General features: G+C 39.5%; 1 protein-coding gene, 1 long non-coding RNA gene and 1 other non-coding gene across 3 annotated transcripts; all 3 read left to right on the forward strand.

Annotated features, from left to right (window-relative positions):
* The first annotated feature begins 5,238 nt into the window (after positions 1-5,238).
* LOC129481512 (U6 spliceosomal RNA) lies at positions 5,239-5,345 on the forward strand. The gene has a single exon (XR_008657478.1). It is a non-coding gene; the product is annotated as a U6 spliceosomal RNA (small nuclear RNA).
* A 5,797-nt stretch (positions 5,346-11,142) lies between these two features.
* Positions 11,143-40,608, forward strand: ANXA5 (annexin A5). The gene is made up of 13 exons (XM_055274690.2): positions 11,143-11,335; positions 11,574-11,617; positions 22,141-22,225; positions 23,751-23,845; positions 25,032-25,145; positions 26,813-26,903; positions 30,086-30,165; positions 30,632-30,688; positions 35,959-36,052; positions 36,954-37,049; positions 38,593-38,651; positions 38,873-38,995; positions 40,073-40,608. Exons 2-13 carry the CDS (start codon positions 11,609-11,611, stop codon positions 40,130-40,132), a joined length of 963 nt encoding a protein of 320 aa, XP_055130665.1. The 5' UTR covers positions 11,143-11,335; positions 11,574-11,608; the 3' UTR covers positions 40,133-40,608.
* A 17,830-nt stretch (positions 40,609-58,438) lies between these two features.
* Positions 58,439-65,250, forward strand: LOC129480228 (uncharacterized). The gene is made up of 3 exons (XR_008656946.2): positions 58,439-59,118; positions 63,493-63,588; positions 64,404-65,250. It is a non-coding gene; the product is annotated as an uncharacterized lncRNA (long non-coding RNA).
* Positions 65,251-72,089: the final 6,839 nt, after the last annotated feature.

Here is a 72,089-nt window from a genome sequence, read left to right on the forward strand (position 1 = left end):
AAAAAAATACAAAAAAATCAGCCGGGTGTGGTGGTACACACTTGTAGTCTCAGCTACTTGGGAGGCTGAGAAGGGAGGCTCACTTGAACCTGGGAGGTAGAGGTTGCAGTGAGCTGAAATGGCGTCACTGCACTCCAGCCTGTCTCAAAAGAAAAACAAAAATCATAATCTTGGAGGATAAACATTAAACCTTAGGCAGGAAGAGGGGCCTCTCACCCTTTGAGCAAGAAAGAAGGAGGTAAGAATGAGTGTGGACAAAGATGAGTTTGTAGGTGTCAGATGAAAAACAGGGGCAAGTATGTTGAGTCAGAGTTAAGGCCACCTGCTGGGGGAAAAGGTGAGGGCTGGGATCTGAAGGATAACAACAGTGAAAGGTTAAAACTAACGTCATGAGGCATGGGGAAAGAGCTGAGCAGGAACATATTGAATAAAGACTGGATAAGAAATGCTGATGACTGACAAAGATTCTTTGCTTGGCCGAACTTAGTTAGGCTTTCAAAAGTTCTCCTAGGCCCACGTGTGCACTTCTTTGTAAAGTCCAGTTTTCGTAAGTAACACTGCCAAGGCAGTTTAGTAAGAATCCCCCACCCTCGATACTTAATCATCCTTGATATCTAATCAAAACTCTTTCCTCACCATTGTTGGTCTCTAATCACCTCGGCCTGCCTTCAGCAGGAATCCTGTTAGATTGGTTCAGCCAGAATTCCCCCAGCCTTGATGTATCCTCATAGCAATTTTCTATCCACCAATGCCCTACTCCCTGACTATACATCCGCACTTATCACTGATGCATTCAGAATGGAGCCCAGTTCTACACTGAGGTCCCGCTTTCCCTATCGCAATAGTCTTGAATAAAATTTGTTTTCATCACTTTAACTTCTGCCTGGCTCTGGTTTTCTTGATCATGACCTCAAATCTGTCATAAGGCCAGTCTGTGGTATGATGTGGTTGCACTCAGTAGCCAGCACTCATGGGCGGGTGATGGTGGGGTATGAGTCAGCAGGGGTGTGACGAGAGCTGACTGGAGTGAGGAGGATGAGGACAATGACAACATGGTAAATTAAAGCATTCAGTGTTGAGGCCATATGTTGGACAGAGAAGAAACTGAAAGCAGGAGAAAGAGTGGTAGGCTGGGTGGAAAAAGAGGGGCTGCTGGTTTGGATGACGTCAAGGAGTAATTATTGCTGATGTGGTCGGATAATGAGAAAACATGGAGGACAGGAGGAATCAAAGTGGGAATGGCAGTGTCCAGGGTGCGAGAGAGTGACTGTTACCCAATTCCCTTCACCATCCTTTAGAAGGGGAGTCTTCATCTCCTTTCTCAGACAAGATGCCTTCTCTCCGTTTCCCTCTTCCCTTAGCCCGCATTTCACCTCACTCAAATAAGTTTGCATGAAGGGGAAAACTTGCACTGTGGTTAATGCAGAGAAAATATATATGAATGGTGGCCGGGTGCGGTGGCTCACGCCTGCAATCCCAGCACTTTGGGAGGCCGAGGCGGGCAGATGATGAGGTCAGGAGATCAAGACCATCCTGGCTAACATGGTGAAACCCCGTCTCTACTAAAAATACAAAAAAATTAGCCAGGCGTGGTGGCGGGCGCCTGTAGTTCCAGCTACTCGGGAGGCTGAGGCACAAGAATGGCATGAACCCAGGAGGCAGAGGTTGCAGTGAGCTGAGATCATGCCACTGCACTCCAGCCTGGGTGACAGAGCAAGACTCTGTCTCAAAAAAAAAATATATGAATGATGATGCTAGGCTATCCCAGAATCTCTGACACTTTAGAATTGAAAAAATCTTGGGGTCATAGTTGAATCTCTTCAGTTACGAATACGAAAACAGGTCAGGAGAGGTTAGTGTGTTGTATCTAAGCACACGGTGCAAATTCTTGGCGGTTCCGAGACTAGAATGCAGACTTCCTGACTCTGAAGGCTAGGTTCTTCCCATCACATGCATTGATGCCTGTGAGGCCGACTTCTAAGATGGACACTCACACAACGCCACACATATGTACCCATCTGTGCAGGCCTTTCTTGTATACTTGTGTTTGTGGCTTCTAACATCTACATCAGCATATTTGTGATATTGTGATAGAATAAAAAACGTATATTTGGTTTTTGTTCCTGGTTCCTGGCACAGACCTCCTAAAACCTTTGGGATTTTCTGGGTGGTAGGTAGGGGTGAGAAGAGCATCTTTTGTTATTCATAAGCCCCTTCCAACCATACCTGAGTTTGTGCTAAGGAGGTAGCTCTTAGAGGATGGGGGATGGTTGCCATAGGAACCAACTATGTGATTAAAGGGTTGGAACTTTGAGCCCCACACCCCTCCTATGAGGAGGAGAGAGGGGCTAGAGATTGAGTTCAATAACCAATTGCCCATGATTCAATCAATCATGCCTATATAATGAAGCCTCCATAACAATCATAAACAACAGGCTGTGAAGAGCTCCTGGGTTGCTGAACAAATAGAGTTGCTGCAAGGGTGCCATGCCTGGAGAGGGCCTGGAAGCCCTGTGCCCCACCCCCATGCCTTGCCCTATGTACATTTTCATCTGCATCCTTGGCAACATCCTTTATAATAAACTAGTAAAAGTAAGTAAATGTTTTCCAGAGTCTTGTGAGCCATTATAGAGAATTACCAAACCCGAAGAGTAGCTTGTGGGAAGTCTCAATTTATACTACAGGTGACAACTTGGTACGTGTGACAGGCATCTGAAGGTGGGGCAGCAGTCTTGTGGGATATGCATTAACTCCAGGTTGTTAGTGTCATAGTTTACTTGTAGGACATCCAGTTTGTGGCTGGAGAGTTGGAGAATTGCTAAATGTGAGGATAAACTCCACACATTTGGTGTCATAAGTGTTGCATGAGTAGAAAAAAGTTTTTTTTTTTTCTTTAGAATACTAAAGTCGGGGTTCTCCAGAATAACAGAAGCAATAGGATATGGAGATATATACATAATGAGGTATATTATAAGGAATTGCTCTCATGATTATAGAGACTAAGAATTCCCACTGTCTACCATCTGTGAGCTGAAGACCCAGGGAGCTGACAGTAAAATTCTGAGGCCTGAGCCTGAGAGCCTGAGAGCTGATTATGTGTGGATTCCAGTTTAGGTTTGAAGGCCTGAGAAACAGGAGTGCTGAGGGTAGGCATGAGCCACTGCGCCCGGCCCATAATTTTTTTTTTTTTTTTTGAGGTGGGGTCTTGCTCTGTCACCTAGGCTGAACTGCAGTGGCAATCACAGCTCACTGCAGCCTTGAACTCTTGGGCTCAGGCGATCTTCCTGCCTCAGCCTCCCAGGTAGCTAGGGCTACAGGCATCTACCACCACGCCTGACTGATTTTTAAAATTTTTATCTTATTTTTCATGAACAGGGTCTCCCTATGTTGCCCAGGCTGGCCTCGACCTCTTGGGCTCAAGTGACCCTCCTAGCCTCAGCCCTCCCGAGTTTCTGGGATTATAGGCACAAGCCACTGATCTTGGCTAATTTTAGATTTTGAGTGGGATGGATGGGGACTGAGTCATCAGCAAGGAAAATGAAGGTGGGATTTAGTGGTGAGAGCTTTTGGAAGAAAAAAAAGGGGTGAGAAATTTAAACTCATCTTCTTGTTATTTTTAGGCATTAAACAAGTCAGCACATTTAATCTTAACCAACATTCCAAATAAAGAAAAATCAAATCATTGTCCAAGGTCATACACTAGTTAAAATCAGAAAATAAAACTTAACCTAACCACGGATGAGTTCTTTTTGGAATTCAGAATGCTGTCTGAGAATACATTGATTCCCCTGGCAAAGTTCTCTCTTACAAAATTTCCTTTTAACTCTTTTTCATATCTCATTTCATAGCCTTCTTAATATAAGTAGTTTGCAGTTAATAGGAACCTTCGTTTAAAAAACCCAATAACCCTATACTATAATGCATTCACACATACATTCACTCATCCATTCAAAACATTTCATGAGCAGTTACTTAGCGCTCATGAGTTTTTTTTGTCTTGTTTTGTTTTGTTTTTGAGATGGAGTCTTGCTCTATCTCCCAGGCTGGAGTGCAGTGGTGGCACAATCTCGGCTCACTACAACCTCCACCTCCTGGGTTCAAGTGGTTCTCCTGCCTCAGCCCCCGAGTAGCTGGGATTACAGGCATGCACCACCACACCTGGCTAATTTTTGTATTTTTAGTAGAGACGGGGTTTTATCATGTTGGCCAGGCTGGTCTCGAACTCCTGACCTCAGATGATCCGTCTGCCTCAGGCTCCCAAAGTGCTGGGATTACAGGTGTGAGCCACCATGCCCGGCCTGGTGCTTATGAAATATTTTGAATGGATGAGTTAATGTATTAATATGTGCACTGTGCTAGGTGTTGGGGATTCAGCAATAAACAAGAGATGCAGGATGCTTGTCCTTTTATAAGCATGCTTAATATTTTTATTGCTTCTTCTTCTTCTCTCTTTCTCTTTTATTTTATTTTATTTTATTTTATTTTATTTTTTTTTTTGAGACAGAGTCTTGCTCTGTCGCCCATGCTGGAGTGCAGTGGCGCAATCTCGGCTCACTGCAAGCTCCGCCTCCCGGGTTCATGCCATTCTCCTGCCTCAGCCTCTCCGAGTAGCTGGGACTACAGGCGCCCGCCACCACGCCCGGCTAATTTTTTTGTATTTTTAGTAGAGACGGGGTTTCACCGTGGTCTTGATCTCCTGACCTCGTGATCCACCCGCCTCGGCCTCCCAAAGTGCTGGGATTATAAGCGTGAGCCACCGCGCCCGGCCTATTTTATTTTTTTGAGACAGGGTCTCTATCTCCCATGCTTGAATGCAGTGGCGCGAACTCAGCTCACTGTAGCCTTGACCTCCTGGGTTCAACTGATCCTCCTACCTCAGCCTCCCAAGTAGCTAGCTGGGACTTCAGGTGTGTGCCACTCCACCCCCCTAATTTTTGTATTTTTTGTAGGGATGGGGTTTTGCCATGTTGCCCAGGATGGTCTCGAATTGCTGAGCTCAAGTGATCCACTTGCCTCGGCCTCCCAAAGTGCTGGGATTACGGATGTGAGCCACCGTGCCCAGCCTTTACTGCTTCTTTTACTAATAGTGTTGAGAATCTCAATCACACCTAAAGATTCTGCATGAAAGATTCCTATGAGATATTCTAATTACCCGAGATTTACATTCCAGTGTCCTGCTAGGAAAGTTGATTTACATTTTACTGGATAAATACAAATGTTTTGAATAAAAACAATAGAGTGCTCGCTTCGGCAGAACATACACTAAAATTGGAATGATACAGAGAAGATTAGCATGGCCCCTGCAAAAGGATGACACGCAAATTCATGAAGCGTTCCATATTTTTTAATAATAATAAAATTAAAAAAAACAATGGAAAGACATCTAAAACTGAAAATCTCCTGAGGAGTCTCTGCTTTTAATTTCTTGGTGAGCACATGAATCTCAATAAGGAGATAGTTAGCACTGTTAGCTCAGGATGAGTTTCTGAAAGATACCTGGACCTGTCGCTATGTCTGAATGTGTCCCTCTCAAATGGATATGTTGAAATCCTCACCTCTAAGGTGATGGCATTAGGGGTAGGGCCTTTGGGATATGATGAGGTCATGGGAACTCCACTTCATGATTAAGATTAATGCCTGCTATGGTTTGAACGTGCCCTCCAAAGTCCATGTGTTAGAGACTTAATCCTCAATGCAACAGTGTTGAGAGATGGGCCTTTAAGAGGTGAGTAGGTCATGAAGGTTCTGCCCTCTTGAACGGGAGTGGGTTAGTTATCTCGGGAGTCAGTTCCTGATAAAAAGGATGAATTTGGTCCCCTTTCTCTTGATCTCAAGTGCTTGGTTTCCCTTCTACCTTCTGCCTTCCTCCACAAGATGATATAGCATGAAGGCCCTCACCAAATGCTGGTGCCATGCTCTTGGACTTCCCCGTCTCCAGAACTGTGAGCCAAATAAACTTCTGTTCTTTATAAATTACCCAATATGTGGTATTTTTATTGCAGCAGAAAAGGGACTAAGAGTGCCATTAAAAAAGAGACCCCAGAGAGTTAGCTAGTCTCTTCTGCCATGTGAGGTTACAGTAAAGATGGCTGTCTATGAGGAAGCAAGCCCTCACCTGACCCCAAATCTGTGGAAGCTTGATCTTGGACTTTCCAGGCTTCAGACTGTGATAAACACATTTCTGTTGTTTATAAGCTACTTACTTCATGCAATTTTGTTATGGCAGCCTGAACACACTAAGAGACCTATTTTCTCCAGGGACAGTACAACCACTTTAAATCTAAAGAGCAAGAATGGGGAGCCACTAGAATAAAGCTACATTCCAGTATCACTGCTGGGATGTAGAGATGATGGTGGAAAAAGACTTGGCAGAGCCCACCGAGGAAGGCAGCCCCACCTTTAATCTCACCCTGGGACTTTAAGACATGAATGAGTTGAGCCCAGATAGGTGACTTGAATTAAATTCCAGGTGACGGTTTTACAGTTGTTGGCACCAGCAGATAGGGATCAGAGGGCCTGCATGTGGAGAGAAGGGTAGAGGGTGGGGGTCTAGGCTAGTTGTTTGTTGACAGGGGCCATTGATGGTAGACTCCGGATGAGGAAGAATAGGTGGGAAGAAGGGGGAATGGCACCAGGAAGCATCAGGTTGGCCCCCAAGAGTTGGACCTGCCATCTCTGAGAGACTGGCTGGCAATAGGTCCTGCTGCAGTGGAGCAGTGGGTCCAGAGGAGGTTATTTTTGCTTTTAATATGAAGGTGGGCCCTTAATCATCAGAACAGGAGCTGAGAATGATGGTGAGGGTTTCTGAAAGAAAAAAGAGCCATGGGGGAATGGAATCAACCCTTTTTCACAATTTGTTAGGCAGTTTCACAAATTAACTTATTTGAAACTAGCCTCCACTCTAGATAAGGAAGCCAAGGATCAGAGAAATCACATAATTTGTCCAAGTCACATCCCTGGTATGCAGGCAGAGTAGGGATTTGAACTCAACTGTCTCTGTCTTCAGAGAGTGTGCTTTTTCCAGATCTTGCCTGGAAGACATGATGTTCCTCCTTTCCCTTTGTATCTAGCCCCTACCTTACTCCTCAGCCACTCTCTTGTTTCTTCTGCTTCATGCAATTCATTCTCCTGCCATCTTTTCTTCTTCTTTAACTTGCCATAATTTGCAACAGATCTATTTATTAAACAAAATCAATTTTTAAAGTAGACTGGTTGAAAATGTTATAATTTTCTTAAAAACAAGATTCCAATTCCTCTAAAATTAAAGAAGATTTGTTTTGTACTTATTTATAAAAAGTCTGTAACTTATTTTCTTTTATGTGTCATTATAATCAAGGGAAACAGTAGCGCCATGAATATATGATCAAAATATTACAGTTGAGAGATGTAGAAACTAAAACACAAAGAAGCTCCGTGACTTATTTAGAATAAATTGGCTAGTTCCTGAATGATCCAAATAATTGAGATAGGGAAAATCCTGAGTTAACAAATAAATAGAGTTTCAAGAGTGTGTTTGTAAATTAGTTCTCTGGCATTTGTTATATTTCTGTAATAAAAAGAAAATTGATGTGACCTGAGTGTCTCATGGAAAACAGCTGAAACTCATTATTTATATCTAAGACTAGTATAAAAAACTCCCCAAAATTATTATGTAGTACTTATAATGAACACAACACAAAGACAATACACTGAGAAAGAAGGACTTTAATTTTTAAATGTATAAGAAGAGAAAGTTTAATTAGAAAGACGAAAGAGTTAACTGGCGAATCTGGCAGAGATTCTAAAGATGACATTTGGACACTGATAAAGGCCATTGGGGGATGAATGACGGACACTTGTTTTTAAGAGTGTGAAAGCTGTCCTTATCAAAATGGAGTCACTTGTGTTAAAAAACAAGACAAATCCCTGACAAATGGCTGGGGAAGGCCATGAAGGGAGGGTTCTAATACACAAATGCCTGATAACAAGAACTATTGAAAAATACGGCAAAAACCACAACTTTGGACAAAGGCCATTGCAACCACACACACACACACACACACACACACACACACACAGAGAGAGAGAGAGAGAGAGAACTTCTGCGGAGACATCTGCCCAGCAACTGCCTGTACATTAGACTGGTGCCACTCTAGTTATTGATTACTGTAGCCAATGATAATTATCTCAAAAACAATGATTTAATCTTCCTTATTCCTTGAAAAACCTTTGCCTTCCTTTACCTCCCTGAATATGCAAAATAGCTTAATATGGCACACATATTCCCATTGTAATGCCCATTCCCAAATAAATATCATTTTCTTTTAGAAAGTCTCCCTCTCTGTTTATTAGGCTGACAAGAGGTAGTGAAAGAGATTTCCTGAGTGCCTATCATTTATATCACTCGGTAGTTAAGAACATCAGCTGTTCAAAATCCATCAATTAAATACACAATTCAACGCAGAATCTTTATGTGGCAATCTCTCTTCATTGTAAGTAAGTCGCTGAGCTTCTTTGTGTTTTAGTTTCTACATCTCTCAACTCTTAATATTGTACCTTCCACTCCAGCCATTTTAGACAGTTCAAATCACACAGACACAAAGAGATACTTTCCTTCTTTTGGTTTTGCAGTTCACTTAACCAGACCACCCTTTATCCCCTTCATTGTTTGATAAAATATCCTCTCTCAAAAGCCTTATCCAAATGCTATGTCAACCATTTGGCAAAATATTAGCTGTTTCCTCTGAAACTAATTGCATTTTGATTGCATTCTATGCATTTCTTTCATGATTTATAGTCTCTCATTGTGGTGTACGTATACATGCTTTATCTATAATATTAAGGTGCAAATTCTTAGGTATGGCCTTTGCACAGGTGCTCAGTGTACAGTTGTCAAATACAATTAAATTGTATCAATTTAGGTTTCTGTTCAAGGCTTCTCAGAAATGGCTTCATATCACCTCCGCAAAATAGTGTTCCCTTCATTTCCATTCCCTAGCCTTTATTTTCTTTATACCAGACATCACACAGGACATATTAGATATTTGTTTATTGTTTGTTTCCTCCACCAGAATGTATGACCTATGAGGGCAGGGCCTTTGTTTCACTTACCGTGTTTACCCCAGCGCCTAGATCTGTGCCTGGACCAGAGTAGGAGTTGAATAAACTGATATTACTGGAAGTGAAAGAAATGCTAACTGGAGTACTTCAAGACTCTGAGTCCAATAACTCATCGATTTTGTCAGTATTTAGCTGCAGGACATAAAGCAAGTCACTAACCCATGATGAGTCTCATGTCCCTGTAAAATCAATGATTGTTAAATACAGGATCTCTGAGGTCCTGTTTAATTCCATTAATGTGAGAGTAGAAAGTGAGAGAAGCAAACTGAGTTCAAGTGGATGTGGGTGAGAAAAAAGAATGCTCTAGGCAAGATTAAGGGTCCTGCTTTTGGTGCAGGGCAGAGAGAAAGTAGAAAAGCTGGGGCAACGGAGACAGATGCTCAGAAAAGGGCTGCCTTCAGATATATTAATACCTGTAAAGAAAACCCGGGGGAGGTGCTGACTTGGGGAGAGCCTGAGGCTGAGTAGACAGCTGGGCTGGTGGAGAGGAAGCTCCCAGAGGAAAGGCAACCTGCCAGTGGGGTGGGGGTGATGGGGTTGGCAAGCTCCACAAATTTTGCAATTTTGCCTCCTTTTCCAGAGAACAACCACTCTGTTGTGACTTTGTCGGGGCTGGAATAGGCATGTAGTTCACACGTGAAAGCGAATGAGAAGTTCTATACAAAGAACCACATTTGCTGTCCATTTAATTTATTCTTCCTCATTCTCAAAGAAGACTAGATCCTCATCTCTTACCCTTAACCTCCCCGTTGAGAAGCACTTTGCACTTCCCATTCTAGCGTATGTCTAGAACACTGCATCTAGTGTCGCAAACTTGTCCTCTTGTCCCCTCTGCCCCGGCACCTTCCCTCCCCATACCAGTAAGTCTGAGAAGGTCACTGTGTCTTCTACTTTTCCTTTTCCAGCATATGGAGACAAAAGTGATTATATCCTAGATGCTAATCCGCCATGTTGACCTTTAATAACCCCAGTCCCATGAATACCTCCTGATTCCTAGGATTTTTTTTTTAACTGTCCTTAGCATAAGAACATGTCAACCTTGATGCTATTGCCCACATTGTAGGCTATGATACATACAGCATTCTCACATGTTCCGGAGGGCTGCCTTTAATTGTCTTGCACAGAGCAGTTTACTCTTTCCTTACAGTATATGAGGCCAGGGTCTGGGGAGTAACAGTGCAGAAATTTATCTGCTTGCCGCCGCCCAAGGCCATGCTTCTGTCTACGATATCCTCCAATAACACACCTATTACCTACAGACTGGATTTGTCCGTCTTGTTCTTTGGTTTCTTGGCTCCTTCGCGTTTGGGGGCTGCTTTGCATATAAAGCCCTTTCACAGAACACAGCACCATGCTAGTACAATACGCTGTAGATTCTCCCTCCCACCCCCTCTCTCTCATATACTCATATATTTTATGTTGAACCAATATGAGGCATGGCTCAAATTTAAGTCATATTAAAGTTCTAGGCTAGTTTTGAAAACAGAAACTGATTGGAAGCAGAGGCTTTCAAATACCCCACATATGCTACTAGAAGGCTATACATTTAAGAGAGGCCATCTAGGAAGCAATAACAGGCATTAAAACAACAACAACAAAACAGAAACAAAAACAACTTGGGAAACGGCCCTCCCTTCACGTTTTTTCTATCCCATCGACAAAGGCGCGCTGTCCTTAGCTGGGATGATTTTGTCTCGCCTCCAAAAAGACACCCACGCACTGCTATGTTGAGCACCCGAGTGAGGCTACGGTTCCTGCGGTCACAGAGAGCAGGGAGGCTCAAGCACCTCCAAAACCCCGAGCCCTGGACAGCTCCCCACGCCCTTCCCGCGGCGCGAGGACCAGAGGTCCCCGGGGCCCCCGGGGGAGCGGCGCCCCCTCCTGGTTCCAGCAGCGCTGCTGCGGCCACGCCCCACCCAGGCCCGGGAGACTAGCGGGACAGTCCTCGCCGCGGGAGACCGACTGGGAAGAGCCGCGACCCACGCAGGCGCGCTGAGGCCGGGGCAGGGGCGGGCCCGGCTGGCGCGGCCGGTCTGCGGTTGAGGCCCTGGCGGGGGTGGGCCGGGCCAAGCCGGGCAGGGCCGGGGCGGGGCCGCTGGCGTTTCCGTTGCTTGGATCAGTCTGGGCGCAGCTGCCGGATCCTTCAGCGTCCGCATCTCGGCGTCGCCCCGCGTACCGTCGCCCGGCTCTCCGCCGCTCTCCCGGGGGTTCGGGGCACTCGGGTCCCACAGTCTGGGTGAGTGGTCGCAGCCAGGGGAGGGGGCTCCTTCTGGAGAGGGGAGCGGGGTCGCCGGGCACTGGATTCGCGCGAACGCTTGGCCGAGAGCTGTCGAGGTAGCTGCGAGAGGGCGGGTCGGCCCAGTGGCGGGGCCCTCCGGGCTGTCTGAGCGCCGCCGGGTCCCCTCGGACCTGCGCTTGGGGAGGGCGCGAGTTGCGAGTGGCGCGCTAAACCCGAGGTTTCTTCTCTTTTGCAGTCCTACTTCATCTTCCCCTGACCTGACTCGTCGCCATGGCACAGGTAAGGCCGTGCGCCGCGCACTGCGCTGGATTTACCCACAACTTTGTATGCTACGACGAGGGACTTTTTAGGATTTGTCTGAAAGCCAAAAAGTTTAGGAGGAAACGGAACCTGCTTTGGGGACATCGCTTCCACCTTTCTTGTACCCCCTTTGCTTCCCCGCCCCCTTTCCTGTGTCCCGGTTCTTCCCGCTGAGCGCCCTCCGGAACCAGCACCGACGCCGCCAAGCTGCCTTCGCGCGCAGCAGCTGGTGACGTGGCCGGATTTGTGTGCGCTCCCTTTTCATGAGTGAATGTGTAAAAGTGGGCCTTCCCCAAAATCCAGAGAGTAGCTCAAATTAGAACCAGAGCAAGAACAGCTCATCGTGGTCATGTGAGGCGAACGCATTCCCCCCCGCCCCGCCCCGCCCCCCGACTTCCTTTATTTTTTTTTCCGCCAAGTTTTCTGTATTTTAATACTGTGATTGAGCATTGGCTTTTTCCAGTTGCTCAGCCCAGTTTTACTAAAACTGTAGGTTGTAGGCTCTGATTTTTTTTTTTTAATCCAAAAGATTAAACACAAGCGCTGTTTTTCTTAAGCAATGAACTCGTGGAACGAGTTCTCAATTGAATTTGCCTTGGGACTGTTTCAGAAATTGGTAATCTACTACAGGCTTTCTTTACTGTTTTTTTTTTTTTTTTTTTTTTTCCTTTTTGTTTGAGACGGAGTCTCACTCTGTCGCCCAGGCTGGAGTCCAGTGACGTAGTAATCTCGCTCACTACAACCTCTGCCTCCCGGGTTCAAGCAATTCTCGTGTCTCAGCTTCCCAAGTAGCTGGGATTACAGGCACCCCACCACGCCCAGCTAATTTTGTATTTTTAGTAGAGACGGGGTTTCACCATGTTGGCCAGGCTGGTCTCAAACTCCTTGCCTCAAGTGATCCTCCCTCTTCGGCCTCAGGACTGTAATCCCACTGCGCCTGGCTTCTTTACTGTTATTAATGTTTATCAAAAATGTAGGAAAGAGAAGATAGTTTAACGTCTTTAAATATTGACCATGTTATACAGTCTTTTGTGAATAAGATATCAGGGCTTAAAAACTCCAAAACTGATTTCACAGATCTTGTCAATCTAACTGGCTTGTCAGAGTCCAGATAGTTTTTTTTAAACAAGTGTTTTAACTGCTAAAACAATGCTCTCTCTTATTTATAGTTCACTTTTTATCAGATTGACTTATCAAAATTGAAAAAGGTTTCTTGGTCCTTTCCAAGTGAAAATGGGAGGATTAAGATGAGTTGATTAGGGCCGGGCGCGGTGGCTCACGCTTGTAATCCCAGCACTTTGGGAGGCCGAGGCGGGCGGATCACGAGGTCAGGAGATCGAGACCACGGTGAAACCCCGTCTCTACTAAAAATACAAAAAATTAGCCGGGCGTGGTGGCGGGCGCCTGTAGTCCCAGCTACTCGGAGAGGCTGAGGCAGGAGAATGGCGTGAACCCGGGAGGCGGAGCTTGCAGTGAGCCGAGATTGCGCCACTGCACTCCAGCCTGGGTGACAGAGCGAGACTCCGTCTCAAAAAAAAAAAAAGATGAGTTGATTATTAAACTCATACAGTGATCTCATTCTTACCTCTTCTTTTGCACTTAAATGTTACAGTAAACCAATTCTCATATTACTTCAAGTGGAAAGTTTAGTTTAAGTTCTTCTCCATAGAAAGGATACTTTTATGTGGAATTAACTTTCCTGAGTAATATTTTTCCTATCTTGATATGCTGGTGTGGTGATGTACATGAAGATTTAACAAGCATCAAATAATAATTCCCTCTATCTTTGCTCATTTGGCAGTTTCTTGAATCTCTTGTAAGTTCCCCAGTGATGTCTGAGGGTTCATCAATTCCTTTTCATTATGTAGACTGTTTACCCAAATAGTATAAGTGAACACATTTTCCAGTTGTGGCCATTAATTTTAATAATTTCAAAGAATGATTAGTATCATAAAGGCCATGTGTATACAAAACCTAGGAGAATGGTGGTTTGCATATAAAATTATGTACCTGAGCCCTATGACAGTATAACACCAAGACTGTTTTCTATCAAAACTACAGTTTTTACTCATCATAAAAGTTACAAGTAATGTTTTAAAAAAGATACAGAGTGTTAAATTTTGCTCTAGTTTTGTTACTATTTTTGGAAATCATGAAAGTAAAACATTTTGTTAAAATATTTAGTATTGGCCGGGCATGGTGACTTATGCCTGTAATCCTAGCACTTTGGGAGGCCGAGACATGCGGATCACGAGGTCAGGAGTTCGAGACCAGCCTAACCAACATGGTGAAACCCTGTCTCTTCTAAAAACACAAAAATTAGTCGGGTGTGGTGGTGCACAACTGTAATCCCAGCTACTCGGGAGGCTGAGGCAGGAGAATCACCTGAACCCGGGAGGCGGAGGTTGCAGTGAGCTGAGATCGCGCCACTGTTGCACTCCAGCCTGGGCAACAGAGTGAGACTACGTCTTAAAAGAAAAAGTTTAGTATTAAAGTTGGGTGCGGCGTCTGAGCAGTAAGAATGTCAGGAAGGCAAAACTAGGCTACGTAATTGTTCATTAGAAGCTTCATGAATATCAGAATTTTTTTTTGTTTATTTTTTATTATATATATATTTTTGTTATACTTTAAGTTCTAGGGTACGTGTGCACAGCGTGCAGGTTTGTTACATATGTATACATGTGCCATGTTGGTGTGCTGTACCCATTAACATTAGGTGTATCTCCTAATGCTATCGCTTCCCCCTCCCCCAACCTCACAACAGGTCCCGGTGTGGGTGTGTGATGTTCCCCTTCCTGTGTCCAAGTGTTCTCATGAACATCAGAATTATCTCTATGGTATATGTTTAAGTTACAAGGTTTGATCAGAAATATTTTCGGTTGGTTTAAAATTATTACAATAATTTTAAAAAGCCCTGTGCCGAGCAAGCAGGATAAATGTAAATAAATAAGATGAAGCTCCTTCCAGAGGAGCTGACTGGATATTGATTGCATCTTTTCATGCCATTCATTTTTTAAAGTCAAGTCTCTCTGGAGCTAATGTTCACTTTTGGGATCTTAGATCAGGGTTACCTGTTTACTCATGGCCTGTGCTACTCCTAGTGGTCTCTCTCAGTTCCTTATCTGTTTAACTCTTAAGTTCATTTTGGCTGCTGAGAAGGAACTAGATCCAAAACTACTTGGCTGCTTTGCAAGCCACTGAGCAATTGATTGGCATTCAGCAAACCCTGATTTCCTTATCTAATATCCAGTTCTCCTTGGAAGGCCTGCATAGGTGATCAAGCTAGTTACAGGCAGTCCGGCTTTCTTCTTTTAATGACTTAGAAGTTCAAAATGGTAGAAATATAACAGTGCTTTTACAGCATAGATTCATTCCTGAAATACATTTTATTCATATAACCTTCATACTATTCTAAAATTTCACAAATGCATCTGTTTTTTAAAAATTGGGGCTCCTAAGACCTTTGCTTTAAGTACTTTTTAGACCCAGTCTTTCAGTTTAGTTAATTTACATAATATGTAAACATATCATCAATTGATTAATTGCAAGGAATTATACTCCTGGCTTCATTTCTTTGGACACTAGTTTTTTTTTTTTTTTTTTTTTCTCTCCCGAGATGGAGTCTTGCTTTGTTGTCCAGGCTGGAGTGCCGTGGCGCGATCTCAGCTCACTGCAACCTCTGCTTCCTGGGTTCAAGTGATTCTCCTGCCTCAGCCTCCCAAGTAGCTGGGATTACAGGCATGTGCCACCACGCCTGGCTAATTTTTGTATTTTTAGTAGAGACGGAGTTTCGCCATGTTGGCCAGGCTAGTCTTGAACTCTTAACCTCAAGTGATCCATGTGCCTCGGCCTCCCAAAGTGCTGGGATTACAGGCATGAGCCACTGCGCCTGGCCGGACACTAGTTCTTAACTGTTCTCTTTTTCATCGATGCATGCATTCTTGAATGCATGAGGCTTTTGCATTTCCACTGTGTGCCAAGTATTGTTAAACATGAGCGCAATGGGAAATGGATCTAAGATTTATTGATATAATAGATGCATTGCCAAGTCTTTTGTGTGCGTTATTTAGTCCACATAGTTTAGGAAATAGGTATTACTATTTTTGTTTCACAGAAGAGGAAATTGAGGTTACTTAGTTGGCATTCTTTGTATGGGACAAAGGAGGGAAGCCATCATACAGAGAGGCAACAACAGCAAATAAATACATAGAGGTGTAAAAGAGTTTGGCATGGTGGAGTGAAACTGCAGTGAGGTGGGGAAATCAAGCCTTGTCTTGGAAGGGATAGAACTTTTCAAGTTTTATTCATGGAATGCCCAATGGAACAATTTGGTAAAAGAGCATACTCTCCTCTGACCTCCAGTGTGAACTCAGGGGAGGCCAATGCCACCTGCTCACTTTAACTCACTCAAGACATCACTGGAGTTATTCTTGGGCAACTTGTAGGAGCACACAATTTAACTTTCCATTTTATTGGTGTTTGTCAAGGGAAGTCATTCTTACACTGGTAAAGGGACAACAACATTAAACACAGAGCATTAAAGAAATACACAACAAAAATTTAAATCATTTTACAGATCTTTACTTTGTTATCAAAACCTTCTTTTCTACCACGATGCAAACAACTTAATCTCTTCTCCAGTGTTGTTTTTTTTCCCTTGCATTTGATTTTAAGAAACAGGTCAAAGGTGGTAGGATGGATAGACAAATGGAAAGAAGCAAAAACAAGTAAGATGGAGCCTGAAAAGGAAAGGAAATTACACAAAAGTAAGCAATAGGCCAGTTCGAGTTTAACGCTTTGAACTATATCATTCACTTTTTCTGAGTTGGGATTAGAGCAAGGGTTAGGATTGGGGGTTGAGAACATGTCTCTGACCTCTGATGTGTTTGTACTCCTCAGTCTTCTTGGAGGTCCTAATTTTTTCCCTGATACTTATTTTGCTTTGCAGCTCAAAGCATAATCAGGTCACACTGACATTTCCCTCTTTTATGCCCTTCTTATTTTTTTCTTAGTACAGTGATAAAATAATTCATTTTCTCATTAGTGGGAACCATTATTGCAGGAAATATTAATGGGCCTCTAGTACGTACGTAAGATAGGGCCCTAGTGTACGTACATGAAGTGGGGAGGCCATTGTCTTCCCAGCTTACTGTTTTTTGGAGTGGCTTCAAGGTCTTTGGAAACCTGGGCCTCAGAAGAACCACCCTTAAAAATCACTGCATAGTGGCTTAGCAGGTGCTCAGCTTGTGGTTTGCTTCATGATTTCCAGCTCCTAGTTAATATTATGTGGAATGCTGGAGGTGGGGTGTGGGGGGCGGTATTTGAGTAAATATTGATTATATGGAACTGGAGAACAAAGAGAGTTTAGTCCTTTTCTGTGTCTTCAGGAAGGCTTTATTTAAAATGTTCCAGACAGGTGAATACTTTCTCATCTTTAAACTTGAAATTGTTATTTATGTCTAAGTTCTGTGTCTAGAAAAGCAACCCTTCCTTTGTTGTTTGGTTGGTTTTATTCATTTTATTTTGGCATACCTAGTCCTTGTGGGTAAAGAACTTTTTCATTTAGAGAAAAAAAAAAAAAGCCAACAAAATTATAGACCTAAAGAATGGATATTTTTGAAGGTGAGAATTAAAAGAGTGAATTGTATATTTTGGCCAAGTATTATCTAAGAATATATTATAATTCTCTTTGTAAGGCATTGGTGGTAGCAGATAAAGGGAACTGAGGATGAACTGAGGATGGGTGAATGGGTGAGGGAACGGTACCTACTTAAGAGTTGGCATTAATCTGGGTAAAGTGTGGGGACTCCAGGAAACAGGGGAAGCCCTCTTGAATGAGTCATTTAAAGTCACATTTGCAGACAGTTTTGTGTGGGCAGTGATGGGGTTTGCGCAGGATGTCCAAACAAGGGTTCTGCCCTTCTGACTCATTTCCCTGATTCACATCTGGTCTCTTAATACCGCTACGTGGCTTTGCTATTCTTGGTGGGTGACTCTGATTGTATGGAATGTAGCAAAAGTGTTTCACAATTTCTAGAAAGCTCTCAAAAAGAGGACCAGCAGTTGTTTCTTCATACTTAGTAGGTGAGATTTTTAAGATGCTTTTCTTCCATTCACCTTTCACCTAATTTCCTTCAGTCTCTGGTGTCAGATATCTTTTTTCTTTAGGCAAATCCCTCATGTCTCTTCTGTTTCTAACCTCTCCCTGTTTTTAACCTCTCTGTCTCTCCAGAAGTTTCTTCATAGCCTACAAACCTTATCAAGCCTTTTTTTTTTTTTTTTTTTTCTTAACTGTGTTTTTAAAAGCCTGGTTTGCAAACTGTTTCGTTGAGATGGTCTTTCCCTCAATTCATTCCTGAGTGTCCTATAGCCAGACTGTTAAACACCACCGAAGACCTCCTAGTTACCAAATCCAGTGGACCCTTTTACTCTTAGCTCTTCCTTGACTTGCTGTGGTATTGGACACTGCCTCCTCTTTCTTTCCTCCTGGAACATTTGTCTCCTTCAGCTTCCATGCCATCACCCTCCTTGGATTTTCTTCTTGCCTTTAGGAGTGCAGTGTAGCTTCATGGGTAAGAGCCCAGGAGCCAAGGTCCTGTGGCTTCAAGTCCCATCTCTGCAACTTGCTTGCTTGAAGGTCATTTGGTGACTCACTTGCTAGAACCTTTCTGAGCCAGTATGTTTCTTTGTCTGTAAGATGGGATTTCCCTGAGATGATCTATGTGAAGCTCTGTGACGGTGCCTGGTGCATTGCTGCACTCAGCAGATACCAGCTGCCACTCTGATTGTAGGTCACCTTCCCTTCTCCTCTGGCTCTTTCCACCCCATTAATATTGTCTTGCGTGGTGGCCTCCTCCAGCTACTACGGGCGTATGCTGACAACTCACAAGCCTACTATGGAGAAATGCAAAGCCAGCCATCCTCTTTCTCATCCAAAAAACAGAATCACCCTAAGTAGTTCCTGTCTACCTGGGGCCTGTTTCTGTCCCTGCCTTTGTTTAGGTCTTCCTTTCCTTCTTCGTGTTGTTAGTTTCTAAGCAGTCTTCTTGTCACTCTTGCACAGTCGGTTCCATCGTGTCCACTGATGCCAGAGGCATATTGCTGTGCAGAGTTGACATTGTTCTTCCCTGCCTGAGTGTCCTCCAGTGGCTTCCTGTTGCCTACAGGATGAGGTCTGCACATTTTAGCGTGGCTTTTATGCCCTTCCCCTCCCTTCACTGTGACCTTTCCCTTGTTTTTGTTTCAACCTTACTGCTTGTTCCAGTCTGTTGAAATACTTAACTCTTCAGCTAAAGTGCCAGATTGGCCTGGCAAATTCACAGGCAACTTTCAAGACTGTTTGGAATTTTTTTCCGAATTTTTTCTCTTTTCACACTTCCCAATATAGTCCTCTCAAATGTGCTCACATTGCCCTAATCCAGCCTCTGTGTGTACATATTCTACTGCACCTGATTAGTTATATGCCTGTCATTTCATGCTTAACTTGAGGGATCCTGACTTTTAACTAGTAGTTAGTATAATACTTTGGACGTGGGAGACATTCAAAAGATGATGAGTCAATGAGTAAAAAGAAAGATGAACTACAAGGGGCATTCAATCCTAAGTTCTCACATTAAGAAAACTTGTGGAGTTTATTCATTTTTACAATGATACTGATCAATTTGAGGTGGTCTCATTAAAGAGAAGCTGTAACTTGATCTGAGAGAAAGAACTTTACTAACCCAGGCTAGTTTTGAGCATCATCTTCTCAAATCTTATCAATTTCTTTTCTAAACTATAACTCCTTTTATGAAGTTGTCAGTATTCAACCATTCAGTTTCATATGGATTAACGTATAGAATGAATGGCAGGGAATCTGTTGGTCTTTATGTGTCTGCGCTCCTTAGATGAGGTGGAAATGGAGAGTAGCCTGGCTGTGGGTGGATCTCCCTCTTGGTGGAATGAACAGCTCTGGCTTAGTTTCATAACCTCTCCACGAGACAAGTGGGAGAGAGGCTCCCCTTCCCCTTTTCCTAGTTGGCCACAGTCCCTTGTTTAGCTGAGGCACAGAGGGAGAGAAAGCTGTTACCAGTGGTGCTTTCAACAACCTGGGGCTGGGACATCAATCTGGAAACACCTCTTTTTCTCTTGAATTATATTCTTTTGACCTCGTGATCATACCACTTGACTTAGAAGTTAAGGTCATGTGGGGCTTCATGAGGTCAGGTTTTCTGATAAGTTCTCTCATAGCTGACCCTGTTCAGAGGAAAGAACAGTGTGTCTTCTCTTCTTGAACAAGGGTAAGGACTGCTGTTGAAGAAAAAGTTATTCTGATGGTAAGGAAGACCTCAGTCAAGAATATTACAATGTAAGTCATGACTGTTACCACAGGGGAGAGAGATTAGGTTCAACTCTGAATACAGTGAAGACGATTGGGGATTTATAGCTAACAAGCAGAGTGAGGTCAGTGCATGGAAAGTTACTAACAGGAAACATCAAGTTAGGGGGACTTGTGCTAAACTGATTTAATAGGATTCTTGCTGAAGGCAGGCCAGGATGATCAGATGTTGGGAGAGGGGATGAGGAAATTGATCAGATATAGAGGGTAGCTTAGTTCATTGGGCTGCCGTAACAGAATACTATAGACTGGGTGGCTTATAAAGAAAGAAATTCATTTCTCAAAGTTTTGGTGACTGGAAGTCTCAGGGTGCCAGCATGGTTGGGTGTGGTGAGGGCTTTCTTCTAGACATTATTGTAGCCTCACATGACAGAGCAGAGAGAAGCAAGCTGTCTCCGGATTCTTACAAGGATGCTGATCTCATTTTGGGGGCCCTGCTTTCATGACTTCATCTAATTCTAATTATCTCGCAAAGGCTCTACCTCCCATTTACCATCATGTGGTGGGGTAGGGTTTCAACATATGAATTTTGAAGGGACATAGATGTTCAGTTCATAACAGAGGGTGATCAGATACCAAAAGTAGGGGTATCCTCCTTAAACTGACTTAGCAAGCTTCTTGCTAGGCAGGCAAAGGAGGCCCAATGACAAGGACTAGTTGAGAAGAGGGCTCAGGGGAGCCTGTTCAAAGTGTGGACAAAGGGAGAGTCTTTGTCACTATCTCCTGGATCCATGAGTGCCACTTCTTCAGGAAGCCTAATTTAGTACCACTAAAGAGAGAAGGCCACTGAACTGACCTTTGACACTATGCCCTGGGGAAGTTCTTCACCATGGCTATCTCTCTCTGTTGTCATCTTTTAAAATTTGATTAGTATTATGTTATTGTTGGCATATGCAACAATTGGAGGCTAAGATGGAAGAGAAACTTTCCTCCTTTTTGTGACTGTGCTTTTGTGCATTTATGATAAGACATGTAAGATTGTAAACCAGGCTAGCTTTACAGTCCTTTTATCTGTTTATTTCTCAGTTTAGATGGTACCTAAGCAGGAGTTTTGAGGGAATGCAAAAACATTTATTGGTAAAGTAAATTCTGGGAGCCTCCATTTAGCATAAGATAAACATTTATGGCTCAGTATTAATAAAGCCTTGTGACTCTCAGGATCTAATGATATCACTAACTTTTTTTTTTTTAAATGAGACAGTCTCGCTGTCTCGCCCCAGCTGGAGTGCAGTGGTGCGATCTCAGCTCACTGCAAGCTCCGCCTCCCAGGTTCACACTATTCTCCTGCCTCAGCCTCCCGAGCAGCTGGGACTACAGGCGCCCGCCACCACTCCCAGCTAATTTTTTTAGTGGAGACGGGGTTTCAACGTGTTAGCTGGGATGGTCTCAATCTCCTGACCTTGTGATCTGCCCGCCTCGGCCTCCCAAAGTGTTGGGATTACAGGCGTGAGCCACCACACCTAGCTGATATCGCTATCTTTTTTTGAAATATGAAGATATTTTGGTTATTAGGTTATTAAAAGCAGTGTATATATATGATAAAGTAATGTGTAACAGGAAGCTTTATGAAGAATATCTTCCAATACACCTTTATAAAGTTCTAAATTCAAAAATTTGTATTCCTGTGGCACATGAGCGATCATTTCAGGCTTTGCTGGGTTATTGTAAAGTCCCTAAGTAAGTATACAGAAACAGGACTTAGATCAAAAGGCACGTAACAAGAGCACTGCTTAGAATTGAGTACTCAGGACAGGGTATTAAGATTTAATGCGGGCTCAGTATGCTTGTAGATCAAAATGGTGTGAGACTTAATGGGAAGGGAACCTGCAAAGACGTGCCCTCTGTGAACCAGGAGGTGTTGATGGGTTTCGTCACAGAGAAGAGGGAGCCAGCCTTCCCACTGATGGTATTACAGGTGATCAGGATAGCTTCCGTGCTGAATCGGTCCTGCCAATTCCCATTGTAAATGGTTCCCTTCCCAGTTCAAAAGGGGTCACAAATCTTATCAAATGGTAAATTTATTTAATGACTGAACATGATACATAGCAAGCGGCTTCCTGTTTGTGTTATTTACTTTGTCATATTAGTCATGATATGAATAATACCACTGTGTTTCCTGAATTAGGTTCTCAGAGGCACTGTGACTGACTTCCCTGGATTTGATGAGCGGGCTGATGCAGAAACTCTTCGGAAGGCCATGAAAGGCCTGGGTAAATTTAGCTTCCTCTTTCTAAAGCAAATGTGATATTTGTTTTTCCAAACAAGTCATTAATTACAGTAAGAATAATTTTAGAATATTTTGATCTGAAATCTGTAGGAGAAGAGAGACGTTAAGATAACAAAATAATACTATAAACCAGAGTGTCCGGTCTTTTGGCTTCTCTGGGCCACATTAGAAGAATTGTCTTGGGCCACACATAAAATACACTAACAATAATGACAGCTGATGAGCTAAAAAAAAAAAAAAAAAAAAAAAAGCAAAATAATTGCATAATATTTTAAGAAAGTTTATGAGTTTGTGTTAGGCTGCATTCAGAGCTGTCCTGGGCCACATGTGGCTTGCAGGCCGTGGGTTGGACAAGCTTGCCATAAACCATCCCTAATATTCAGTCTCTAGAACTGAACAGGCAGTTAAATTCAGCCTCCGTGCTTTTGAGCTTGTCACCCTCACCTGTGTGGTAGAGGCCCGAGTCGATAAGGCAGCCATCCCTGCAGGTGAGCAGCTGTGCAGCTCTGTTGCCAATCAGATATCCCATTCTGATTCTGCTAGTCTCTTCTCTTTCCCCAGCCTCTTTTCTAGTCATTTAAAAACCTCTCATCTCAAGGATTTCCATGTGTCACTGATCTCCTGTGCTCAGGCTCCTTTTGTACTACTGTTCATGTGCTTTCTGGCCCTGCAAGTCCTTCCATTGTATCCAGCCCACCTTTCCAGACTCATCTCCCATTACTGTTTAATGTGTTCTCAGACCCAACCATTCTGGCTTATCTGCTGTTTATGAAAGCCCTGTATTTCTCCACAGCTGAGCTTTTCTCTCATTCTAAAGGCTGTCCTTCCTTTCGTCACTGCCTTTCACAATCCTTCCATCCTTCAAGACTTGTGGGTGTCACCTTCTCCATGAAGCATTCTCCAAGACTCCCTTCCACCTCCTATCAGCTAGGAGACCCTTCTTTGAGTCCCATTTAATACCTAGATCTCTCCTGAGTCACTTGTAACGTTTTGCCTTAGCTCATACTTATTTGTGTGTTTTTAAAAAACTAGGTACACTAAGTTTTTTAAAAGGCAGGAGTATTTTTCCATCTACTTCCCAATATGTTGGGAATAGGGGGGTAGAATATATTGAAAACATAACATTTTATATATTGTAAATTTTTAATAAACTGTTTAATAAAACGTTTATATATATATGTGTGTGTATATGTATATATGTGTGTGTGTGTGTGTGTGTATATATATATATATATATTTTTTTTTTTTTTTTTTTTTTTTTTCTAAGAGATGGGGGTCTCACTATGTTGACCAGGCAGGTCTTGAACTCCTGGCCTCAAGCAATCCTCCCATCTTGGCCTCCCAAAGAGCTAGGATTACAAGTGTGAGCCACTGCGCCAGCCATAAAATATATTTTATATTCACATGGGAGAGGCAAGGAAATAAGGTGACTGGGAAGCGGGTTGCCAAGATCATTGGGAGAGTATGCATGTAGGAGCCAAAATGTAATTGTTAACCATAAATTGCAGGCACAGATGAGGAGAGCATCCTGACTCTGTTGACATCCCGAAGTAACGCTCAGCGCCAGGAAATCTCTGCAGCTTTTAAGACTCTGTTTGGCAGGGTAAGACCACATTTCATCCCAAGAGAGAATGGGAGAACAGCTATCAGTTATAAGACTAGTTTGGAATATACTGATATTCTTTTGTAAGCATCATTTATTTTGTGATTCCGACTTCCCTACTTCTGTTTCTTTTCCACTCTCCTCTAAATTATCAGCTCTTGGGATACAGTGCTCACCCAGCTTATCCTCACGTAATTGTTTTTCCTTGCCTAATGCTGTAGAGGTGCCAAAAGATCCTATGGTGAGAACTGTCTCTCTTCTTTTCCTCTGTGTTTCCCACTCACGTTCACATGGATGTCTCACTATCCGTTTTCTAGGTGTAAGCCTGTATTCAAATATGTTTTGTTTTAACACAGTCACAGTCTTGGTTCCTTTTGTCATGATTTTAACTAATGGATTTTTAATTAGTTGATTTAAATGCTTTTATTTGATTAATAATTCAAAAAATTTATTTGAATTATTTAAATGAATTATTTGAATTATTTAAATTTAAATGAATTAGTGCATGTATGGAAAACTTAAATGTAGTCTTATTCTGAAAACGTATGTCACTTAACTAAGAAAACAAATGCAAAGCAAAAAAGAAAGTATTCTAAACACCATTTTTAGTTGTGTGGTATGCTGAAACTTATAGGTAGGAAATACTGATTTTTTTTTCACAATTACATAATTTTTTCATAATTACATACACAATTTCACCATAGGAACAGATATCTCCCAGTGGTCAGGAGTCATAACAGTGACTATAATCTATTATGTATTTGAATGTTATTACATATGGGGAGAGAAAAGAAAAAATTATTATGTGTGGGTATGAGAGACTAAATGTCCTTTGTAAATTTCATTATATGATTATTTTTTGAAATTAGAAGATATGTTTCTCAGAATAGTATTTTTATGAAATATTTTTAGACTACTTTTAAAGGTATTCTTTTTTTCAAGTTAAGAAAAACATCTTTTAGAAATAAGTATCTTGACGTATAAGTGGGTTTGCTTTAGTTTAAGATTTTGGTCACAGGTTAAAAGTATGTTATTCAAGGTTATGGGGTTTCGTTTAGCTCATGGGCCTTCTACTTGGAGACAGCAACATAAAGAATTCATTAGAGCAAAGGACTGTCATTCATATTTAAGAAGAATCTTATTACAATTTCTGCTGGTTAACAAATTTGTATTTTCTGTGGGTTAGGATCTTCTAGATGACCTGAAATCAGAACTAACTGGAAAATTTGAAAAATTAATTGTGGCTCTGATGAAACCCTCTCGGCTTTATGATGCTTATGAACTGAAACATGCCTTGAAGGTAAAAAGGATGAGTGAAAAGAACATTCTTGTCATAAATAGTATTATTTCGTTTTGGTAATTACTTCCTCTTATTTGTTATATTTTAAAAATTTTATCTGATTATTTCAGTGAGAGTTGCTTGGAAGACAAAACTGAGAGGCAATAAGCAGTAAAGGAGGGAGGCAATAAGCAGTAAAGGAGGGAGAAAATTACAAGTGTGTCATTTCATCTTTTTGTAGATTTAAACTCAATAATACTGGGCTATTTAAAATTTTAATATTTTTATAGCTTTTTGTATTTTATTTTCATGCCTGTCTTCTGATTTTGAGGATGTTTAAAAAATATTACAGATGAGCTATTTTATCTTTTTCAGTAGAAAATTGCCTGATTAGGGAACCATAATATTGCTCATCATTTTAGGTTAAAAGTAAAGCTTCAGAGAGAATTTTCAACAAATTTTTCTCATATTCTTTCCTTCTTTCCTGCCCCTCTAAACACTAAAATGAAGTAGCTGGTAAACTTGCTGTAATTTCAGTTGCAGCAAAAATTAAATGTGTATTCCCTTGACTGGTGTTTGGAATGTTGCATAAATATGACAGCATTGACACATTTGTTTAGGCTCATGGGACAGGAAGTAGTTCAGTAGTTAGCTGTTAGATTTTGAATGGGCACATTGAGATTTAACAAGGAAATAATGTTTCTCAGGGATTCTTACTGATGGAGTGGAGAGAGGAGAAGGGTCATCCTGATAGGAGCTGGTTTGTGCTCAGTCTCTTAATTTTCCTATGGTGATTCTTTTGGAATAAATAAAAATCTGAGGTTATTGAGAAAAGTACTTTTTTTGCTGAGTACTTCTGAAATTCAGCAGTAGTTGAAATTCTACCAGAGAATGAACTCTAGGTTTTTCAGTGCTTGATTTTTGGCAAAAAATAGAAATATAAAGAAAATAAGGCTTAAATATACTATCTTTTTTAAAAAAATAAGTTCAGCTGTATTGTTGAATCTCTTAGTTTAATGATATATATGTGATTTTTAAAAGCAGAAAAAGGAAAGCCAACTAAAATGATTTTTCAAAAATCCAGAAAGCAAGTCCCAATTCCTTTATACTGTTGTTCTAATTCCTAATAATTAAGCAATGCTATATTTATTGTTACCTTTGATGTAGAATTTTCCCGTGACTGCACAGCACTTAACTTGGGGGTCAGGGATTTATCTTTTGAGGTGCTTATTAAGTATCAGTGCTCTTCCATGTACATTTATGTAAAGTTTTCATTTTTACTCTTTCAGTTTTTAAAAAATTACTTCATGTTTCATGAAAACGTTTTACTTTTAAGCTAGAATTAACTGATCAAATTAAAAGTTACAAATTTATGTAACTGGTTATGTATACGTGCGCATATATACACACATACACATGATAAACATTGTTTTCCATTAGACAAAAAGAATAAAATGGTCTTTGGAGAGAAAAATCATTTAAAACTTGTTATTTCTATAACTAATAGAACTCATATACAAATAAATCCATGTTATACTGGATAGTATTTATATAACTATGCAATTTGGGTAACATCTATTCTGGTAAAATCAGTTTCTTTTTTTTTTTGAGACGGAGCCTTTCGCTGTTCCCCAGGCTGTTTTTTTTAATCTTATTGACATGTTTTCTCTATTAAAATCTCCAAACAGGGAGCTGGAACAAATGAAAAAGTACTGACAGAAATTATTGCTTCAAGGACACCTGAAGAACTAAGAGCCATCAAACAAGTTTATGAAGAAGGTAAGTGTTTGTGAGTTATATTTTGACTTCACCTCCATTATCACTTCCTTCATTTCTCTGATTTGAATGCAGTCCTTTGTAGGTATGGGAGGCAGGCAGTAAATGATGGTTGAATGAAGAATGAATGACCTGCAATTCAAGCTATTTTTCTCCTTCAGTAAGGAAAAGACTGCCTTGTTATCCTCTACTATTTTAATATTTTATAAGAAGCTACTGCTGAAGATGGAGTTTACTTTTGCATAGGATTTGCAATTAGTGTAGAGAAATACAGGTTGTCTTTATGTTAACATTAAGTTAAAAATGGTTTTTCCTCCTTTAAAAATATTTAGCTTTATGCTAGCAAAATTTAGGAGTTATATGAAAAGTACTTTTGCAACTTTGGAAGAGAAACCTAAACCCTTTCCCACATCAGAGTTGATAAAGTACATTTGAGTAAATGTATGTTGTCTTAGCTAATGGCAATGCTTGAATAAAATATTCTGCATTTTGATTTTTCTTTTTAGTGTGTCTTTTTCATGAACAGAAATCTGCATTTCAGCCTAAAATATGTCCCATGAATAGAATCAAGAAAATGAAATAAAAAGTAGAGGTAGAGAGTCCTTTTCTTACCAGATTTCTTGTGGCCAACTCTTTCTCCTGCCTGACTGAGGAGGGTCAGACTATCCAGTTTCTCAGCCCAGTCAACAGACTGCAAGCCTAGTGTCTTTTGCTAGGGGCTGTATCTTGCCATTAGTTTGTTAATCTTAGAAATGGCTTTGTTAACCCAGCAAGTCAAAACAGCAAGTCAAAACAGTAAAAAATTGTTTAGAGCAACTATATAATTACCTTTCTAAATGGCTGAATCTCTCTTTCCTGCTTCTCTTTTTAAAGGCAGTAAGTTCCCAACCGCTAAGGCAGAAGTGATACATGTATCTCAACTTTGAACTTTATTTGATGTACTATTCAAAGATCTCTTTCTGGGGATGTTGACGTTGATGAGAGCCTTTGTGCTACTGGATTACAAATGGTGTGCTCAAAGTGGGTAATAACTGTGTGGTCTGTCCTACTCAGCCGTGTAATTGAGCACTGGCTATGTGTCTGGCAGTGTGTTAACAGGCTGTCATGAGTGACAAAAGGTGTGCATAACACAGCTCCTGTCCTCAAGCAGTTTGCTTGTAGTCTCCTCAGGGGGTGACATGACCGAATGACTGCAATATTTAAAGGATAATAAAATTCAAACTAAAGTAAAATACCAATAATGTTAAATGCAATAATGCATTCAGAAGAGAGAGGTCGTCATAGCTTTGGATGTTAGGGAGGCTTCATGGTGCAAATCAAACATGCAGCAGAGTTTCAAGACTAGGTAGGTTTACAAAGTGTCCATTGACAGATGAATAGATAAAGAATACACACACACACACAAACAAACAGACACACACACACAGGAGTACTATTCAGTCTTAAAGAGGGGAAATCCTGTCATTTCAACATCATGGATAAACATGGAGGACATAATGCAAAGTGAAATAAGCTAGGCACAAGGCATAAGCTATACGTGATCTCACTTCTTATGTTGAATCTAAAAAAATTGAACTCATAGAAACAGATAGTAAAACAGTGTTTGCTAGGGTGTAGGGGCGGGGTGAATGGGAGAAGGGACTGGTGAGATATTGGTCAAAGCATACACGATTTTAGTTAGGATGAATAAGTTCTGGGGATCTCATGTACAGCGTGGTGACTATAGTGAAAGTATAACTGTATTATATGCTTGAAATTTGTGAATAGAGTATATTTTAAATGTCCTCACCACACACAAAAATATAGACTATATGAAGTGATGGATATGCTGATTAGCTTGATTGTGGTAATCATTTCACAATGTACACATATATGAAAACATCACAGTATATACCTTAAATATATACAATTTTTATTTGTCCATCATAACTCAATAAAACTGGGAAAAAAAGACTAGGTGCATTTTGAGTAGGTAGAAAAGGTATTTTTGGGTGAGGTATTGCCTGTCTTTAATGGCATGGAGACTGGACTGTGGAGAGTATATTGAGGGACAGAGAGGGCCTGGCTGCCATGGAGGATGTGTGCATGTCCATTGTGGGAGGTAAATGGAAGAAGCGAGGTTAGGCTCAGATATAGATGGTTTTGCATGACTGGATTAGGAATTTGGACTTAATTCACAGGCACTGTAAATTCCTCAATGAGCAGTGGAATGCTGAAGGAACAATTGAGGGAGGAAGGAGACTTGAATTGAGAGGCTAATTGGATAGTTATGTGTGTGGGAGGTAAGCTAGGTATTTAGGAATTGTGGCCCAACCTAGGTTAGTGAGAGGTGTGAGGAGGATAAATCAGGGACAGGAGAAACATGTGATAGGATTTAATGGTTAATATTTGTAGGTGTTGGTGTAGAAGAAAGAATTAAAGATTCCTACAAGGTTTTGTATTTGGGTAACTGGTTGAAATAAACACATAACTCTTCTGGGCCCTTTAAAATAGAAGTTTCAGGCTTTTATTAAAGTTTGTTTGCTTTCACATAATAATTAAATATTTAAATACCTTAGAGTAAGGCCTCCTTTCCTTTAATAGCAACTGTTTGAGAGTAGTGAGAAAGACTTGTAGACTCTTATAGATCCCAATTCTCCCCTTGTATATGGCCTTACATTGAGCAGCTGGAAATAGAGGTGGGAGGGGGGCATACTTTAAAATATCATTGCTGTCTCTCAGAGTTAACTTTATTTCTGCAGAGGAAAAATACCTTATTGGGGGAGTGATGGCCATGCCCAAAGAAATAAATCTCAGAATATTAGAGATAGAAGACATTTGGAAGCTAACCATATAAAAGATTTGAAAGAAAGCAAAACAGAGTTTAAGCTTACGATTGTGTTTTGGAGACTTTCCAATACCATCATGTATCTATAGATTAATGACTACATTGGTCGAGAGAATTTCTAAATGGCCGAGTCTTGATTTAAGTTTGAATTGAGTGCCTTTGGGAGACTTTAATTCATTTTTGTCCAACCACTCACTGAAAGCATTTGCTTAGAGCATTCAGAGATGGAATAGAGGGAATTTATGTTAACCAAATATAATTATTTCTTCTTTTACATCACTTTCATTTGATTAATGGGGCAAGATTATTTTTCTAGTTGAAAGAAGAAGTAAATAAGTATGAAATTATTTTGTTGCAGAATATGGCTCAAGCCTGGAAGATGACGTGGTGGGGGACACTTCAGGGTACTACCAGCGGATGTTGGTGGTTCTCCTTCAGGTATTGGGTGGAGATTAATTACAGTTTGATTAAAAAGCCTGAAGTTGGACTGGGCTGAATCTAGTTAAGTAAGGTCACTTAAAATTCTTTTAATAATCTGTGGTACTTGCTGATTCTTACTGCAATGATTCTGGCTGTATGTTGCCTGTGCTTGTTTGTGTTTCAGAATATCCAGTCTAAATTCTTAACAGCTAACTCATACGTTTGTTTTAGATAGTAGTATCTTGTTCCTTTCATAGAATGATAGCAGTATCTTGTTCTTTCATAGAATTTAAAATCAGGAGGGTCATTATTGGTTTTGGACAGTGCTGTGTGATGATCATGTGAAATAGTGCAGGATTGATCGTAATAAAAGCATATTATTCCTAGAGAAAGAGTGTTATTGAATAACCATCAGATGGAACCATTTTTCCTTTTGAATGAGAATGCTCTATAGTTCAATAATGTGACATATGACCTCTCATAGGCTAACAGAGACCCCGATGCTGGAATTGATGAAGCTCAAGTTGAACAAGATGCTCAGGTGAGTGACACCAGGGTATGATGACTTTATTATGCTGTAGAAATGAAGAAATAATTCATGGTAATGAAAAATCACAATGTATGTTGTAATAGTTTCTAGTGATAATCTTGTTAATGGGTTCTTTACATAGCATAAGACCTACATAAGTAGCTTTTTCTTATTCTGACCTGGTCAGCAAAATATTTTACCTTAAAGCTGAAACAAAATAAAATAAATTATATAGTGAGTTCCAACTAGACATGTTTTTTTTTTTGTGATTATTGAACATTCACAAAATAGAGAATTTTACCAAAAAACAGGTGTTATTACTTCCACTGCCAATTATTCAGTGGGTCTCTTAGCAGGAGAAGATAAAGAAGAAAGAATAAAGTATTTAACAGTAAGTGGTGTTTAATTACATAAGAGATGACAAGTTACTTTGGTATTAGGAAATTTCTCTGCATTTCCTCTGACAGAATTTTAAGTAGGATTGGTCTTCTGTCAGCTGCTTTTTAGTGACTCCAAATGAAAATTTCCTCTTAAGTGACTTTTAAACCCCTATACAGTCTCAGTCTGGTTAATAAAACAGTTATTAAAATATAGGAAAAGAAATTTGAAACATGAGAGCTGAAAACTGGAAATGGGTAATAAGGGAATTACTTGGGTTCCTAGAACCACCAATCATCTTTCTGGTCATATGTTTCAATTACAAGAATATACAATTCTTGGTTGTTTGTCATGTATCATTGAAAAAGGAAGAGCCATATTCATTCCTCCAGTGGAACAACCCATGGATGTGTGATCTCACTTTGCTAACAAGAAAGAGGAGAGTGGTTGTTCTTTTGGGTAGGTTGATTTTATAATGGTTTCAGAATGCTGTCATCTGTCTAGCTGGAGAGAAAAAAAGAACTGAATGTTTACCGAGGGCTCTCTGTGCAGTATTTGACTGTTGCTTCACTCTGTCTTAGAAAATGCAAGCCAGTTGTGTCCAGCCCCTTCAGACTCTGGTGGTTCCATTGTCCTCAGGATAAAGTCCAGGTTCCTAAATGGGTTACAAGCCCCTTTGTTGTCTGTGTCTTGTTTACTTATACCTCCAGCCTCTCTCACATGCTCTCTCCACCCTCTTGCCCCTGCCACCCTGCTTCACCTGAGTCCTCTTCAAGAGTCAGTCTTCAGCTTAGATACTTTAGAGTTAGATGCCCCTCACAGGGAAAACCATAGCCCCCACCCCCAGGCTTCCTGTCACAGTTCTTGTCACCTTCTCTGGAAGCCGCCTATTTACTTGACTGCCTTCCTGGGCCCCCTGAGCTGTCAGTTCAATTGTATCCTCAGCTTCTGGCATAGAGTAGGTGCTCAGTAAATAACTGATGAATGAATGAGCACATAACTCTACCAGAGAGGGGCAATTTCCCTTTTATGGATAAAGAAACAAACCCATGGCTTCCACTGAATAGCAGTGTAGTTGGAATTCCTAACGAGGCCTGTCTGACTCCAAAGCTCTTTCTCTTTCACTAGAAGATAGTCAGTGTTCTTGAATATTAATATTTCACTATAAGAATATTTCACTATAAGATATTCAGTGTTCTTGAGTATTAGTGCCTTCTCTGATTTTCTCTATCATTAAAGGGCTTATTAAATATCAACTCAAGCATAGATCTAGCTTAATTCCACCTTCTTTCGGGGAGAGTGCTAGAGCAACCCTACAGAGTTGTACTCTTGTTAGGGGCTTTTTTCAGTACTGAGGTGATCTTACGGCTTTCCAAGCATTGTTTGTGGCTTTGCTAGGAGATAGTGCTGATTCTCTCATTCCTACTGTCAAGAGTAGGATAGGAATTCTGGGAGCTTTTCAGGGTCACAGTGTAAGAAACCAACTCCAGTATTCTCAGATGTCTGCAGTGAGGCCTGCATTCCCGAGCAGAGGGCAGATTTCCCAGCATAGTCAGTGATGTAATGAGAGCATTGCTGCAGTGTGAGGCTCCTGAGGGGAAAACAGTACATTTTAACCTTGTTTTCATTGATTTCTCTCCTTGGAGCACTTACTGGATAGCACTGCTGCTCAAACTTTCATGGGCATGCGGAGCACCTGGGGACCTTTAATTGCAGATTCTGATTCTGTGGGTCTGGGCAGGGTCTGGGAGTTTGGATTTTGAACGTGCTCTCAGGTAATGCCTGCATCCTTGGTCCTTTGATTACTGAGGCTGTATAGGTGACACTTAACATGTCATGCAGTGGATATAACCATTCAGAACCCTGGGAGTACATGTGAGACTGTACATGTGAAAACTGCTTTATGGAGTTACTTTAAAATATCCCTTGAATGGAATCCAAGCTTTTCTTAGCCTTCCAGTGACTAGGAGCAACACAGAACATGTTACACTGGCTATTATTTTTGATTCTTTCAAATGTATTATTATTAATCAATAAACCTGTTGAAAACAAATCATCTTTCAGCATTGTAAAAAGGAACACACCAACTTGTACCTCGTAGCAAGGGCAGCTGGACTGTTACCACTAGTGAGAATTTGAGACTTCTTAGTTGAGAGTAAGCCGAGACAGCTAAAGGGCCCTTTTATAAGCTTTTGCATTTTTGTCTCTACTGATACCTGGCACTAAGAGGATTTCTATTATTTGAGAGGTTTGATAAGCCATAGTGAGTCATTTACTTGGGAACCAAACATTTTGTAGATAATCCACTTTTTAACATTTTTAATGTGTTAAATTGATTTAATATTTTTAATGCATTAAAACAGATTTACCTTCTTCCCCAGTAAATCCTTGTTTTATTCTTTCTCCGGAGGGAGAGTTGAACTCTTAGAGGAAAGAGGGAGAAGGAGAAGTAATCAGTTTACTGGGCACTTGCTACTGATTACCTGACACTGTTCAATGCATTATGTAAGTTATATAATCTCCGTTAGTGATTATATACACTGAGGCTGAAGAGGAGATTAAGTAGTTCATCTGAGATCTTGCAGATAGATCACATTTGTTTTGACTCCAAAGACTCATCCTTTGCACTGAACCAGGGCTTATCAAACTGTACTCAGGCTGAACCGTAAAGCTTAGGGAAGGGGTATAAGGGTCCCTCATCCAGATGGATCCATGAATATTGGGCATCCTCATTTAGAAGAAAGGATACTTAGATTAAAACAAAACTGTTAAATATCATTGTTTTGTATGAAGAAGCCATCATTATTATTGCATATGATTACTTAATAATAGTTTTACAATAGATATTGATCCCAAACATAATTCTTCTAAGAAAATTAAAACATTGTGGTAAAAATAACTGACATCTCACCAATTATTCCCATATAACAGGCTTAACTCCTGTACCTACTAGAGAACATTTCTAGACGTTTAAAACAGTTGATAAGAAATGTGTGCATCAATGTCTGTGACATTGTACGAGTCCCTCACCCATTCAGGTGTTAATATATTTGTATATTTTATTTACATGTAAAAACATACTGGAAGTAGTAACTAGCACCCTCAGGATATTGATATTAATAGCAACTTTTCTTTTCTTTCCTTTATCTTTCCCCTTTCCCGTTTTTCCTTTTCTTTCCTTTATCTTTCCCCTTTCCCGTTTTTCCTTTCCTTCCCCTCCCCTTTCCTTCCCCTTCCTTCTCCTTCCTGTCCCCTCTCCCTCCCCTCCCCTCTCCCTCCCCTCCCTTCTCCTTTCCGTCCCCTCTCCCTCCCCTCCCTTCCCCTCCCTTCCCCTCCCTCTTCCCCTTTCCTTTCCTTCTTGCTCTTGTCGCCCAGGCTGGAGTGCAGTGCCATGATCTAGGCTCACTGCAACCTCTGCCTCCTGGGTTCAAACAATTCTCTTGCCTCAGCCTCCCGGGTAGCTGGGATTACAGGCATCTGCCACCGTGCCCGGATAAGTTTTGTATTTTTAGTAGAGACAGGTTTTGACATGTTGCCCAGGCTGGTCTTGAACTCCTGGGCTCAAGCAATCCACCTGCCTCAGTGTCCCAAAATGGTGGGATTACAGGCATGAGCCACCATGCCTAGCCTGCAACTTCTATTTTCTTATTTTTATTCTTTCTTAGTTTTATAAAATTTCTCAATGAACTTGTGTTGTTTTTGAAATAGATTTTAAAAGTTAAGAAAGGTCTATGTCATCATGATATAGTTCTAAAGTTTAGATACATGCATGACTTTCAGAGTTTACTGTCTTTTTAGGTTTTAAAAGCGTGTTCACATGGCCAGAATTGATATTACTCATCTTTATCATTAAAATAATTAACTTTAAAATTGAGCGTAAAGATACATGAGTCTCATTTTTCTCTTATTCTCCAGAAATATAATAAGAAGTAGATCTTTACCACCATAATCTACATGTTCAAACATACTGTGATCAAAACTTCTGTATTCAAGCCCGTTATTATCACTTCCTATCTTTATTTGGATTGCTGCTTATGGGCATAAGGCCAACTGCAAGTAGCAGCCTCAGCAAATTACATTCATCTTGCTTTGTAGACTTAGTTTGAAATGAATAAAAGGATAGTACAGTCATTGTAAAGGTTGATTCTTTGGGTTTTAATAAATTATTCTCATGTCAATAAGTGGATTCAGAGTCAATGTTGATGTTTGTTTGTAAGCTTATTTTTTTAGGCAGTTATATGAGCAGAAGAAAGCATATTTTTTTTCCCATGTCAAAAAGGAAGTATGGGCACTCAGACTATTCAACCACTATTTATTGAGTGCTTCTATATGCCAGGCACTGTGCTATACCCACAACCTTTTAAAAATGTATTGTGATCTTTGGAAATACGAAAACATTTTATAGCTAGCCTTGGTTCAATCTCAGTTGTAAAGAGAAAATATGAAGTGTACTCTTAATCATGTGCTATTGAACAGCTATAGAACAGCTATAGAACAAGCAAAACAGAAAAGGCAGACAACTTAGCTTCCAGTTAAATCCTTTCCAAGTCTATAAATGGATGTATCAACAGTGAGGTAGTCATAACTTTCTCCTGACCCATACTGTTGCTTCTGAAAGATTGGAGGTTATGGCAGACAGTTTGGGAACATGTAACCTTGCACCATTGCTGTGCTTTGTTGCTTGGACCCATGAAACTTCTGTGGCACAGTTCAGTGGCAAGCTCCAAAGTTGCTCCAAACTCAGTAAGCTGAGTTTCAGAGTAGGAAGCATTAGAAATGAAAACTCTTAATATAAGATGATGAATCAAGTGAGTTAAAATTCAGGGAGTAAAAAACAAGTGTGATTAAGAACCTGGAAATGAGATGGAGGAACAATTTATTAATTGAGTTTGAAATTTTTGCAGGCTTTATTTCAGGCTGGAGAACTTAAATGGGGGACAGATGAAGAAAAGTTTATCACCATCTTTGGAACACGAAGTGTGTCTCATTTGAGAAAGGGTGAGCGAAAAAAAGTCTGTATGGGGCAGATACATTGGTAAATTTGGAAAGTGCATGATGAGCCAGTGTGACAGAATATCTGCTACATAGCAGGGCCTTAGCGAATGAATCAGTTTTTATATTTCTTCCTTTTGGTGACCTGGAGAAATCTCACATTGTTTTTGCTGCTGTTGTAGCTTTTACAAACTAGAGATCCTGAGTCCACCCTTCACTATTGGAGGATGGCAAGGGTGGTCAGATCTCTAGATTGTTCCTCTCATAGTCACACATCATTGAGTAGTGGCTCACTACACGTATTTCCTCCTACAGGTTGGTACCCACAGCCTCATCTCTGGATTCATCAGCACTTGTGGTATCAGTTGGGAATGAATTTAGTGCAAGTGACAGAGAACCCTAATAGTGGCTTTAAAAATTGGGCTTTTTTTCCAGAGGTGGGATTCCATGGTTTATTTGGCAGGTCCTGAGATCTTTCTGGTTTTTTTTTTTTTTTGCTCCATTATCCCTAGTGTTTTGGTTTTCTTTCTTGTATTCATTTCTTTATTATCACAAGATGTCTGCTCTAGCTCCAAACTTAACCATTTCACAGCAGGAAGGAAAGGAAAGGGTAAACTAGTCGTATCTGTGTATCACTTTTTCTAAGTGAGGAGATCTCTCAGCATCCCTCCAGTAGATTTACCTTTAGGTCTCATTGGCTATAACTAGTAAGGGGGCTGGGCAATCAGTGAACAAAGTATATTTACAATCCATTGCTTAGGGCTTGGCACATTGAGGCTTTGAGCACAAGGTTCTGTCAGCAAGGAAGAAGGGGAGATTTGTGTTCAGTAAGACACTACCTAATCAGAGTAAATACCATCTTTCTGGAAAGATTATATGATTAGGGAATCGTTTTTATTTTTTCTAGTGCTTGACAAGTACATGACTATATCAGGATTTCAAATTGAGGAAACCATTGACCGGGAGACTTCTGGCAATTTAGAGCAACTACTCCTTGCTGTCGGTAGGTGATTTACAATGTATTGATATTTTTGGTGATAAGAGCTAAGGAATTTTATTCGATTGAGGCTGCATCTGAAAATAACCACCTAGGTATGAAAGGAAGAGCTTGATATGATATTTAGGGGAAGCAAACTCCCAAATTTCCAATTCAGAAATTTATTTTGATGTTTGAAATACAGGATTGTCTGGTTAGTTCATCTAAATCCTATGGTAATACTAAGATAATTGTTTAAAAATCATTTTGAAGATGCATTAAGAATATTATTTCTTGATAAACCTGAAATGTCGTGGACATTATCTCAGAGGCTTGTAAACATTATTTCTGATACCTGTGGAATTTTAGAATTTTTTTGAATACTGTCCTCTCAGCTTTGAGGCAGACTAAGAAATTGTCATCCGGTTTAGAAAAGAAGAATATCTTTGATGTAATAGAAGATGTGATGATGGTTGTTTTCAAATTAAGTAATTTAGTTTTATTTTAATTAAATATTCAGAATAATCTGGAAAAACTGGAGAACTGAATCTGTGCAGTTGATTGCAGTATTATGTATTCTCCAAAGCTAGGGAGAATCTAGTTTGTGAGTCTCTTGTGGTCCTTTTGTTCATGTGAGTCTGCAGTGAGCCTCTGTCTGCTGTTTGTCCCAAGTATTTGGCCTTGAGCTCACACTTTTGTGCTGTCTGTCTTCAGGAGAGTAAGCTAAAGATGTGCATGAACCAACTCTAAAAGTAGCCTTTCACTTGAGTACACAGTTAATGTACTTTTACCAGAAAACTTTTAGACAGGTCCTTTATAATTAGAATACACATACAAGTTAAGACATTTTCAGTTACTGGTGGCTGTTTTTCTTAAGACTTAGAAAAGGGAGAATTAAGAAATCTCCACATGCAAGGATTATTTTTGTATATTAAGGAATTTTCATGATAGGTTTTCTGAAGCTAAGCAGACCGAGGTCTGAGCAGCCCAAACCTACATTCAACACGTGCATGTTCAGAGAAGAGATCCTTTCTGATATTGATTTATCTGTTTTTATACTGACATGGATAAATCTCATGCTGCTCTGTGTGAATCACTGATATTAAAGAATATGTAGAGAGTATAGGAAGATTGCCCAAGAGTTTAAAAAGATTAGATAGTATAGTAATCTTGTATTATTTGCTTGAATGTCTTGGAATGAAAACTTCCAAGGGATTTGTATAATTTATTGGTGATAAAGAACATTGTGGTATTATGATAACAATCCAGGCTGCCCAAACTGCAGCATCCAAAAAGTCCTCACAGAACCAAGGGGCATAGAAAAAACCTGTGCCCGTATTCTCCATGCCTTTCTATGCAGACCTCAGAACTCCAAGGAAAACCCAAGCCAGTGTCTAAGAAAATACTTGGTGAGTGAGGAAATCAGATAAGCTTACAGCTCTTTAGCCTCTGGTACTTTTGTGTTTTTATAGAAGTAGAGCTATAAGCAGGGAGCAGCACTTGATTTTTAATTACTTAATCCTTTACATATCAGAATAGCATTTGACCATTGTATTGTTTATTTTCTTAGTGAAGTCTATTCGAAGTATACCTGCCTACCTTGCAGAGACCCTCTATTATGCTATGAAGGTAAGTGGAGACCATGAACCTTCTATCTAATACATTTCTCTTACTAATTATTATTATTCATTTTTGTTTATGTTTTAGGTGATAGACCTTGGGAATTTTTCCCTTATAACATTCAACCCAGTTCTGGTTATACCTTATTGATTCACCTGCACCCTGGGAGCATTTGATCCTATGTTTGAAGTTTTTAAGCATTGTGCCTCTCTCTTTTTATTTTTTAAAAGGGAGCTGGGACAGATGATCATACCCTCATCAGAGTCATGGTTTCCAGGAGTGAGATTGATCTGTTTAACATCAGGAAGGAGTTTAGGAAGAATTTTGCCACCTCTCTTTATTCCATGATTAAGGTAGTAGAACTTTTCTTTAAATTATGTTTGGGAATCCAAAGCAGACCGGTATATTGCACGAAAGACAAGGATAAGAGAACCTGATTCTTGTGTTAAGTTTAAAATTTTAGTGACACGATCAGAGCAATGAGTTAAAAAGCTTAGCATAATGTTTCCTGAAGTAGAGATGATGGCTCCCAAGTGAAAGCATGGGTATTGATGTGGCCGAGGCTCTTGGTGAACTCAGAAGCATTATTTAGTAGTGGTGACAGATGACTCAACAAACCAAACCCCTTGCCTCTGATAATAATGTGTTCTTTCTGTCTTTTATCAGTTCCAGCTGTCTTTATTAGTCCTTCTTTTATTTCATATCAGCTTTTCCTTTCTTTATCGTCTGTTATCACCTTATCTCTGATGCTGGTTTCTAATTCAGGAGAGAGCCAACCAGGTCATATTGGGAGTAAGGAGCCCCTAGGTATTAGTATCATTTTTGTTCTTTTTAAAACAAGGTGCTCTGTGGCCTGTAATTACATTTAGCTTAAGTCTTTTGACTTTTTTTTTTTTTTTTTCCGATAAAGGTTAATGTGGACCATGTGCAAAGCAAGATTTCAATTGAGCAGAAGCTTTTAGTTTAGCATGTGTGTGGTTTGGCTGGCCCAAAGGACACTAGAGAGTTTACCCTTGCACTTTTAGCTTGAAACATTAATTTATCATGCATGTCTGCATGTGAGACAAGCAGATGCAAAGCATGTCCTGCCCTTCTGTCTCGGAGGGAGAGCCATGACAGCCCTGCAGCCCCAGCACTGCCTGTGTTAGCTGATATATACCAAGTGATAGAAACTATTCTGTTTAGAAGGCTTGATTTGACTATAGTTGTTAAAGTTTCCCGGTTCTTTGTGTTACCAGAGGGAATACTGAGTGTCTGATGTTATGTTGGTAGGAAACTCCCTGCATAACATTCCTGATGTGAAAGTCACAGAGATTACCCACTTGGGAGAAGAGTCTTATGAATAAAATTGTTGCCAGTTATTTGTTAGTTTTAAAATTTTCTATGGCTTCTGTGAGTCATGGAGGTTAATGGAATACATTTGATTTCAGGGAGATACATCTGGGGACTATAAGAAAGCTCTTCTGCTGCTCTGTGGAGGAGAAGATTAGTAACGTGTCATGGGGAAGAGCTCCCTGCTGTGTGCCTGCACCTCCCCACTGCCTTCCTTCAGCACCTTTAGCTGCATTTATATGCCAGTGCTTGACACATTGCCTTATTCATACTAGCATGCTCACGACCAACACATACACGTCATAGAAGAAAATAGTGGTGCTTCCTTCTGATCTCTAGTGGAGATTTCTTTGACTGCTGTAGTACTAAAGTGTACTCATGTTACTAAGTTTAATGCCTGGCCATTTTCCATTTATATATATATTTTTTTAAGAGGCCAGATTGCTTTTAGCCTTTTTTAAAAACTGCATTTATATTACATTTGTAACCATGATACCTTAATCAGAACCTTAGCCTTGAAGTTGTGAACTCTTGGAAATGTTATTAGTCAAGTTCGCAACTAAACTAAACCTGTAAAATTATGGTGATTGTATTCAAAAGATTAATGAAAAATAAACATTTCTGTCCCCCTGAATTATGTGTACATGTGTGTTTAAATTTATTATTAAATTTATTTAACAGTGATGTCTCTTTTTAAGCTAATAATTGACAGTGGTGTTAGTTGAGAACTGAATTTACAGTTGGTGTTTGGGCAATAAGAAATGCAACACCATAGACTAAATTTCCTTCATAGTATATGATTTTTCCTAAATATAGGAAAGATCAAAGAGGTCTCTCGTTTATTTGCACCATGTTTATTTAGGCATCTATTAAAGCAATGCTTGTGGTGCTACTTGCTTAGTAGAAAAGCTAATTATAAAACTTAATGCAAAAATTCAGAGTACTACCTTTCTCTTTCCTCTTTCCTATTGTGAACTTCCCTCCCATTTACCATCTGTCACTTTCTTTGAGCTAAATAAAAAAGACAATAATTTTTTCTAGAAAGAAGCAGTTTATCAATCTCTTCTAATATTTGCCTTTCAGTTTTCTGTTTTCAAACTGCCATTTCAGTTGGTGTCATTTTTCTTTTTGTACTTATGCCCTTCTGGTTGCATTTTTTTTTTTAAAGCCAAGTAATTGCCATTAATAAGATTTTTTAAATAAAATGAACTAATCTTCCTTTGAAAACTTTAAAATAGTGATAATATTCTTTTCACCACCGTTCATGCTCATCAGAATAACCAGGGGAATCTTAAAAACTGTGTACACATGATATTGGATTTTTTTTTTGAGAGGGCTCATAGGCAATTTTAATGCAGAGGCAAGTTGAGAATCAGTTGGTTATACTTTTCATATAGAAGATGATATGTTTCAAAGAGTTCTGTTATTGAAAATAGGCCACTGGCTTTAAATATAAGCCCTGGATTATTTATTAGTCACACTTTAAGAGAAATTCACCAGTGAGCTTTAACATTTGCTATATTTTCTGTAGGTCTGGATCTGAAAATTTATTAATAAAAGAATTAAAAAAATAAAAATCCACAAAAAACATTTGCTATATTTATCTACTTAGTGACCTTCTTCCCAGCTCTCTGTGAGTTTATTGGGAGGCAAATTTTTGTGGAACTAGATAAGCTGATTCTAAACATCATGCAAAAAAGGAAGGATTGTTAGCAAAACTTAAGAGAGTAGTGAGGGAGCACTATTCTTCACACAGATTAGACTATATATCCTGAATAGCTGAAACAGTGTAATGCTGTAGCATGAATAGACAGACAAAACAGCAAGTTCAGATATGGAAACAAATCATTTGGAAATTTAGTATATGTTAAAGGTAGGTCTTAATTTGCTGGGTAAAGAGCATTTTTTTCTAACAAATGGTGTGAAGACAGTTGGGGAGCCATCTAGGAAAATACAAGGCTGATTCTGTACCTCATATATCAGGTAACTCTCAAAATGAAACAGATTTAAAAATAAAATCATAAACATACGAGAAAGAAGCATGGAGGGATTTCATCAGACCTGTACCTTTTAGATTCTCTGGGAAGCAGATGCTGAGATGGAGTTAGGGATGCAACAGGTTTATTGAATGGAACAGGCAGAAGGCAGGATTGGGCAAGGGGCATCATCAGATTGCACTGCAGACCTGACCAAATCTCTGCCAGTATCATGTGGAACTCTGAGGCAAAGATTTCCTGCAAAGAGCCGTTTGTGAGACAGAAGTGCCTGGGCCCTGTGCCACCACCTTCCTTACTCAATTATTGGCTAAGTGTCTTCTGGAGAAGAGCTTGGCTTGGCTGGAAAGCTGAGGCAAAACCTGAAGGAGATTAAGAGTTGGAGGCTGTCAGCAACCCACATTTTTCACAGCTTGGAACTGAGTCTTTTCTTGAAAGGGGATGTAAGTGGTGCAGTTCCATGTCTGCCATAATGATCTTGAAGTGGGAGGCCTTTCACCCAAAATCCAGAAGCCATAAGAAAAAAGATAATTATTTTGGATTTCCTAAAAATCAAAAACTACGTGAAGAAGGAAGGAGGGCCAGGCATAGTGACTCATGCCTGTAATTCCAGCATTTTGGGAGGCCAAGGTGGGTGGATTGCTTGAGGACAGGAGTTTGAGACCAGCACGGACAACATGGCAAAACTCCATTTTTATTTTTTAAAAAACCAAACAAAAAATTAGCTGGATGTGGTGGCACACGTCTCTGGTCTCAGCTACTTGGGAGGCTGAGGTGAGAGAATTGTTTGAGCACGGGAGCACAAGGCTGCAGTCAGCCTGGAAGGAGGGAAGGAGGAAAGGAAGGAAGGGAGGAAGGCAGGGAAGGAGGGAGGGACGGAGGGAGGGAAAATCGCCACCAAGAAAATTTAAAGGACAAATGAAAAACGGGAAAACATTTACAGTTCATACAACAAAGATCTAATCTCCTTTGTACCTGCTGACACACCTTGTTTTATTGCACTTTGCAAATAAAAAAAAATTTTTTTTAAACAAATTGTAAGTTTGTGGCAACCCTGCATTGAGTCAGTGTATCAGCACCATTTTTCCAATAGCATGTGCTCACTCTTTATCTGTTTGTCACATTTCGGTAATCCTTGCAATATTTTAAATTTTCATTATTATGTATCTTATGGTGATCTGTGATCAGTGATCTTCAATGTTAGTCATAATTAAGGTGCTATGAACCATGCCCATTTAAGGCAGTGGGCTTAATTGATAAATATGTGAGTTCTGACTGCTCCACCGACTGGCTGTTCCCCCATTTCTCTCTCTCTCTCTCTCTGATCCTTTCTATTCCCTGAGACAAAACAATATTGAAATTAGGCCAATTAATAACCCTGCAATGGCCTCGGAGTGTTCAAATGAAGAGACTCACACATCTCTTACTTTAAATCAAAAGTTTGAAATGATTCAGCTTAGTGAGGAAGGCATGTCAAAAGCCAAGGCAGGCTGAAAGCTAGGCTACTGGTGCCAAACAGCCAAATTGTGAATAAATGTAAATTTTAATTTTCTTTCTTGAATAAAACTAAAAGTGCTACTCCATTGAACACATGAATGATTAAGACAGTGAAATAGCTGTATTGCTAATATAGAGAAAGTTTGAGTGGTCTGGTTAGATCAAACCAGCCACAACATTCCCTTAAGTCAAAGCCTAATCCAGAGCAAGATGCTAATTTTCAATTCCATGAAGGCTGAGAGGTGAGGAAGCTGCAGAAGAAAAGTAAGTGAGCAGTTTTGGTTCATGAGGTTTAAGAAAAGAAGCTGTCTCTATAATAGAAAAGTGCAAATTGAAACAGCAAGTGCTGATGTAGAAGCTGCCGCTAGTTCTCCAGATGACCTAGCTAAGATAATTGATAAAGGAGGCTACACTAAACCACAGATTTTTAGTGTAAACAAACAGCCTTCTAATAGAAGATGCAATTTATAGCTAGAGAGGATACATCAATGCCTGGCTTCAGCTTCAAAGAACAGGCTGACTCTTTAGGGGCCAATGCAGCTGGTGATGTTAAGCTGAAGCCAATGCTCATTTACCATTCCCTGGATCCTAGGGCCCTTAAAAATCATGCTAAATCCACTCTGCCTGCATTCTATAAATGGTACAACAATGGATGATAGCACATCTGTTTATAGCATGGTTTGCTGATATTTTAAGCCTACTTTTGAGACCTGCTCAGAAAAAAAAAATCCTTTTCAAAATATTACTGTATGTTGACAATACACCTTGTCACTTAAGAGCTCTGATGGAGATTTAGGAGGAGCTGTTGTTTTCATGCCTGCTAACACAACATATATTCTGTACTCCATAGATCAAGGAGTAATTTCAACCTTTAAGTCTTATTAAAAAATGTACTTTATAAGGGCATAGCTGCCATAGATAGTGATTCTTTTGATGGATCTGGGCAAAGTAAATAGAAAACATTCTGGAAAAGATTCACCATTTTAGATGCCGTTGATATGGTTTGGCTTTGTGTTCCCACCCAAATCTCATGTTGAATTATGATTCCGAGTGCTGAGTGGTGTGAAGTAACAGGATCACGGGTGGTTTCTAATGGTTTAGTATCATCCCCTAGTGTTATCTCATAATAGAGTTCTCACAAGATCTGGTTGTTTGCAAGTGTGTAGCACCTCCCCCGTCACTCTCTCTTCCTCCTGCTCCACCGTGGTAAGATGTACTTGCTTTCCCTTTGCCTTCTGCCATGATTGTAAGTTTCCTGAGGCCTCCCAGCCATGCTTCATGTACAGCCTATAGAACCGTGGAGTCAATTCAATTTCTTTTCTTCATCAATTACCCAGTCTTAGGCATTTCTTTATAGCAGTGCGGGAACAGATTAATACATCCACTAAGAATATTCATGATTCATGGGCAGAGGTAAAAATATCAGCATTACCGGGAGTTTGGAAGAAATTCATTCTAAACCTCAAGGATGACTTTCAGGGGCCTAGGACTTCAGTGGATGAAGTAATTGCAGACAAGGTGGAAATGGCAAGAGAAGTAGAAGTAGAAGTGAAGCCTGAAGATGTGACTGAATTGCTGCAATGTCATGATAAAACTTGAATGGACAAAGAGTTGCTTCTTATGGATGAGCAAAGAAATTGGTTTCTTAAGATGGAAACTATTCCTGGTGAAGATGCTGTGAACATTGTTGAAATGACAACAAAGGATTTAGAATGTTCCATAAACTTAGTTGATAAAGCAGCCATAGGGTTTGAGAAGATTGACTCCAATTTTGAAAGAAGCTCTACTACTAGACACTGTGGCTTATGCTTAGCTACTCAGGAGCCTGAGGCAGGAGGACCGCTTGAGGCCAGGAGTTCAAGACCAGCCCAGGCAACATAGGGAGATCCTGTCTCTCAAACAAGAAATGAAAAAATAATGAGCTTAGTGTGGTGGTGCATGCCTGTAGTTCCAGCTACATGGGAGGCTGAGGCCTAAGAGTTTGAGGCTGTAGTAAGCTATGATCATGCTGCTGCCCTCCAGCCTGGGTGACAGAGTGAGAGCTTGTCTCTTAGAAAAAAGAGTCTGCTTCAGAGAAATCTTTTGTTAAAAAAAGAGTCAATCAATGCGGCAAACTTCATTATTGTCTTATTTTAAGAAATTGCTGCAGTATCCCAACTTTCAGCAACCTCTGTCCTGATCAAGCAGCAGCCATTAACGTCGAGGCAAGATCCTCCACTAGCAAAAAGATTATGATTTGCTGAAGGCTCAGATGTTTGTTAGCATTTTTTAGCAATAAAGTAGTTTTAAATTAAGGTATGTACATTTTTTAAAGGAAAAAAACCCAAACCAGTACTATAGTAAGAAAAAAACAAAAAGGGGCAAAAGAGATGAATAGGCAGTTCATAGAATAAGAAATATGGCCCTTAAGCATGAAAATATGCTTGATTTAACTCATAATAAGGAAAGTGCAAATTCAGATTACACTGAGATTCCTTTTCCCACCTATCAGATTGTCAAAAATCCAAAAGTTGGAGAACATCGTTGTCAAAAATCCAAAAGTTGGAGAACATTGTTGTTGTGACGGCAAGCTATAGTGAACTAGGTATTCTCACAGATGGTCAGTAGGAATAAAAAGTGGTATAACCCTCTGGAGGGTAGTTTGGCAATATTTACCCAAACTATACATGTATTTACCTTCTGACCCAGCAATAGCGCTCTGTGCATTTTTCTACCCATCACCTGCATTTATGAAATGCTGTGTGCATAAGGTTATTATTGTGACATTGTCAATTCTCCTTAAATTCAACTATACATTTAATGTGATCTCATTAAAATACCCAGAGCAAATTTTTGGAAGTTTATGTGAAAAAACAGACAAGTAAGAGTGCCAAGGAGAATTCTTTCTAAAGAATTGGACTGTGATCAGGTAGCATGATGCCTCCAGCTTTGTTCTTTTTGCTTAGGATTGTCTTGGCTATGCGGGCTCTTTTTTGGTTCCATATGAACTTTAAAGTAGTTTTTTCCAATTCTGTGAAGAAAGTCAGTGGTAGCTTGATGGGGATGGCATTCAGTCTATAAATTACCTTGGACAGTATGGCCATTTTCATGATATTGATTCTTCCTATCCATGAGCATGGAATGTTCTTCCATTTGTTTGTGTTCTCTTTTATTTCCTTGAGCAGTGGTTTGTAGTTCTCCTTGAAGAGGTCCTTCACATCCCTTGTAAGTTGGATTCCTAGGCATTTTATTCTCTTTGTAGCAATTGCAAATGGGAGTTCACTCATGATTCAGCTCTCTGTCCATTATTGGTGTATAAGAATGCTTGTGATTTTTGCACATTGATTTTGTATCCTGAGATTTTGCTGAAGTTGCTTATCAGCTTAAGGAGATTTGGGGCTGATACAATGGGGTTTTCTAAATACACAATCATGTCACCTGCAAACAGAGACAAGTTTACTTCCTCTTTTCCTAATTGAATACCCTTTATTTGCTTCTCTTGCCTGATTGCCTTGGCCAGAACTTCCAACACTATGGTGAACAGGAGTGGTGAGAGAGGGCATCCTGGTCTTGTGCCAGTTTTCAAAGAGAAGGCTTCCAGTTTTTGCCCATTCAGTAAGATGTTGGCTATGAGTTTGTCATAAATAGCTCTTATTATTTTGAGATATGTTCCATCAATACTACAAGGATACAGCAACCAAAACAGCATGGTACTGGTACCAAAACAGAGATATAGACCAATGGAACAGAACAGAGGCCTCAGAAATAACACCACACATCTACAGTCATCTGATCTTTGACAAGCCTGACAAGAACAAGCAATGGGGAAAGGATTCCCTATTTAATATTTGTAAGACCTAAAACCATAAAAACCCTAGAAGAAAACATAGGCAATACCATTCAGGACATAGGCATGGACAAAGACTTCATGACTAAAACAGCAAAAGCAATGGCAACAAAAGCCAAAATAGACAAATGAGACCTAATTAAACGAAAGAGCTTCTGCATGGCAAAAGAAACTATCATCAGAGTGAACAGGCAGGCTATGGAATGGGAGAACATTTTTGCAATCTACCCATCTGACAAAGGGCTAATATCCAGAATCCAGAAAGAACTTAAACAAATATACAAGAAAAAAACAACTCCGTCAAAAAGCTAGCAAAGGATATGAACAAACACTTCTCAAAAGAAGACATTTATGCAGCCAACAGACCTATGAAAAAAAGCTCACCATCACTGGTCATCAGAGAAATGCAAGTCAAAACCACAATGAGATACCATCTGACGCAGGAAACAACAGATGCTGGAAAGGATGTGGAGAAATAGGAACGCTTTTACACTGTTGGTGAGAGTGTAAACTAGTTCAACCATTGTGGAAGACAGTGTGGCGATTCCTCAAGGATCTAGGACTAGAAATACCATTTGACCCAGCAATCCCATTAGAGTGTATACCCAAAGTATTATAAATCATGCTACTATAAAGACACATGCACACGTGTGTTTATTGCGACACTATTCACAATAGCAAAGTCTTAGAACTAACCCAAATGTTCATCAATGATAGACTGGATTAAGAAAACATGGCACACATACACCATGGAATACTATGCAGCCATAGAAAAGGACGAGTTCATGTCCTTTGCAGGGACATGGATGAAGCTGGAAACCATCATTCTCAGCAAACTATCACAAGGACAAAAAACCAAACACCTCATGTTCTCACTCATAGGTGGGAGTTGAACGATGAGAACACATGGACACAGGGCAGAGAACATCACACACTAAGGCCTGTCAGAGGGTAGGGGGCTAGGGGAGGGATAGAATTAGGAGAAATACCTAATGTAAATGATGAGTTGATGGGTGCAGCACACCAACATGGCACGTGTTTACCCATGTAACAAATCTGCACGTTGTGCACATGTACCCTAGAACTTAAAGTATAATTAAATAAAAAATTAAAAAAAAAAAGAATTGGACTGTGATAAGGAGCTAGAATTACCACATGCTAAAGCAAAAATTACAACTGTTGTAACATTTTTTAGAGGCCCCCCAAATGTTTTAAAAACGTAAATCCACTTATTGCTACCATTATCTTCTCAAGCGCAAATGATTCAAAGTACATTCATTATATTTCCCACAGACAAATATGCCTTTCTGATTTTTCTATTTTTGATAGTGGCTCTAAAATGAAGTGTAGTAGTCATACAGTAGGCAGACACACCAATTAAATAGAATAAAAATGACAGAAATAGGCCTCAATACAGATAGAAATGTAGTATAAAACATCATTTTAAGTCAAGAGAGAAAATATAACTATTAAATAAATAGTGCCAGGACCCTCTCTTTTGGATAGATATCTCAAAAAACTAAAACTGGATCCATAACTCCCAGCTCATGATGATCAATGATTTAAATATAAAAAGAAGAAATCATACAAATATTAAAATAAACTCTATTATCTGACTTCGGAAGAAGTGTTAATATGTTATAAAACCTAGTAGCCATAAATGACAAAAAGACTAATTAAATTCAACTAATAAACCTTAAACTTTTAGGATGGAAAGTTAAAGATTTATGAATGGTCAAAGGCACTATAGGCACGTTTGAAAGAAAAACAATCACCTACACAAAAATATTTGCAACTCATAGGTGTAGTTTCCCTAATACATATTGAGGTCCTTCATATTGAAAGGAAAGGATCAATAACTCATGAGAAATGAAGGACAATGACATGAAAAGGTCATTTACAGAGCAGGCAATACAAGTTATCAGTCAACAATTGGAAAGATGTTTAATCTCATTCATAATAAAAATAATGCAAGATAAAACTATGGTGCGGTACAATGTTTCACTGAGCAGATTAGCCAAGACAAAAATAATTGTTGATAAAGGCCTTCTCAATCAGCTGCTTTTATAACTGGATGGTGCCATTGTGAGTTGTTCTATTCTCTTTGGAGGGCATCTGGCATTATAGATCACATTTATAAATATATATACTCTTTGATTCAACAGTTGTATTTTTAGAAATTGTCTTATGATACCACTGATGTGCCATAACATAGGCATAAGGCTTTCCATTGTAGCATTGCTTCTAATAACAAAATATGGAAACAATTTAAAAGCCTGTTAATAGGGGGCTGGGTAAAGTAATGATGGTACATTTGTACAATGGATACAGCACAGCCACAAAGAGTAAGAAAGCTCCCTCTGTACTGATGTGGAAAAATACTGAGAATTAAGGAATATTGTTAAATGAAGATATTGAAATGTAGAATAATGGTCACAATATGGTTACCCTTTGTGTAAAAAAAGGAAAAATAAGAATTCATGTATGCGTTTGCTGTGCAAGAATAGAATACTTTTGAAGGATACATAAGAAAGTAGTAATAATGATTGTGTGTGGGGAAGAAAAATGGGTAGATGAGGGACAGGGAAAAGAGGGAGATATTTCACTGTATACCTTTTAAATATTTTGATTGTCGAATCAGGTGAATATGTATTCTAAAACATTACCCTAAAATAAATACATAAAATCTTTGATAATTCATAATGGAAAACTATGAAGAGGAACATAATGAATGTTTCTAAAGCACTTTCCATATAAACCACCTGAGTGTGGGGGAACATGATGGCTATTGCTCAGCTCAATCTCTGCTTGATTTGAGATTGCACAATTCTGCAAAGCTCAGGTATTACCAATTCAGGATAATCTTGAAGTTAGCAAATGGCCAGTCCAGTTTCAAGTTAAGTCCAGTGTCAACTTACTTGCTTTTTAATTTTTTTAGAATTAGGTATATTGAGGCTAAGTTTACATTCAGTAAAATTCATCTTTTTTAAGGTGTATGGTGTTTTGAATGTTGTCAAATGCATGCAATTATGAAACCATCACAACAATTAAGTTACAGGATATTACCGTTACCCCCGTCTTCTCCCCCGAAAGTTTTCTAAAACCCTTTCGTAGTCAATCCTTTTTGCCTACTCCCAAACCCAGGTAATAACTTGGTTTCGGTTTCTATAGGTTTTTTTTTTTTCTCCCAGGATGTCATATAAATGGAATCACACAGTATAGCATTTTGAGTATGAATTCTTTCTTCTTTTTTTTTTTATTTTTTACTTTTTGAGACAGTCTTGCTCTGTTGCCCAGGCAGGAGTACAGTGGCGCGATCTTGGCTCACTGTAACCTCTGCCTCCTGGATTCAACTGATTCTCCTGCCTCAGCCTCCTGAGTAGCTTGGATTACAGACGCCTACCACACCTGGCTAATTTTTGTATTTTCAGTAGAGATGGGGTTTCAACATGTTGGCCAGGCTGGTCTCAATCTCCTGACCTCAGGTGATCCACCTGCCTTGGCCTCCCAAAGTGATGGGATTACAGGCATGAGCCACTGCGCCCGGCCGAGTATGAATTCTTTCAAAGAGCATAGTGCATTTGAGATACAACCATCTTATAGTGTGTATCAGCAATTAGCTTGTCCTCTGTTTTCTGAATAGTATTCTGTTGTATGGATATAACACAGTACATTTATTCATACACCAGTTGGTAGACATCAGGCTTGTTTCTAGTTCTGAGTCATCATGAATAAAGTCACTATAAAGATTCATGTGCAATATTTATGTGTGGATATATGTTATTTCTCTTGGGTAAATAAGGATGGGATTGCTGGGCTATATGGTAAGTCTATGTGTAACTGTATAAGAAACTGCCAAACTGTTTCTCACAATAATGGAACCATTTTTCTTCCTACAGCAATGTGTGTGTGTATGTGTGTGTGTGTGTGCATTTATACATATATATATATATCAAATATATATACCTACCACAAACACAGTGGCTTAAAATATCACAAACGATTATCTTATAGTTCTGGAAGTCAGAAGTCCAAAATTAGTAACACTGGACTAAAGTAAAGGCATGGGCAGAGCCGTGTCCCCTTCTGTGGGCTCTCACGACCATCTATTTTCCTGCCTATTTCAGCTTCCAGAGGCTGCGCACATTCCTTAGCTGGTGGCCCTGCTTTATCTTCAAAGCCAGCAATTGCTTAACTCTGACATTTGCTTTGTATCACCACATCTCCTCTGATGGACTCTCTCCTTCCTCCCTATTTCTCTTTCGAGGACCCTTGTGATTAAATTCAGCCCACTTGGGTAATCCAGAATAATTTCCCCACCTCAAGATCACATCTGCAAAATCCCTTTTGCCATATAAGATCCCACATTCACAAGTTTTGGGAATTAAGACATGAACATCTTTGCGGGTGAGGAAGGCTTTTTCTGCTTAGCAAAGATCATTTCAAGAATCATGATTTTGCAGCATACACACCATTTTATTTTTGTTAGGGTAAAAGTGATGCTCTTTCCAGCTTCCTGTGTCTTAGGCGGAAGTACAACCCCCAAATAATATGCCTTCAGTTAATTTAGCTGATATGAATGAAGCAAAACAGTTTATTACTTGATTTAGAACTTATACCTAATTTTAGTTATCAAAAACTTCTGTGCATATGTTTTTCCTTTTGCGTGTGCGCGCGCGTGCGTGCGTGTGTGTGTGTGTGTGTGTGTGTACATCCCAAGTCTGGGCAGTCTGTTTTGTGCCCAGAGGGTGGTGCTGTTGACATAGGTTTACTTCCATCACCTTCAAACTACACTTCTATTTATACTGATTTTTTTTTTCTTTTTTCAGCATCACAGGATATTCTTTTATTTTATTTAAAGTTCTGGGATACATGTGCAGGACATGCAGGTTTGTTACATAGGTAAATGTGTGTCATGGTGGTTTGCTTCACCTGTCAACCCATCACCTAGGTATTAAACCCAGCATGCATTAGCTGTTTTCCCTAATGCTCTCCCCTCATCCCCTGTCCTCCCTCAACAGGCCCCGGTGAGTGTTGTTCCCCTCCCTGTGTCCATGTGTTCTCATTGTTCAGCTACCACTTATAAGTGAGAACATGCGGTGTTTGGTTTTCTGTTCCCGTGTTATCACAGGATATTCTTATAAAATCTTCCTTACCCCAACACTTAGACAAAAAGTGAATCTAGATTTTAATCTTCTTCTTGGTTAGTCACTTGCTGCTTGGTGGTTTAGAATCACTTTATGTTTTCATTTCAGGACATTCAGTTTTGTTTTAAAAAGCACTGGTTTGTGTTCCCTGGTCTGATTCCCATCCTCTCTCCTGCTCCCAGTCCTTCAGTGGAGCATGGAACATGTCTCTCTTTCGTAAAGTTTTTAAATGTTTTCTACGAATGTTGCACATTTCCCTCCATTGTTGTTACCTGGCAATAATGAGATATATAGCCACAGGCACACATAAGAAAAAAGATTCCCTTCTGCAGAATCTATTTGCCAGCTAGGTTTTGATATTTGAAATAAATAAATGTTTTAAAAATGTAAATTCACTTATTGCTACCGTTATCTTCTCGTATGAGAATGACTCAAAGTACATTCATCATATTTCCCACAGACAAATATGCCCTCCCAATTTTTCTACTTTTAGTAGTGGCTCTAAGAGCCTTCTGAATAAAAGGCTTCAGATTCGAATCTTTGGGAATATTTTTATATCATCTCTTTCTTTGTCTTTTGTGTTAATTATCAAGCCTGCATACTTCTTTCTTCATTCTATCTTTTCCATCTACCCCTTCTTTCCATTTCTGCTGCTATCCTATTTTTGGAACCAATTACTGAATTTGGATTATACAAATGACTTATTTTTATTAAAGAAAAAATTTATTATTTTTATCAAAGTAATAAATACAAATGTTTAAAAAGTTAAATAGTATGGAAGTCTTCCTAGGAAAAAGAAAAGTCCTTATTCTCTCAATTTCCCACTCCCATTCCATTTCCCATGGTGGGGAACTCTTTTAACATTTTTATCATTTTCCATTTTTATTTGTTCTAGGTAGTTCTATCCATACTTATAAATAATATGCATAAACTATGATTTCTTCATTCCTTCTCTTCAGGTTTTTCTATTGGATTCCTGCCATGATAGATGGTGGTTAAGCTCATTTACCCCATTCACCATTCATTTTCTCTTCTACTGACTGTTCTTAGTTCCTCTTTTCATTACCTATGTAACTTTAAATAATATATTGCATTTTTATTTGTCATTCCAACAACTATAGAAAGGATCTCCTCATTTTGAAAGGTTAGAGCACTAGAATGTCCTTCATCTCTCCTCTTCCCTTTTCATCTTCCAACACGTCACCTGTAATTTTGCTTTGAAATTGTCAGGGTTGATTCTGTTTATATTCTCTGATCCCAATTAAGTCTTGTGTGCTTTGTCAGTATATTGATTCTGTAATTGGGAAGAAAAACGTTTAGATAAATTGGCTAATATCTAACCCAGCTGTGCCCTATGATTTCATTCCCCTTCTTGTATACTTGTCCCTCCCACCCTCATGACAGCTGCCTTTATTGTTTCTTAAGTGTTTGTAATATCCAAGCATTATGGGATGTTGATGGCATCTTATGCATATTTTTCTTCCTGAAAATTTTTTCCTGGAGCCTCCATCCTTTGATTGCATTGATTTCTCTCTAGGCTTGCTGCACAGCCATCATCCTGGGGGCCTCTAAATGTCAGCATGTGAGGGTGGCTGTCTTAGTCCGTTTGGGTCATAAAGGAATACCTGAGGCTGTGTAAATTGATAAGGAAGAGAGGTTTATTTAGCTCAAGATTCTGTGGATTATACCGGAAGCATGGTGTTGGCATCTGTATTTGGGGAAGGCCTCAGACTGCTTCCACTCATGGCAGAAGTGGGAGCAAAGTTGGCTTGGGCAGAGGTCACATGACGAAAGAGCAAGCAAGAGAGAGCAGAGGAGCTGCTAGGCTTTTCAAACAACCAGCTCTCACGGGAACTCATAGAGCAAGAACTCACCATCCCCCTTTGGTTGGGGGCAAAATAGGAAGAGCTTTAAACTACAGAGTGAGGAACTGGGGCTGTAGATGGTTGACCATGGGAGCTACTGAAGGTTTCTGAGCAAGCGGAGGCATGACAAAAATGGTATCTGGTAAGTAAACTGGCAAATGTTAAAGCAGTATTTTTCAGACTTTTTTTCATTAATGCCCCCCACCCCAGAACATTCATAGACATTTTTTCCCTAATTGCCACTCCTCATGAAATTTTAAGAGCACAGATAAACTGTATGTCTGTTTTTGGAGAGAGTCTTTCCCTTCATCTGCAGCCTCTTTTCTGTGTATTTCTGGTTAGGGCTTCATCAGTCACCACTTCTTCAGCTTTCCATTTCTCAAAAATTTGATGACATCTCTCTTGTGCTGATGACTTTCCTTCCGTTCTCTTACAAGTGAGTTTCTTACTCCCATTATTCTCATTTAACTGAGTCTATGGCTCAGACTTCTGTCTTGAACTGTATGTTCTGAAATGACTTCTTAAGTGCCATTGCTGTTTACAGCCTCTTCTGCCATTCTGCCAACACTGCCTAGATTCCTTTGTATGACCAGTATATCTCATTTCTTGAAGACTCAGCCTTACTTCTATTACTAGGCCAAGTCAGCCTGTCATAAAGAAGGTAATGGTTAACCACCTCTGTACCTCTGTACCTCCTTCACCAAATATCACTAATCGTCCTCCTGGGTTGTGGGCCAGGTCTGAGTGCCCATCTCTGGGTCCCAGATTAGTCTGCAAATCAGAGCTTCTCTTGTCCCCTATGTCTTGGGCTCCTAGGACTTAATTTCTGCTTTGCTTCTGTTTCTAGCAGCTTTGTCTGTTGTCAACCTCTCCTCTTGCCATTTGGCAATCTTGTGAATCTGCCACAGCTCCAAGATGACTGTGGCTCTCAGGCCCCAGTCTCCAGCTCAGATCCCTGTTAGTGGGTGCTGTCTGCCTCGTTGGGACCTCATAGTCTTCTCCTGGAAACCCAGGTGCAAACTGCTGCCTGCACTTACCCTGAAGTGGCTACCTCTTTAGAGCACTTCCTTGTCCCTCTTCCTGGTTGGCTGCCCTGCTGTTAGCGCAGTCCACCTCCAAACTGTGCTGTGATCTAACGTATTTTCTTTTTTTAAAAAATTTTATTATTATTATACTTTAGGTTTTAGGGTACATGTGCACAATGTGCAGGTTTGTTACATATGTAAACATGTGCCACGTTGGTGTGCTGCACCCATTAACTCATCATTTAGCATTAGGTATATCTCCTAATGCTATCCCTCCCCCCTCCCCCCACCCCACAACAGTCCCCGGAGCGTGATGTTCCCCTTCCTGTGTCCATGAGTTCTCATTGTTCAATTCCCACCTATGAGTGAGAACATGCGGTGTTTGGTTTTTTGTCCTTGCGATAGTTTGCTGAGAATACGTATTTTCTTTCATTAGGCCCTGTCTTCTTTATCCCCTGTGCTGGTTTGGGCTTCTACGTGGAATACAAAAATATTTCCTATTCCCATCTGTTGATATACAATCCTCTGCTGTGGTCTGAATGTTTGTGTCTCTCCAAATTTATGTTAAAATCCTAACCCCCCAAGTGGTGATATTAGGAAGTGGGACCTTGTGGGAGGTGGAGCCTCATGCATGAGATTAGTGCCCTCATTCATAGGCCCCAGGGAGCTTGTTTGTCCCTTCCACTATCTGAAGACATGGTTGGAAAGTACCGTTTATGAACAAGGGAAGAGGCCCACACTAGCAACCGTGTTTGCTGGCACTTTGATCTTGGACATCCCAGTCTCTAGCACTGTAAGAAATAAATTTCTGTTGTTTATAACCTACTTAGTCTATGGTATTCTGTTATAGCAACCCAAATGGACTAAGACATCCTCCAATTTTACACATCCTGCAATCTACACATTCTCAGTGGGGGCAATGTCACTCATAAGAGGGTGAAAACTCGTTATTGGGAGCTGAAAAAATCGTACTCTTTTCATGTTTATATATAAAAAGCACAGATATATACACACAGTCCATAAACAGACATACAGTTTATCTGTGCTATTAATATTTTACAGGGGATGGCAATTAGGGGAAAAATGTCTATGAAGGTTCTGGGGTCGGGGGACAATAATAAAAACAAATCTTTTTTTTTGAGACAGAGTCTCATTCTGCCACCCAGGCTGGAGTGCAGTGGCACAGTCTCGGCTCACTGAAACCTCTGCCTCAAGCGATTCTCCTGCCTCAGCCTCCCAAGTAGCTGGGATTAGAGGTGCTTGCCACCACCCTGGCTAATTTTTGTATTTTTAGTAGAGGTGGGGTTTCGCCATGTTGGTCAGGCTGGTCTTGAACTCCTGACCTTGTGATCCACCCTCCTCAGCCTCCCAAAGTGCTGGGATTACAGGCATGAGCCACCGCGCCCGGCCGTGAAAACAAATCTTGACAATACTGCTATCATGTTTGTCAGTTTACTTTTCAGACACCACTTTCGTCATATCTTCACTAACCCAAACACCTTTGGTAGCTCCCATGGTCAACTGTCCAAAGTCCCAATTCCTCATTCTGTAAAGAATGTCCCTAACCATCTTTCTAGTCCTAGCTCTCACTTCTCTCCTGACATAGATCATCCACTCTAGTTAAGTTGCTATTCATACTCTTAACCACAGTTTCTGCTTTTCTACTTTGCTCTCATTAGTACGTTACCTGAATATCTTCCCATCTTTTTCCCTATGAAAATCCATTCAGTTTTAATGTCCCGTCCAAACCCGAATATCATATTTAAAACTTGCCTAATCACTTCAGCCAAGAGATCTCTCATTTTTCTGTATTTCAGTGGTATATCTTATCTATATTCTGCAGTTGATGGAAATTTATTACTATGTGCTTTTAACTATCCTATTCAGCTCTTTCCTCCAAGAGAATATAAGTCCTTGAAGAGCATTTCTGAGCCTTATGCTCCTCTCTGCCTAAAGCGTCCTTTGTGCAGTTGACACTGATACTTTTTGGTAATTTATTTAATTATTTCTAATTTTAATTAACATAAAGTTCAAGCATATGTACTGGAGAGAGATGTAATAGAAGGAATTTTGTTGATGAGGTAAAGCAATCGATTCATGTAACTTTAAAAAATGTATTTTTTTTCTTTCTAACTAAGATAATGGGTACATTTATCATCAAGCAGAGCACAATGTTTTGCAGACATAAACCAGAAACTCCACAGAAGACTGAGGCCATGGTGTCTTCATTTCTCCTTCTTTAAAAGAAAAAACCTAAGCAAACAATGATTGTAACAGCTAGAGCCACGTAGAATTTTAGAGTTCACAAGAACTTCAGGAAATTACAGATAATCACTGCTACTGAGGATCATCTCTTTTTGTGGAGAGACGTAGTCTCTGCTTAAGAGCTTAAAGTAATTTCAATCTAATGGAGCAGCCTCCCCTGTGGGCCTCCTAAATACCTTGCCGGACTGGGCTGGACTGGATTACCTACATTAAGTGTAAGCTTATGTCAGGAAGACAGAGGGGAAAAAAAGGGGGAGAAAACGAAGAGATGTTGATTCAGCTTCAATAAACTTTCATATAAATTTATATCTAAAAATTTAGAACAAAATAATTTTTTTTTTTTTTTTTTTTTGGGACAGGGTCTTACTTTGTCACCCAGGCTGGAGTGCCGGGGCCCAACTGTGGCTCACCACAGCCTTGACCTCCCAGGTTCAAGTGATCCTCTTGCCTCAGCCTCCCGAGTAGCTTGGAATACAGGTGTGTACCATCACGCTCAGCTAATTTTTGTATTTTTTGTAGAGACGAGGTTGCCCAGGCTGGCCTCGAATTCCTGGGCTCAAGTGATCTCCTAGTCATGACCTCCCAAAGTGCTAAGATCACAGGCATGAGCCACCATGGCTGGCCTGAATGAAACGGTTTTTCTTACAGTGTAGTTAAGCTTGTATCATTTCAAAATATTAAATTGTGGTTTTCAGTACATATTGGGTGGTAATGCCCACCAAAATCTTTTTAGTGTTTAGGGTGTTAAAGGTCTATACCTACCCTGGGGAAGTGCAGATCAGGGTTTTGGTTGGAGGATCCTGGACGGCGGGATGCATCTGAGTTAGGTGGGTCTTAGGGAAAGGGATGCTGGAATGGGAAACTCCAGGGTTCAGTAGGGGGATGTGGATGGGGTGTTCTGGCAATCATTATGCTAATATGGGTGCTATACAGAAATACCTAATACATCTCACTAGGGTACTGATAAAGAGTATGGCTCTCAAGCCAGACCAACTGAGTTAGAATCCCTTCTCCACCAATTACCAGCTCTATGACTGAGCAGGTTACTTGATTTCTCTGACATTTTCCTCAGATATAAAATGAAGATAATATTGGTGCACTTCATTGAGAACTAACATGAGTTAATAATTGTGAAGGCACACCTGGACAGAGGAAATGCTCAAGCATGGACATTTTTATATCCCCAGCCTCCAGTGCCATGGCTGGCATGTAGAAAGCATGTGACAAACATTTACTGAATAATAAATGTGGGACTGCCTGTGAGATGAATGAAGCAGACTATTCCTGAGTAGTTAATGAATGATGCTGAGAAGATCCTGATTCCAGTGGCTCTTTATTAAAATATAATGTTAAGTAAAATGACTAGTTTTATGTTATCAATGTCTATTGCTAGGTTCTGTTTTTATATATGTGAAAGCATCATTATTATTGCTTTCTTGTTTTTTTCTCTTGTTGTTGCTGCTGCTGAATCCTCACCAGGAAGGAATTAAGATCTCATTTCCTCAATGAAGCCCAGAAAGAAAAGGTTGGTGTTGTGTTCCCTTAGGTTTGAGCTGTGAGAAGCGTCTCTGGTTCATGAGTTTTGGGTGGTAGGATTGGAAGTAGGATGAGGAGATTATGTAGTATTACCCCTGAGCAGGAAGGCAGGCTATGAGTAGAGAAGTGAGGTACAGCCCTAAGGCTGAGATGTCAGGGAGAGTACAAAGGGTCCCTTTCTGTGGGATTGGTTTGTATTCCAGTCCCAGTTCCCATGAAGTACCCTGGAAGATGGCAAGGTCTTTGATGCGGTCGCTGATGTTGGGCAGTAGGGGGCTGAGGAATGGGAGTGTTCTGGAGCTGCCCCTTCAAGTGAATCATCTAAACTTGTATCTTTTCGGAGAGCAAAGATGAACTGATGACCTTAGAAGCCCTTTATATATATATATATATATATATACATAATGAGATTGTGTAAGCTCCACCCATTTATTTTGTGATATTGAGGAAAGGGGAGTGATAAAGTTTGGGGAAATCTTTTTTTTTTTTTTTGGAGACAGAGTCTGGCTCTGTCCCCCAGGCTGGAGTGTAGTGGCACCATCTCGGCTCACTGCAAGCTCCACCTCCCGGGTTCATGCCGTTCTCCTGCCTCAGCCTCCCGAGTAGCTGGGACTACAGGCGCCCGCCACCACGCCCTGCTAATTTTTTTTGTTATTTTTAGTAGAGACAGGGTTTCACTATGTTGGCCAGGATGGTCTCGAACTCCTGACGTCGTGATCCGCCCACCTCGGCCTCCCAAAGTGCTAGGATTACAGGCTTGAGCCACCGCACCCGGCCGGAAATCTTTTATTAATATGAAAGATGAGGAATTTAGATTCTGACATGATGTGATTTTTAAAAAGAGATAATAGCATGAAATGTCTTCATCTTAGTGTTGTGGGGCAAATTTGAAGCATCTGTAGTATACAGTTTAGCAGATAATTAGCTGAAGCTGGACATAAAAGGAAGATATCTAAAATTAATTTTGATGATAGACATTGCTCTGTAAATTTGGAGCTTTAAGGTGTATATTCACAGATTATTTTCTCTTTAGGAACTGGATTGCTAAATTTGTGTAGGTTATTATTGAGGCACAGGCAGCCTAAAACATGCCATAGTGATTTGAACAGTCCACTGTAATGACTTGCTGCATGGTTCACTTAAGAGGCAGCTCTACAACATTCCCCATCTTCTATTGCTTTCCATCAGCCACTGCTTCAAAGGCCTTGCCACATTCCAGGGCACCTCATGGGACTTGGAAATGGGATGCAGGCCCAAAATCATCGAGAAGGAATTTCTCTACTGCCCTTCTATGGCCCCACCTCACTTTCCTCCACTCAAAACATGTAAATACATGGCCTTCATATTTAAAATATAAAACAATTTATTATGATATTAGCTAAATATAAATGACTAAGTTTCAATTTCTATATTTATAAGAGATATAATTTAGAGATGAGAAGATGTAGGCCATTTTTTACATTATATATGTAAAAAAAAAAAGAGCCTGTGTGCATTCAATGATTGGTTGCTGAATGAATGCACCATAGTCCCTATGTATATACAGCCTCTGTATATAAAACACTTACAGCAAGCATGAGATAGTGTGATGAGCATGGCCTTTGCCATCAGAGGAACTCAGATTTAAATTCTGACTCTTCCCTCTTGGGCAAATCACTTGTCTTTAATTGGGCAAATCACTTATTTTCAAGATGGTACTAATAAGAACTTCTGCATAAAATTACTATAATGATTAAACAAGGAAACATAAGTAACACATCTAACAAAGCACCTATAGTAATTATTCAATAAATATTTTGTAATAGTTAAGATAAACAATTCCAGCTGCTGTTAATATCTAAATCCAGAATTCTCAGACACTTAACCTTATAAAATCTATTCCTCACTCATTTCAGTGTGAGTATTTCTGGATGGGAGGAATTTTATGTGATCATTTAGGGAATTTCATGTAATCATTTAGGGACTAAGCATCCTTTCTTTTTATGGCTCTGTCCTCTACGTCCTTAGAATTTTCTCCATTTAGCCTATAGATGGAGAAAGTAGGGTGATGTATGGGAAGTTTTGTTGGCATGCACCACTTCTCCCCATATTCTATTAGCTAGAACTCTGTTATAGACACAAATGTCAGGGAGACTAGTTAATGTAATTTCGTTGTGTGCTTAGAAGAGAATGTGTGTTTGGTGAGCGTCTAGTTAGTTTTGGCCACAGTTTTATTCTCCTTCCTCTTCTATTTTTCTCTTTAAAAATCCAGGGATATTTTTATTTATTATTGTTGAATGCTTTTTCTTTTTGAAGGTCTAATTCATCTAGAATTTCTTATACATAAAAAGTCCTTTTTTGGTACATGACCAAGTAGTGATCAAGGTTTGTATCAAAACCCTTGAAGGAGATGAGAGAGAGGGACATGGTGGGGAGGAGAGAGAGGGAACAACATGCAAGCATATTTAGTGCTCATCAGGATGAGGTGAAATAGGCACTCTCATTTCTTCCTCATGAAAGAATAAATGAGTCCAACCCTTCTGCAGGGAAATTTGATTTAAAACATTTATACTGCTTGACATGGTAATTCTAGTTTTTGGAAATGACCTAAGGAAATGCTTTGAAATACAGATATAAATCTATGTAAAAGATATTCACCATAACATTATTCATAGTAACAAATAATTGAAAACAATCTAAATGAAAACCCTAGGGAAATGGTTAAATAAATTATAGTATGTACACATAATGAAATGTTATACAGCTGTTAGATATAATCTTTAGGAATAGAATTTAACAACACAAAAACGCTTATGCTAAAATGTTAAGTGATGAAAATAGAATATACAGTTTTAAAGATGGTATAATTCTACCATGGACAGAAAATATTCAAGAAAAATATTGGCTATAACCCATATCTATATCTAGAGTAGAATGGATAAATTAAATTATTACATATCACTTAATGGAATATTCAGCAATGAAATGAACTCTAGCTCCACCAAATAATGTGAATAAATCTTGCATACACATTGTGGAGTGAAAAAAGAATCAAGATATAAAATACATATATTATGATTTAATTTATATAAACTTTAAAGAACAGAAAAAATTAAAATAATATTTTTAGTGACACATGCTTATTTGATAAAATTATAATGAAAAACAAACAAGTAACTAGTAAATCTTTAGCAAGTCTAAGAATTTCCATGAGATTTTTGAAAACCTTTAAGGAGAAACATATAAATAAAACATGGAATTTTCTGCTAGTCAAGCAGGTGTGGGGTCAGAGCATCAGTGTTTGGAGTATTAACGTAAAGATGACCTCATTTGTTCACGCAGCCTGGTAAAACTTGGAACACACAGTTCCACAATCTATTGATTTATAGTCTTTGGTAGCAAGTAGCAGAAATAAACTCAGGTACTTTGTATAAAAAAGAAATTGATTGTGAGTATACTGGATATATAACTTGGTTTTATTTAACCCCAAAGTAAACAAAAACACAATTACATCTGGCTTAAATAATATGGACCTTCATTATCTCAAGTAACAAGAAGTCCAGAGGTCCCAGAGTTGGCTAATTCAGTAGCTCAATCAGAGACTCAGGTACCTTTTGTCTAGCTGTTCTCTCTAACCACAGCCTGTTGGGGAGTCTCTCCTTGTGGCTTTATGATGCCTCTAGGTGTTCCAGGAATCATGTGCAGATATGATGATATCCAGATAAGGGGGGAAGGGGATGATAAAAAGCTTGGGTGATAAAAAGTTGACTTTATCCCAATCTCCGTAGCATGCCTGTGCATAAACCAATCAGTGGTAAGGAGAATGAGACTCTCCATACCTGGCTTTGACTTCACTGCCTTGGGTCTGGGAAGGGGCCCAGTGACTCCTAGACAAATGACCAATTAGGGCTTCTGTTATCAAGGAAGAGGAAGGGAAGAAAATGACTGTTGGATGAACAACCAACACTGATTCATCTCAAAGAATTAGGGGAAATAACAACTAAATCTTGAGTATGATGGAAAACAGCAGAGTATATTTTGGGAAGTTAGCAGCAGGAATGCATGAATTTTTCATCCCTTATGTGTTGCCATTACTATGACTCCATTCCAACAATTCCCTGTCTCTGTCTTTCAGTTCAAAATTTCAAATATTGGAAATGACAGTATTTGAGTGGTCCAGCTTGTGTTAGCTGACCATTCCTGCATCAATAAGCTATAGCTGTGCAGTAAAGTTACTAAGAACAGTCATGGCTGTTGGATACCCACCTCCATAGGGAGCCATCCAAGAGGTGTTTACTATATTCACATTCCTGATTATCTGTTGAAGAGGAAGGTGAGAAAGGTATCCATTTCATGTTTTAATAATAATCTTATTTTTGTTTAGACTCTTCATTATCCCCATATTCTGGTAATTTCATCTTTGACACTGTATTTGACACGAAGAAAGTGTCCTTGACACAAAGAAAGAAACTTGTTTAAGGTAGGTAAACTAGTTTAACTATCTTAAAAGAAACTAATAGTAACCATGAGTTCTGACTAATACACATCTTGTGTTTCATCCTGTCAATGCATAAGAAAATAAAGTATGAAATAGCTGTGATACCAACCATATGGATGAAAGTCCTAGTAAGAAGCACCACCATACCTGGATAATTTGGGTATTTTTAGTAGATATGGGGTTTCACCATGTTGCCCAGGCTGGTCTCAAACTCCTGGCCTTAAGTGACCTGCTGGCTTTGGCCTCCCAAAGTGCCGAAGGGATTACAGGCATGAGCCACTGCGCCCCGCCTAAGAAAGCAGTTTTATCCTTCCACTGCTAACTCTATTAAGGAAATAGCACCATACACTTCAGCCAATGCAAATTTAATTGGGGCGGGGGGAGAGAATAGAAGAGAGAGAAAGACACAGAGATAGAGAGAGAAATATTGGAGAGAGAAAATTTGGGTAGTTAGTATAACATTGCACTTAAGATTTCTTTACCTGTAGTGAGAGAGGGTGGAGACATCCATTCCCTCTTGTTCTCATAGCCTGAGCACCCCACCACGAAGTGTCGGATTCTAATGTTTAATGATAATACACTTTTCACGAAACATGGTGTCATGTGAATAAATAGCAATTTGTTGCAAATCTCAGAAAAATTGGCATCTTGAAAGAGAGAACTTTATCAAATCTTGACATCGAGAACTCTAATAAATACTAAGCTGAATAAAAAAGCATTAGGTAAGGGTTAGAAAGGTTTTTGGTTGTAAAATTGAACCAGAAAGGTGACTCAATTACAAAAGTTTTTGCTTTCAGATTTTCTGCTGAAGAGAGGTACAAAGGAATTGAAAGCCAACTAAGGTGTGCATAAACATTGAAAAATCTGCTTCAACTTCAAATGTGCAAACTGCTGGAGAAGCTACAACATTATATTTTGCATGCTTATTCTTTAAAATATACTCGACATTGCTGTATAGATTATACATTTATCCATAACATTGTATAATTCAGCGTTACCCATCTAGAACAAATATATCCTTTATCTTATGCAATCATGATTTAAGAGATTGTCACTGTGATTCTTGTGACTTTTCCACAGTTGTTGATTCTGTAAAGCCCTCAGATAAATTGCAACTTACCATGTGTATGTATGAAGGTAGTTCTCCCCATGACTTCATTATGTAAGAATCAGCTATAGCTCCTTTCTGACTTTAAAGAAAGCAAGAAGTTTTGAGCATAAAATTTTCAGTTGGTTATAAAAATAATTTTTAAAAATTGTGAAAGTAATAGGATATTTTAGAAAATTGAGGACATAGAGAAAGAAAAAAATACCACTCTAATAAGTAATGTTTTACCATTTTCAAAATAGTTCTTCCTGTTCTTTGTTGGAGCCTCTGAAGGGACTCCATGTACAGAAACACCCCTCCCCACTTGGTTCTGATCAAGTTAATAAACTAAAACAAAAAATAAGGCAGAGGAGGTCCAAAAATTTTCTTTACTGTTGGGATAAGGGCTCTTGGTCTGCCATATGGGTTGCTAATATTGAATATTGATTGAACATTGAATATTGCTAACATTGAATGTGCCAGCAACACTAGTGCAGTAGGCCTCTCTTTGAAGGGTCAGACTCTTGGAATATCAGAGGAATGTGAGTTCCCTGAAGCCAGGACGATCCTAAGGGTGAATTGAGTCAAACACCCTCAGTTATTCTTTCCAAATTTAGCAATCAGTTAACCCAACTGACTCCACCTTTCTAGGGCCAGTGTGAATAAAGGGAAGGGGGGAGGTTAAGAGGAGAGCTTAGAAGAAAATCCTTTCCATAGAAAATGGAAATGGGAAAAAGTGTTTTATTTTTATGAGTTTTTAAAAAACAAACAGAAGAACATATTTCTACACTCATATAAAGAGAACAAAGCAAGAGTTTCAATGGAGTCATGATTGTTGTCATATGAAGACACGTGTGTAAAAAAAGAGTTCACACAGCAGGTTTGGGACTGCTAGTCTTAGAAATGCCTGATTGAAAGATTGGCCGTTGGATGGCATCTGGAAATTCAGGTTTTGAGAGGGTTTTCATCTTGACCAGAACTGATAAGAGAAACTCACTATGCCTAAATTGTTCAAACAATATGAATTATGTGGAACTCCTGCTTTCCTTCTGGGAGTTCGGAATTTTGATATATGTTAAGCAGAGAGTGCCCACACAACTGGCCCCCAGTAAAAATCTTGAGAAGTGAATCTCTAACGATCTTCCTTTAACTTATTGCTGGGATAATAATTGTGTCCCATAGGAATCCACTGGAAGAGGGCTCTTGGAAGCTTGTGTGTGGCCTCCTCTGGACTTTGCCCCATAGGACTTTTCCTCTGCTGATTTTGCTTTAGGCCCTTTTGCTGTAATAGCTCTTCGCTGTAACTTTATACCAGGACCTTTGAGGCTTCCTAGAGTATCACCGAACTGGGAGGTGTTCTTGGAGCCCTCCCAAACAACATGGATAGTGTGGTTGCTCCTTCAGTTCCCAGTGTTAAATCAAGTTTAACCTAAAGCTGCCTCCTTACATATGTTAAGTTCGGCCTAAAGGTTTCTCTGTACATTGTGAACTATAACCTAAATGGAACTGTAAACACACCAGGCTCACTTGGTCAGTATTGTACCATAGTTGAACCTGCATCAACTGCAGCTCCTGCCTTATTCTCCTTCAGCCTCCCCAACTCCTGGACCAGACATGTATTTCACTTTATGATGAAAAAACACTGGTCTTCCCTGCAGGACACACCCATCATCAAAGTTGGAGACTTGAAAGTGGTGAGAAATAAGGGAAAGTTCCAATCCATCTTTCAAGGTTTTCAGCTCAGCCTCAGAGGTACTGGAAGAGGCAATCCACCATGGGCTGTGAGCATGCCTTTGTGTTCTTGTTAAATGTGCCAAGAATTTAAGCCTCCTTTTATTTGGTCATTTCTCAGTGTTATGTTTATAGCAAGAATGCTGAAGATGACGTATCTACCACTGTGACTAAGAACAAGCTACTTCTGCTTATTACAGAAGTAATGGGTTCTCCAAACTCAGTGTTTCTCAGCTGTGATACAGATAAGCTGCATGTGCAGTATCCATCTGAGATTTTCTGTAAAGCCCCTGTGGGACTTGGGGAGCAAGGGGGACTATGACAAGCATGATGTTCATGCCATTTGCTGTATTGTGAGTAACAGAGTACTTTATCTGTGATCCACGTGTCTTGGGTCTTCTGCCAACATTCATAAAACAGTTGAAGGTGAATCTATCAGCTTGCAAGTAGGGAACTATCCGAGCCTGACAGCAGTCTCCTGTTTGCCCTTGCTCTTTCCTCTTTGTGTCCATCTTTCTTTTCCAACTGCCCACCCTGTGGACTTAAGGCACTAGATACAGAGACAAAAGAGTCGCATAGATTGTTTAACTAGATCCTACAACTGGGTAGGGAAAAATTCCCACAGTAAATGCATTTTATGTAAATTTCCTAGTGGATTTGCTTCTCTGACCAAACCATGACTATTATAGTTCCCCTCACAACCAACCTAATCCATCTTCTGAGATTCCATATTGTTGCAAGTTCTGTATAAACATTATCTTTAATGGCAGAAGAATATTTCATTTTGAGTAGATTAGACATACTTTATTTACTTAAACTTCTGACACAAAAATATTTGTTCAGTCTAATTAATCCAAGAGGAAAAGAGATTTGTGAAATAGAATTAAACTTTGAAAATAATCCTCCCTTTATGCAGTACTGATTTTATGTTAAGTATTGGAACACTCTATAATGTACTATTCTGGTATTTCAATTTCACTTACTTAGGTCTGAAGTACTAGCAAAGCAGGCTTGGGAGAGAGAAAGAATATTGAGTTAAAATATCCAAGGCCTTAGCACCAACATTTTTTTGAAAGAAGAAAGGACCCTAAAATGAAGGGGCAATGAAGCCAAGTCCAGTTAAGTCCTTTTATAACATCCATTACCATTTTCATGTGTTTACTTGCTATAAGGGCTTATTTTAAGGTATAGTCAACACAGAAACAACCCAAGTCCTAAATGTGAGGCAACGTGAAAATGGGTATGGTGACAAATAATATCTGCATTTTTTCCACTTACAGAGCCCAAGGGATTCTGTTCATTAAATGTGATTTTTTTTTTTTTTTGAGACAGAGTTTCACTCTTGTTTTCCAGGCTAGAGTGCAATGGTGTGATCTCAGCTCACTGCAAACTCCACCTCCTGGGTTCAAGCAGTTCTCCTGCCTCAGCCTCCCAAGTAGCTGGGATTATGGGTATTTGCCACTACACCTGGCTAATTTTTGTATTTTTAGTACAGATGGTTTCACGAAGTTGGTCAGGCTGGTCTCAAACTCCTGACCTCAGGTGATCTGGCCACCTCGGCCTCTCAAAGTGCTGGGATTACCGGCCTGAGCCACCGCACCTGGCCATTAAATGTGATCTTTAAAGTGGAAAAAAATCATTATTTAAGTTTCTTGGCAATGAAAATGGCTATTATTTTGCTCTGCGCAATTCTGCTTTTGTGGAGGGGGAAACAAAAGACCTTTTGTATAATAATTCTTCTGGCACAGTGTCCCAACTATAAAATAATTTAATTATTGTTTTTAAAATGCTGGGCTATAATAACACTTGTTATTATTCTAAACAGACCTCATATTTGAGAAGAAATTCTTGCTAAATTGGGGGTGAAGAATGTGACTCAATAATTATTTCTGCTAGAAAAAGGACAGAACTGAAAAAATTAGACTGCAGAATGACTTAAAGAAGAGGTTACAACTATCTTATTTACTGTATTATCACTGTATCTTTAGGGGCCAACAGTGCCTGGCACAAAGGAAGTGCTTCATAATTGTTTAATGAATGAATAAAAGAGAAACTCAGGGAAAGCAGGACCATAATTTATCCACAGAAGGCAGAATCTGTTTCATCACATATTATCCGATTAAGTTCCTGAATTTGGAGTTTAATTTCAGCAACGACTCGCCAGTCTTTTAATATATAATTTTCTAATATTAATGTTTATTACTTTGATTTGTCTCATTTTTGGCCAGTATATATTCAATGAGTATTTTTAACACAGATATTTGTGAAATGTTTTCTGAGTTCATGCATATTTGTGTCTTTTTAGTGTTTTTCTTCATGGAAAACAACTTGGTTGGTTATAAAATTCGTTTTTGTTCAAAAGCTGTAGATTTTTTTTTTTAAATTTAACATTATAAGAGAAAAAAGTGAGGCTTGTCTGTAATTTTCCCTTCTCCCTCTACCCCATTAGCCTGAAAGTTTATGATTGTTTTCTTTATTATGTTGTTAAAAATTTACCCAGGTGTGTCTAATTATGGATTTATTTTCCCAGGAATGAAGTGAACTGTTTAATCTGTGACCCCGAAGAATCTTCAAAATTTAGATACTTCTTTATTTATAAGTTTGAATTTTGTCAGTTGTTTTGGTCTCTTCCTGAGAGAAAAATAGAATTCTTAGTTTGATTCTCTCTTCTCTGTCCTTATTGGTTTTTATTTCTTTATCATTATTCTCTGTGCTTTAATATATGTTTCAGTTTTGTCCTCTCCCTTGTGTTCTTCGGGTTTTCTAATGTTAATTCAGATCTTTTCTTTTTTCAACATGAATTACAAGTGTTATCGAGTATTTGCTTTTTCTGTAATCCTCTTATTTTGCTTCTTTCCTTTCTTGACACTTTATTTCAGGATGTTATTTCCTTAAACCCACTGTACCTCTTTCATGGAGTACATGAGGTCTGACCTCTTAGAAAGGATCCCAAGAAGATTCATCACGTTTCTTTTTCTTATATGGTTACTATTTTCAGAAGGCTTCCAAGTCTTATTCCTGCTAACACAGGAAGTTCCCTCAAGGAGAAATTAAGAAAACAAATGGCAGTGCTATAACAATTATTTCTTGATGGCGCTAATCCTGCTAGCACTAAAACATGTTGGATAAATATTTGCAAAATGTTGTTTTGTGGGGGCACCAAATGTATATGTCTGGGTGACATATACATTTAATTATAACCTGATTCTAAAAATATTTATGGTAGGAAGGAAGAACAGGGCATCTGTGGTGTTTATGTAATTATTTCTATCTATACATTGTTGAGGTCAAGTTCCAGAACTTGGGAAGAGGTCTATCTTTTGGAAAAGCTTATGTCATCTCCCTGAGTAGGGTAGACCAAAGCCATATATCAGGGATAGAGAGCTGAGCCCTCGCTGATAGCCAGAAAATTGGTGGGGGTGGGGAAACTCTGGATATGTTTGAGACAAAGACAGATTGATGTGGAACTAGGAACCAGGCAAGCAGCAGGAGGCTGGATGTCTCTCCATTTAAATAAGGATGATCGAAGGCTACGAGGTCAAACACTATAAATGTAGTGATTTTTGTTAAAGTTGGATCCAAGTGACTGTCAATCCCCTATAACTTCTAAGTGTCTTATGGTCTTTATTATTTATTTTTTTTCTACCATGATCCTTTTTTTAAATTTGTGCAAATTATGGGGTACATGAGAAATTTTTCTTATGAATGTAATTCATAGTGTTCAAGTCAGGGTATTTAAAGCTTCCATTACCCTAGCACAATACATTTTTTAAGTATAGTCATCCTACTCTGCTATCAAATATTGAATTTATTCCTTATATTTAACTGTTTGTTTGTACCCTTTACCTCACTTGTCTTCATCATATTCCCTCCCACCCATGATCATTATTTCTTTTGACAAATATACTGTGCCCCTACTTTTTGCAACGCACTCGGCAAGCACAAATTGTTTAACACATGGTCCCTGCAGTCAAGTGGTTAACAATGTAGCTGCATTTTTAGTAAAGTCTTATACTCTGAGCCATTAGTGGTATGTGGTTGAGTACCCCTGCACTAACAGGGCAGTCTGCAGAGCTTGTTGTCCTGGGTTACTCTGTTCCGGCATTCCCAAACTCTCATGGAATAATGACAGATGATGATATCAATAACTTTTCATCGTCTTCCCCTTTAAAACCACATTTTAAGGGTAGCATGCTTTGAAAAGTAAGAAAATAAAGGAAAGCAGAGGCCGGGCGCGGTGGCTCAAGCCTGTAATCCCAGCACTTTGGGAGGCCGAGGCGGGCGGATCACGAGGTCAGGAGATCGAGACCATCCTGGCTAACACGGTGAAACCCTGTCTCTACTAAAAATACAAAAAATTAGCCGGGCGTGTTGGCGGGCGCCTGTAGTCCCAGCTCCTCGGGAGGCTGAGGCAGGAGAATGGCCTGAACCCGGGAGGCGGAGCTTGCAGTGAGCCAAGATCGCGCCACTGCACTCCAGCCTGGGTGACACAGCAAGACTCCGTCTCAAAAAAAAAAAAAAAAAAAAAAAAAAAAAAAAAAAAAAAAGAAAATAAAGGAAAGCAAAGCAAAATAAAAAAATAAAACTCACTCAACATCATATTGATTAGAACTAACCACTATTAAAAATTTAGTGTATGACTTTTTTGTTCAATCATTAACAATTTTTTTTGCCAATCATTAACAAAGTTTACTGACTGAACAGAAGAGTGCAATGCAACTCCTGCCACAGCAGCCATAGCTGTGACTGCAATTAATCCCATAATCACCGTAATTAAAGTAAAAATGAATCTTTTGGATCTATTTACAATGGCTTTTAATACTTCAGTCAAAATATGGATGGATGTCAAGGCCTCCTATGGTCAGTCCATGGACACAGGGATCCACACGCCTTCTCTTGCTCTCACCAGCAGAATATGGTGCTGCCAATTAAAAGTCGAATCAATGCAAGTAAACAATCTCCAATTTTCACAGGTTATAGTTTGAGAGTCTTCTTTAATAACTATATTTCCTACAACTAGCATATAAGGGGGCTTTACACAACTTTGTAAAGGAAACTTTAGACTGGAATTTAGGTCGATAGGATTCTTCAAATTTGTCAAGGTCATCAAAGACAAGGAAGGTCTCAGAAACTGTTATAGCCAAGAGGGACCTAGGGAGATGTGACAACTGCATTCCTTAGTTTAATTAAATAAAAAATAATAAGGAAATTTGAATAAACAATTGGCACTAGTTAGTAACAATGTTTCACTATTGGTTCATTAATTGTATCCTATGTACCCAACTAATGTAAAATGTTAGTAAAAAGACATTTGGGTGCAGGATATATGGAACCTCTTTTACTGTCTTTGCAATTGTTCTGTAACTCTAGAACTATTATAAAATTTGAAACAGTTATTACAAATATATAGAGTAAAAAAATTAAAAAGTACCATAGTTAGGGCAGATTTGCTCAAGTGTGTGAATTGGTTAAGAAGCTTATTTGGCTGGTGATAGCAATGGTTGTCAAAAACAGTGGCTGTTTGAATATAACAGCATTAGTGATAATGTGCAAAATAATTCTGAAACCATTTATAAGATTGATATTTTATATTTTTTTAAGTGCTTATTTTCGGGAAAGAGTGGCTAGAAAGTTTTGGTACATAAAGCTATTACTTTAAAAGCAG

This window comes from Symphalangus syndactylus, chromosome 4 (assembly GCF_028878055.3).
Source record: "Symphalangus syndactylus isolate Jambi chromosome 4, NHGRI_mSymSyn1-v2.1_pri, whole genome shotgun sequence".
Lineage (NCBI taxonomy): Eukaryota > Metazoa > Chordata > Mammalia > Primates > Hylobatidae > Symphalangus > Symphalangus syndactylus.

What these genes read in the sequence shown, in the direction of transcription:
- ANXA5 (XM_055274690.2), top strand. An exon ending in TGTTGGTGGTTCTCCTTCAG is followed by an intron (nt 30,166 to 30,631) that starts GTATTGGGTGGA and finishes GACCTCTCATAG; the next exon opens with GCTAACAGAGACCCCGATGC. An exon ending in CCCTCTATTATGCTATGAAG is followed by an intron (nt 38,652 to 38,872) that starts GTAAGTGGAGAC and finishes ATTTTTTAAAAG; the next exon opens with GGAGCTGGGACAGATGATCA.